We start from the raw sequence: 72,089 nt of genomic DNA on the forward strand, positions 1-72,089 counted from the left end.
CTCTGTAGCTGTGCCCCTTTGATCTCATCCATGTTGGTTATTTACCAAATACTCAGGCTAAGACCCTTGAACCTTAGCTGCATATTTTCACTGAAGAAAATGTGTCACCACTGTCTCTTCTCTTACAGACATATGTGACCTGTGCCCTGGGGATACATTATGTTGGTTACGTGATGATCTGCTTTTCAGCTGTAAATTCCCTCTGCTCTTTGCTCTTTGGGAAGATCTCTCAGTTCACGGGTAGAAAACTTCTATTTGGATTAGGTATGTAAAGGTCACTTGAAAGACTGATCACCTCATGTAATATATCAAATCCAGTGCTCCCCCCTTTGCATGCACTACAAAGGGAGAGCTTGTTGTCAGCTATCAATTAAAACTAAAGTCAATCTGGAGGCAAACTTCATTCACGAGAAGAGAGGCAGCACAGTTAACCACGGTATTGAAGTCATTGCCTTACACCACTTTACTGGTGGTGTAGTTCACCCTGCTTTTGAGGCCACTATTTACTCAGAAAGTGGCCTACAGCTTTGATGCTTCACAGTTCTAATGTAACCGGTGATAAATGATCTTACAACACAGATGTTGAGGCCTACGCTATATCTGAGAAGGATTTCTCTATTTGGGTGAAACCTCCTCACCTTTATGGGGTGAAGGCAACCGCAAACCTTGTGAGATACACCATTGATTTGAGTCTCAGGGGATGGTGAGCTTGGAATTTAAGCAACCAGTCTGGGAATTTCAGGAAGATTTTTAAAGGTTGGCATGGTGCCCTTTTTTACTGCTTGCTCGATAGGGAGAAAACTAAAAGAAAGAATCATATGCCAGTGTGTCAGGCTAGAATAACTTCAGGGCGTCTGTATGGGACAGTAATTTTAAAGTTGTCAGGAGAAGAGATCGGTATATTTGAAAACATCTCCCTCTCCAGAGAACACTATTCCAATGATTAACAGAGTAACAGATGCAGAAAAATACCAAGAAATATTTCATTTGTTGCCCCGCATCCACTAAGCCATTCACACTGAAGTTCTGATGCCTTACTTCCACTGCACAGTAACTACTGTTATTAGAAACTTCACTGACTGACTCAATGTGCATCTAGAGATTCTAGGCATTCTCCTCCACAGGAAATTTTAAACCTGGGCCAGGAACAAGAAATTCAGAGTCCTTTATGCTACAGTCAGTAGTTCAGATATTCTTCTGTACGTCTGTCATAAGTGTATCTCACTCTATGAAACTCGTTTCAGATTTAAAAAAATCCCAAATTATGATGATGATTATTATTATTATTTAAAAAACCTACAGTGTTAGTAATGCAAGACCTCTGAACCTCTCAGTTCTGTTAAATGGTCTTTGTACTCAGCCTGTGGAAGTGTTCCTGTGGAGGGAGAAATCAGTTTTACATTCTGTTTTTAAAAAGAAAGACAAAAAGCCACCAGACCCTCTAGATATCCTTAACTGTCTCCTCTGTCTCTGAAAGGAAACCTACATTTAAGGACTAGGCAAGGAGGGCAGAACGATGCTTCCTCCCCCTTCCCACATTCCTCACATGGTGACTGCAAGTGTTTCAAAAGCCCCTTCTCCTCCTCCGTGGCAGTTCTTGTCCTTTGGGCTAACAGCCGTATCGGTGCCGAGGATCTCTCAGCTCAGGGCACTGCTCAGAATTATTAATTGAAGCCTGCCAAAGGATGTCAACTCAGTCAGGGCAAATCTCAATGAACCAGAAAGATTTTCAGATTGCCTTATGCTCTAGCTGAGGGAAGAATTTGAAAGTGTTATCTACCATTGTCGTGTTCGTAATAGCATTTATATTTCTTTTCTTTCTTTCTAAATCAACAGCCACAGTTACAAACACCGCCTGTATAATAGCACTACTGCTGTGGAAACCTCATCCTAAGCAGATTGCTGTGTTTTTCGTATTCCCTGCTCTTTGGGGCCTATCTGATGCCATTTGGCAGACACAAACTAATGGTAAGTCCTGGTGACAATGAAATTAATTCTCTCGAGATATAAAAATCTGCATGTTTTTATTTATAAAACAACACGCGCATAAAAATGATAACGGGTTTAAGACAGCATCTAAAAGAAATATGTTAGCTCATTGGAAAGTAGAAGAAATAAGAACAAGTTGGGCATAAGAAAGTAAAATGCTCATTAAACAAATTTTTCCAAGATGAAGAGAGAAGAACACTGCAGAAGATGATAACAGATTCACAGAATAAATATTCTGGAAGAGTACAAGTATTTCAAAGAAAATTAGAGAACTCAGAAGGATGACACATTTAGTCTGTCTTTTGCAATAAAGGAGAACGCTCTGGATAAAAAATCAACTCAAAGCTCAACAACAAAAGAAGCAGCAAATTGGCTGTTAGGAGTTATTAGAATAAAACTGTAGGAGAAAACCACAGAGAGCAACATTATGCAGCCAAGTAAAACCATGCAGTTCTGATTTGCTCCATTTCAAAAATCATAATCAAATGTGATAAGGCATAAGAAGGCAATAAAAAGGAGCAGAGTCATGGGAGACTTCCACTTGAAGGAAGGCTAACAAACTAGAACAGTTTAGCCTGGACAAGTGATAAGTAAGAACGCAGTCAGTAAGATCATGAATAGTATGGAAAAGGTGATTAGAAATTCACCGTTTCTCTTAATAACAGAACTACTGGCACCAAATAAAGTTGTCAGGCAGCAGGCTTTATAGAAATCAAAAATCATATTTTTCACACAATAATCATAGTATAGAATTGCATAATCAAAGTATAGAATTGATTGCCAAAAATGTAAATGGTTTTAAGCTGGAATTACATCACTTCAGGGGAAAATGTTCTTGGGGTCTATTAAAGCCTGGGGCTCCAGAGGAAATCTCCAACTCATAAAGTCCCTGTGTCTTTGATTGCCAGACTCAGGAGGGCACTGGCGACGCAAAGACCACTGTATACTTGCCTCATTTCTTACAGTCTTCTCCTAGGAATCTGTTGCTGGAAGTATACAATTGGACTTCTTATCCAATGCATTATGGTTGTTTTTATCATCTTTTATGTCCTACTGCTTTGTGATACAGTGCAATTATTACGTACTGACAGTTCAGATAATGAGCTGATAGAAACCAACTTCCATACAGGATCTACCTCAATCAAAACTAGAGAAAGTTCTATAGAGACTAAAGACAGATTCTAAAGTGCTGGAGAGGGCAAGAAAGAGCTATAGTCTGTAACGACTTAAAGTAAAGTCTGCTAATCACTGTCAGTCACACTCTTTTTAAATCAATGCCATAGCCGTTGTCAGTAAGACAGTTACATGCTCTCCCATCTGCTCCCATATTTTGCCTCTCACTTCATGAATATTGTTTCCCTCTGTCTCAAATTCATATTTGGCAGATGCCATAGGAATATGCATGTGACAGAACCAGCTCAACTGGGCCCACATCAGGTTATGTGTCTTGGCCTCCCTCCCTCTGGTCCCTCTGGTCGCTTCAGTAGCTTACATGATTTCACTCACTAGATAAATTACCCTGTTCCTCCTAGAGAACCAAAGGGGAAACACCACAGCCCTTTGCCTGGCACGAACAGCGATCTCCTTTCCAGCACGTGTAGAGTCCCACTCTACACACAAGGAAGTTTCCAGCCAGACTTTTCTGCCCCTCGAGCAACTCCAGCTCATATCCCTTAGAGGAGAGCTAATACGCACATCAAGTGACACCCTCTCATCTTCTCTCATCCCAACCCACAGCCCTGTGTCTTTAGTACAATTTTAAATCAGTGCTCTCATTATTCAGGTTCACGGAAGGACAACATCAGTAAGGATTTGCTCTCTCTGAAGCAAAGCTGTTTATTCATTTCCTGCTTCCTCAGCCACAGTCTTCCTGACTGTTCATCAGGCTCCTTCCCAGCGCTCTTGAGAGCCATATCTTAGTCTCCCACTGGAATAAAGAACCTGCCCTATATTCTGCTTCTCTCTTTTCCAGAAAGCCTTGCCCTCAGACACTTGGCTTCTTTCAGAATCACAGAAGGATTGAGGTTGGACGGGACCTCTGGAGATCACCTAGTCCAACTCCCCTGCTCAAGCACGGCCACCCAAAGCCAGTTACATAGGACCATGTCCAGCAGCTTTTGAGCGTCTCCAGGGAAGGAAACTCCAAACCCTCCCTGGGCACCCTATGCCAGTGCTCAGTCACGCTCACAGTAAAAAAGGTGTTTCCTGATGTTCAGAAGGAACCTCCTGTGTTTCAGTTTGTGCCACTCGCCCCTTGTCCTGTCATTGGACACCACTGAAAAGACCCTGGCTCCATCCTCTTCAGGCATTTATGTATATTTGAGATGTCTTTTTGAGAGACATCTCCTCAGTAAGGTCCCTGCATGCCTGATGAAGAGGCGCCTGGTGCCCTTGTTAGGAAAAGGGAAAAGTACAGAGGACTTAAGTGTCAGAGAGGAGGCTGGGAAGTGGCTGCAGTTCCCAACCCCTGGATGAGGCATGGCCAGTGGACAAAGCTTTGTGCTTACTTGATGGCTAGTGAGCTCTGCAGTGCTGTGACAAGACTGACCTGTATTACAGCACGGTAACAGGTCATCTCCATTCCCAGATTCCTGCAGGATACCTATGAAAACCTCACGTTTGTGTTAGCTGGGAAAAAACCACATGTTCTTTATGCTTGCACAGTATCTGCTTGCACAGTATCTTTTTTCTTTTTTTTTTTTGTCTGTACCTTGTTCAGCTGTTCCACAGCTCCAAGTTATAAAATTATACAGAGTTTGCTTTGTCACATTGTCACACTAAAAGATTGAGTGATGACATAAAACCTTAACAGAGAGGTGCAGTGACATTACTCCATAATGCTGCATCCCAAAACAGGATCTTCAGTTTGACATGCTCATTTAGGACTAAATCTCTTCTCTCCTTCATCACTTTTATACAGATATACCTCACATGAGAAACTCCTAACTCCAAAGGCTATGAGATGAGATAAGGCCTCTAAAACAGCATTGGGGACCGAGGTCTATGGTCCTTCCTTTGGCAAGCTCCCATGACTGCTGTTTGGGCATCAGTAGATTAACCACTGAATAAATACAAGGGCAGTGCCGCATACTTCAGGCATTTTATGGTGATCGAAGATGGCTTACTTGGGCGTGCTGTGGATACTTAATACTGGAGTTCCCCCTAGAGGACATATAGGCTCACAGTAGGTGAGTCACTTCTTCATCTTAGAAAGGTTTCCCAATATGTTTGTGTACGTGTGTGGACACTCTCATTTATTTCCAGTGGAAGCTGCTTCATTTCAGAGTGGGTAGTGCCCTCTCTTATCTAACCTGAACACCGACGCTATTGTTATCCCCCTGGCAATAACTGCACTTGGGGCATAACAATTGTCTAGCACAGAGCTATCGGGTAGACTACAGTAAAATAAAGTTCTCTCCAGGCTGACGTGCATCTTTAAAAAGGATATGAATCAGTCTGGAAAGTTTTTTAACCTGGACTCAAATGATTTCCAGCAGTCCTATTATATACCCATGCCTAATAGTCCCCGGGGAAGGAGTGGGAACACAGGCAGTGGTAAACAGGGAGGATAATTTAACATGTACTTGTTCATTTATTAGGCAAAACTATGAAAGATTATCAAGTAATTCACACCACGATACACTCAGGCAGTTTAATGAACTAAGTACCTCTTGTGATGCACTTGTCCAGGTTTTCCATCATGTCTAAACTGAATCATTCAGTAAATGTCCTCTTATAGTCATCAGGAAGCAGTGAATTTTTACATACAGATGATGCCTCCCCCTTCTTAACAAAACTGAAGGGTTAGTCGAGCCTACCCTGACTTCTAGAGAACTCTGTACTCCTCTGCGCTTTTTGGCTGAATGTGCATATTTCAGACAGATGTGTTGTTAGATAGAAAAGTGGATGAGAAGAGTCAAGGTACATGATATTCCTCCCCTTCCCTCCCTGCACGCCACAGCTGAATCAGTGGAAATGCCTGCTGCTTTATCACCACTGGTGCTAGCTCAGCACCCAGCGGGAAGCAAGCTCTCTCCCCTTCCGTGTGCACGACCAGTCAGAGCTGGAGGCTGGGAAAACCTCCCTGACTCCCAGTTGTGGGTGTGCGGCTGACTGGACTCAGTGGGAGCTTTAGGATTATCAGTTTAACCAAGTTAAACTTGACAGTGCAAGAAGCTTCCCTTTTGTGGCTGATAATTTGAAAAATAAACTTCCTGCCATCTCACTTCAATAGAACCATTCTTTCTTCCTTTCTCCCATTTTCTTCCCGTTTTTCTCTGATATTCTCTATTTTGTCATTTTTTGCTCTGTTATTTCAGTTATAACGATCCACAGGAGTGCAAAAATGTTTTAAGACAAAGCTTGTACTTTCCTTTCTCTGACATTATGAAGGAGGGTCTGCCTTCCCCATTGTTGTCTATTCATTCCCTTTGCAGAAAATACTTGGTTTCAGACTTAATCTTCATAAGCTGCGTCTCTGCTTCCTTCTAGGACTCTATGGCGTTTTATTTGAGAAACACACGGAGGCTGCCTTTGCCAATTACCGTCTCTGGGAGTCATGTGGATTTGTCATTGCCTTTGGTTATAGCACCAAATTGCAAGTCTACATCAAACTGTATATTTTATTGTCTGTGCTTGTGTTGTCTATGGTGACGTATGGAGTGGTTGAATACCTGGAAGCTAAGAGCTCCCCTGGGACACCTCCTGCTACAAAGAAGGAAAATGTAGGACCTGTCACCCAGGAAACACACATGTAATCCGACAGGGTCAGAGTGATGGAGGCAAAGCAAGCTGACCAGCTCCTGCAGGCATGCCTCCAAGGGGGTTCCAACAGGTACTGTCTCCAGAAAGGGGGTGATGGAACAGATTTCGAGGCCAGCGTAATACAAATGTCTTAGGAGTAAAAATCTCTTTTGACATCTCAGTTTTATAAGTGAAGATTATCTGACTTCACCCTTTCATACAGACAACAAACTAAATGTTTTCTCTTTATTTAATTAATAAAGTCTTAATAAATGTAAACAAGACTCCTAAAGTCCTCACATTTTTGTATCTGTGGATCAGACCTAGTACCATAGCTTTATAATCAAACCTGAAAAGCCCACATGCAACCAGAAGATGACAGCAACTGGGGTTGCTCAGCTGACTGCAGACAACACACATCATTTCATGGGACCACTGTTTATAAAGATTTACATTGCTCTTATCCTGCATTCTTTAACAGTTGGTGTAAATAACATCAAGTTATGAACTGGCTATGATCTACAGTTCATATCTGAACACCACAAAAGCCACTAACTCTGAGTCCACCCACCTGTCTCAGATCAGCAGACAATCATGTTTCTCCCCACGTCATCCCTCTGTCCCAGCACTCTTCCCCTTTTTGGTTTTCCTGTTTCCATTTTTTTCCTGACCACTTACAGCAGCTTCCTCCCAAGACAGATGTCTTCTGCACGAAGTTCATCTTCAGTCATGATGAACTTTCGCCACTTTCCCATCCATGGACAGGGCTGTTTTCAAGATAAGCAGCCAGGGCATGCTACCTGGGGAACCAGCCACAAAAAGGATGCAGGTAACAGTGCAAGTCGTTGAGTGAGAAGGAGAAAAGGAGGATGGGCCTGTGCTGTAGTATCTCCTTGAGACCTATAGGCACCTAGCAGTGCCTCAGATGAGGATTTCCCTCATCTCATTTCAACTTTCATTTAGTTTTATACGTACTATATTGTTTTCAGATTTGGATTTTTGTGGTTTTACTGCGAGGAGAAGAGTGCTACAGTGCAATTACTGGGCAGTGTCCCTACATCTTGACGAGAAAGCACTGTGTGGGTATCATGATCATTACTGGTAATGACAGTATGATCAGATCCTCCGTGCGAGGCAGACAGCATGAAAGAAACTGAAGACAAATGCTGTTCATCTCCAAGATTAGTGCTGCCCCGGGAAATAACATGGCTAGTTAAGTTGCTGCATGCCATGGAGCTAACATTCAAAACGACTTCTTCTCAGTTATTAACTGTAACAGAAGCATGAGGCACCATATGGTGTGACAATATGATAGAAATCAATAATACAATTTATGCGGAAAAAAATCCCCAAATTGTTAGGGCTTTTAAACAGCAGTACCTTTCATGATACTTTACTATTTCTCTAACATCTCCTGTTCCCAAGCACCTGGACTCCCCTCCAGACTTCACCTGTCTTGCTTCATGGCTTTTCATATGATAAGCTGCTTTTCCAGGTCTCACGCAATTAAGCAGAGTTCATTATGTCCTGCAGAAAAGAAGGCAACAGGTGGGCTCCCTCACAGATCCACCTTTCTCTTCTGCCTTTGCCCTGTCAGCTCAAAGGCATGCTGTTAATCTCTCTGTTGGAAATACAAATGGCAAAACTACTGTGGCTGCAGAATCCTGATGGCCTCCCAGCTGCCCAGAGATTACAGATGGATTTGCTGGGCTGCTGCTGCCTCTCACCCTGCGCCGCTTTCATCTGGTACAGCACCTTGATTTCATCTCGACAACAGGCAGTGAAACACATCTCCAAATCCTCCTCTGATTCTCTTTTACACAGCAACGTTCAACGGCAAGTGGAGGATTTTTGAGATGAACATCAGCGAAAATCTGATCTGTGTGAATGTGACCGTTTATTGTTTATTTGTAACAGCCCAACACAGAAATCAGGATCTCACTACACAAGATGCTGTACCCTGCCTCAGAGCAAAATGTTGATCCCTCCCCTCAGAGCATATACAGCTTGATAAGCTCTTTCCTCCTGTACTGGGTCTGGCTGGGATGGAGTTGATTTTCTTCATAGAAGCCCATATGGTGCTGTGTTTTGCATTTTGTGACCAAAATAGTGTTGATAACACAACAGCGTTTTGGCTATTGCTGAGCAGTGCCTGCATGGTGTCCAGCTTTTCTCTTTTTCCCAGTCTGGCCCCACAGTGAGCAGGTTGCAGGTGTGCAGGGAGGTGACACAACCAGGACAGCTGAGACAGATTGACCAAAGGGACGTCCCATACCACACGACGCCGTACTCAGCAATAAAAGCTCAGGAGAGAGAAGGAGGAAGTGGGGATGTTCCTGGTTATGGCACTTCTCTTCCCAAGCAACTGCTACACGTGCTGAGGTCCTGCTTTCCAGGAAGTGGCTGGACACCTGCCCACTGATGGGAAGTAGTGAACTAATTCCTTATTTTTCTTTGCTTGCAGACACAGCTTTGCTTCACCTATTCAACTGTCTTTATCTCAACCCAGCAGTTTTCTCACTTTTGCTCTTCTGCTTCTCTCCCCTGTCCCGTTGGTGGGAAGAGTGAGGGAGCAACTAGGAGGGTGCTTTGCTGGTGGCCAGGGTCAACGCAGCATACCTCCTGAATTGTTGTGTACTCTGTGTGCCCAGGATTTGTCTGCAGTAAAATTCAGCAACGGCAAACCAGCAAACTGCTATTGACTCCACAGATTCCAGCTGAAACCATGAGGAGGTTACCAAGGTCCAAGGAAAAGGTGCTCTGACCTTGGAGAAAACCTCAGCACCACTGAAACAGAGTCAGCATGGGAGACAGGACCTTGTGGCCTGTGGTTTGGGGAGCTGTTTTCCACTCTTGATTTTGTCACAAAAATTTACTATAGATATTTCCCTGATTGTAAAATAAGAGAAAAACAACTCTTCCAGCCTGCAGGTATGTGAAGAACAACTTCATTACCTTGGTAATGGAAGCCACAGCTACATGGGGCGATTCAGTGAACAGGCTTACTTCTGGGACAGGGTGAGGATAAAGGTGCACGTGTGTCTTGGACATGATCTAAACAGAAAACGCCATTTAGGACACATTATGCATGGACAGTACACAGTTATAAAAATTATGCAGTTTTGTTTATTATAAAGGCAATAGGAATTTTCCTGCTTAGTACGTAAAAAAAAAAACTTCAGGCAGGAATTCAGCTAGGAACACCTCTTCACTGAAAAGCAAGAAACAAAATGATGGTTGAGGTCACTGAAGCCTCTGCCCTTCCATGGCCGAGGAAGGCTCCACAAGTCCTGCTTCAGTCCATCAGGTGCCAAGCAGCATAGGCCTGTTTGTGCTGAGTCCTCAAGCAGCAGTAGGTGAAGGCAGACTCACCCTTCTTCATCCCGTGTTTCACTACCACACAAGCTCTTATCTCACCCACAGCAACAACTGTGTTCATCCTGCAGTGAAACAATAGCTTTTATCAGTCTGACTCTGACTGTGTCGGGTTAAGGAGAGCAGGTGTAGCCGTCTCAATGGGCACTAGCTTTGGGGTTTGAAGTTGTGGCAAGATGAATCCCTCTCCAGTCATGAGCCTGAAACCTTCAAGAGCTCTAAACCTGGCAATGGGTGAAAACCAGGTAATGCTCATCTACTGATTGTCCTGTGTTCCTTGGTATCCTCAGTCCCAAATTGTGGTTCCCTAGAGGTGTAAAAGGAGACTCAGGCCTTCAGGCAAGAGAACCGTGGGACAATGTGGGCAATGAAGACACCGAGCGAGGGGCCACCTACGCTAGACAGGAGGAGAGGCCCTGAGAAAGGACGGCTGCGTCATTTCTCCCAGAGACTCCAGAGACTGCGGCGGGGTCACACACTCTTCCAAGGACAGAGGTGTTGGGGAGCCCGTGGATCAAAGCATTCATCTGGAACATAAGATAGTAATGTTCAACTAATAAATATTGATACTTTAAGTAATTGCTTTCTTCAGGCACGTATCATGGTGTCTTATGGCATGAGCCACAGGCCCAAGCAGCTGGAGGCACAGGAGGTGGGAGATGCCCGGTGGCTCCCCGAACACCTGCTCTGCCTGTGCGTGGTGGCCCTATGGAGCAGGCTCCCTCCCTGCGGCCTGCGGGGACGGGGGTCCAGCCAGAGCAGGTGGCGGGGCCATGCCCCGACCCTGAAGGGAGGAGGGAGCACCGTGACCGCGGGCAACGGGTGGGGAGCGCGGCAGGAGCCGGGGGACCGCAGGGGACGGGCTGTCTCCCTTCCGGGCGCCCCGGCCGCGGCGGGTAGAACGGCTGCGGGCCGTTAAACAGCTCCGGCTCCGGCCCGAGCCCGGCAGGAGCCAGGACAACGCGGTGAGCTCTGCCGGGACGCGCCGCCTGCGCTGCCGGCCTCGGCCTGAGGGAGGGAGGAAGGGAAGGGAAGGGGAGAGGGCATGGCCCGCCCTTCCCCATCGCCCAGCAACGGTCCGTCGCCGTCGCCGCCGGGCCGTCCCCCGGTCGCGCCGGCGGCCTCCGCCGCTCCCCGCGCCCGCCTGGGGCGGCAACTGCGGCCGGGCGTGGGCCAGAGCCGGCGGCGGGGGTGCAGCGCTGCGGGCGGGGAGCAGGGCAGGCCCGCGGCGGGGCCCAGGTAGGAGGTGCGGCCGGGGGGGGCTCATCCGAGCCCCCAGCCCAGCGTAACCAGCCACCACGGCGTTAAATACTCATTCTTGTGCCAATATGGAGGCGATGTGCACCAGTTCAGCCTCGCAGCCCGACGGCAGTCCAACGCCCCTTGGCTACAAGAGTGGCCGGAGGATGCTTGCGTAACCTGGGGCAGATGGTGCCCAGAACCTGGATGGTGCCCCAGGTGGAACCCATCACCTCAGGAAATAATTAAAATGGTTATTTCTGAAATTAAATTGCAAGGCAGGCAGCTTCCAGACCCATGTTATGATCTGTGACCCTGAGGGCTTAAAGACGACAGGAACGGCCACTGATCGGTCCACTGAGTTTAATTATACAGGGACATTCTGCATTAACCCAGCAAACACACACTTTTAATGCTCATATTTCCTCCCATAGGTGTAAAACCCAGCAACCGGAATGCGTGAACGGCTGGGAGCAGCCATGGCCAGCACCAAGCCCCAGCTGATGTGAGCAGTTCCCTGGGGACGCCGGCACAGGGTCTGCCACCACCACTGCCCCGAAGTCACAGGTGGCAGTGGCCTGCTCTTCTTGGGGAAGGTCTCTGCTTCTGGGCGCTGGTCGGCAGCAGCTGTAGGTAGGTATTGAACTCAAGCGTGGTCAGAGACAGCCATAGCAGTTTTTGCATTGTGGAAGACTGCCTGCAAACACATGGGCAGGTTTCCAAGTCGTTAAGGAATGGGCTGAGCACAGAGACCTCTGGGACTGCAGGCTAATGAGGAGATTGGGGTTCATTTGGGCGTGCATTTATACAGAGTCAAGTGAGTGAAATTTGTGTTCATTCATTTAGACCAGTGCATTATTCTAGAGTTACTGTTTCATAATTGCACCCGAAGACCTTCTGCTTATATGTGATACGCATTCCTTAAAAGCAGGTAGGTGTTCTTTGTTAGTTAAAATGTTTTATTTTCTTTACACTTAATTACCAGGGAATTTGAAGCTGACATTTGTTATATCTAGGTGAGCCAGTTTCCTGTAAACTACTCCCTGAATGCCAGAGGTATGAAAGACGTTCCATTAATACAAGCTGACATGAACAAACCACCAAAGAAGGCTTCATTGTTCAGACATTACTAACACCTTAATTTATGATTACCTATTGGAGACTGTGATGCACAGTTTACCACACACTGGAGTCATGTACAACAGTGCCTTTCACTGAAACGCTGCTAGCAGCCATGTTGAGCAGCGCAGAAAAAACAGAACTAACAGCAGTCTGTAAGTTGACTCATCCAATTGCTTAGCGTGGCCACTTTCAATTACATTTTTTTTTTTGTAATTTAATAGTCTTTGCCCAAGGATTTGAACTAGGTAGTATGAAACTTGTTTAGTTTTGTATTTTGGGGTTTTTTAATTTTTTTTTTTTTTTTTTATTTTAGCATGTGGCATAGTGCTGTTTAGGAAGGAGATAGAAAAGAGAGCTCCCAGGAAAGAAAGTAGAAGCAAAGATAACGCTTCCTGGGACGACCACATTAGGTTCGCGTGCAAGCTCAGCAGCAAGCCCAGAGCTTCCTGGGGTCTGAAAAGAAGCACTGACTGCAGGAGACACAGCGAGACTACTTTCCCCTTTGTGGTATTTTATGTGAGTCCTATTATATCGAGACCGCACTTCAGTATTTACCGTGTTTCTCTGCTGTTCCCTACAAACCCCTCACCCCAGAAAAGCTCTCACTAAGGAGAATTCAACTTCAGTCTGTATGGGGCGGGGGGGAGGGGGGGGCTGGATCGAGGCAATGTCTGTTCTCTACGGGAATTCAGAACAATAATCCCAGTGCAGTTTAGGTTTTGCTCCCTTCCAACACTAGCTTAAGCCTGAGATGGAAGGATACTGCAAGTCTGACTGTAAAGCATCAATAAATATATTAATACACATTACTATTAGAATATAGAATTACATATTACTTTGGAATATAGAGAGTCATTGTATACAGAAATGCAAAATTTGGCCACGGTCTCAGCCCATTAATGGGGCCTAAAGTCCCTTTCTAATAGGAGCCTCATTCCTCACATCCTGGACCAAAGCTTGCTTTAAATCCCTTCATTTCTAAGCAGTGATTCCCTCACTACAGGACATAAGGTGGTCCAGGGCTATTTTTAACCTACAGACTACGTATCTGTGGTAAATTAGCCATATATGTCTACCACCACTGCCCTGCTTCCCAGCCTCCCTGAAATACCTCCCGGACCCTTCTCTAAAACCCTCCTCCCATCAAGCCCCTGTTGAGACTCTCCTGGCTTTGCTTTCTGCATTGAGCTGCTCTGTGGCTGCCTTGTGGTCACCCCACAGAGACAAGACATAGGTACATCGTACAAGAGAGTCACCAAAGGTCAGAGTGGAGAGAGAAGCATGCTTTTTCATCCTGCAAGAATTTTTGAGTTCTTTTTCACATTCAAATAAAATAATGAGAATTTTAAACTGTTTGGTGACTTGCAAAACTTTTGAATTATGTTAGCTTACATTTTGATAGTGGTAAAGCATTTCATTTCACATTTGGGCTTTTAGTTTTAAAACTAAATTAGCATTTAAAAAAAAGTCTTTATGAACCATTGTCTTTTAAAAAAATGCAAATAAGGTATTTTGACAATTCCAAAACAAGAACATTCAAATGAAATTAAAAAAAATGGCAAAAGATTACTTTTGTTGTCTGGAAAAAATCTTTAAATTCCTATAATTGTAATTTTTCCACAGAAAAAGCATCCCTGGCCAACTCAGCTGCACATTGTGTTGAGTACTTCCAGGTGTGACGTGTTCCCTTGTTTTCTGTAGCTGTTTGGAAGGAGGAGGCTACTCATTCTAGGGTCTAAAACTCAGCCGGAAAAGAAAGAGCAATGATGTCACTCTGTTAATAGGATGTAAAGGAGTCTTGTCTAGTGTGTGTCCTGCCCTGTTTGTATGTCTTTTGCTTGCTACTTTCTGAGAGGAGGTGGAGGTTGATATGGTAATGCTGTGTCAGAATGGTCCTCAGCATAAACATCCTTCTCTCGTCCAGGATGCTCTCTGGTCCAAATACGGGGTCTAATCCTCGGAGAGCAGATCTGTAGGGTTTCAGGAAATTAAAACTGAGAGGAACACCAACGCTCTCAAATCTACAGGTCCATGGGACTCTTTGTACACTGTGCTACCAACCAGTAGAACAGGTGTTTTAGTTTAAATCTGGTATATATTGAACTAGCTGGAGAGGGAAGAGCACACTTCATGAACTGTTTATATGAGAATTGCTGTGCCCAAAATAACTTAAAATGTGTTTCTTTCTTACCCATAAAAATAGACAGGGACCATTATCTACTTCTACTATAGATAGTGGGAAATGGTATTTCATTCAGAATCTACATACATTTCTATGGAACATTATTTTCTCAAGAGGAAAGTGATTGGACAAGAATACACCCTGTTCTTCAGGAACTGGGGAGAACCTCACTGGAGGAGCAGCAGAACATTATCAGTGACTAAGAGGAGGAAAAGAGCATTGGAATCAATAAGTGTTTTCCTACTGTCTACCATCAGTTTTGCATCAGGATTTTAATCTTAACCAAGACAATTTGCTCAGAGCAGGGCGACATGCTAAGCTGGCAGAATATCTCAGTAATGCAGCAGTGCAAAGTAAGTCTTCGTAGGCAAAGTTACGGCTATTAGGCTGAAGACAGTTGCAAAAACCAAAAAGTCTAGGTATCCAAGCTTTGTTATACAAGTCTAGGTATACAAAAACCTTGGGACAACTACTGCTGTAGTAAGCCACCACAAAGAAAAAGTAAATAAAGTGTGGAGACATGTAACTTTGCAGTAATCGGTGCTTTGTGCTGTTTTAACAGCTATCTGGAATCAATGCTCTCTCATATATCTTTCAGCTTAGACACAGCCTTTGACTTCTCAATTGTGGACCATAGAAACACACAGGGGCGACATGCCTTGAGAATACGTTGAGAGTGACAGGCGTTAAGAATACCATGAAGGTGATGACTGCTAGTACAATCTATGACGTTAATTTCATTGTTTCCTTCCTGGCAATTCTGTTTTCTTTCAGCTGGTAAGATGGAAGTGATGGCAGATGACTATGATACAAGAGATATCTTGAGGCCTTTGGTATTCCGTCTCCATGAGAATGTCCCTGCAATAGTCCGTGAGGTTTTGCTGGAACGCGGCTGGACTGAATTTGACAAAAAGGAGCAAGATGATGCAGACTGGAACCTGTACTGGCGGAACTCACCTTTCCGCATGACAGACCACCACAGCATTAAACCATGGCAGAGACTCAACCACTACCCAGAAGCTGTCCAGATCACCAGAAAAGACTATTTGGCAAGGCATCTGAAACGTATGAAAGGAGCATATGGATCAGCTCTGTATGAATTTAGTCCAGTGGCATTCATCATGCCCAATGACTATATCAAATTTATAGCAGAATACAGCAAGGAGAGACAGTCAATAGGCAGAAGACCTAGCTACTGGATTTGCAAGCCTGTGGATCTCTCCCGTGGAAGGGGCATACTCATTTTCCAAGACATTAAAGACTTAGTATATGACTGTACAGTCATTGTGCAGAAGTACATTAGCAACCCATTGCTCATTTCAGGGTATAAACTGGACCTACGCCTTTATGTGTGTGTCACCAGTTTTTGTCCCCTCACTATTTACACCTATGAAGAAGGACTGGTGAGGTTTGCCACTGAAAAGTTTGACCTCAGTTCTCTGGACAACGTCTGTGCCCACCTAACAAACACCAGCATCAACAAATGCGGAGCTTCGTATAAAAAATATAAAGAAGGGATTGGCTGTGGCTGCAAGTGGACATTCAGCAAGTTTCGTTCTTACCTTAGAATATTTGGGGTCGATGACATGCTCCTTTGGCAGAAAATCAATAACATAGTGATTCTCACCCTGCTTGCTGTAACCCCCTTACCAGTGGCTTCCAACTGCTTTGAGCTCTTCGGCTTTGACATCCTGATTGATGACAAATTCAAGCCATGGCTTTTAGAAGTCAACTACAATCCGGCCTTGTGTTTAGACTGTTCCATTGATGACACTGTGAAAAGAAAACTTCTTCACGATATTGTAGAACTGCTGAACTACAAACAGATTGACGCTTTCAGGCGAAACCAAGTGGCAGGGACAAAGGCTGGCAGAAGGCGGGTGCCCTGGAGTACAGCTGGTGAGAGCGCTGCCAGGGAAGCTCCTGGCTTACTCACTTGCCGAAAAGTGGCTAAATGTACTTCTGCTTCTTCCATACAATCTGACCTGCAGGCTGCAAAAGGATCGATTCCTAAGGTGGCTACCCTGACCAAGAAAACTGCCAGAGCACATCCAAGAAAAACACTGACTTCCCAGCTGCGGGAAAAGATGAGCATGCCAAAAATACCCTCCCAAGCAAAATCTGAAGCCAAACATAAACAGCTTCCAGGAGCTGGGCATTCTCCACACAAGCCTGCCCAACTCAGCCACTGGTTACCTACACCTGACTTCTGCAACTACAAGTTAACCACGCGCCCCTATTTCCTCTCTGATAAAGACCAGAGGCCTATCCCCCGCGTAGGAGATTTTGTCCTTATTTTTCCTTTCAATGAAGCTGCACTTCAAGCTTCCAGGGATGGGACAGATGTAAAGAGCATCATAAAAGAAATTAAAAAATTAGTGAGCAAACAGTTACCATCAAAACAGCAGAACACAAAGAAAGGAGGAGGCTATTTAACTTCTGTGTAACTTCATGATGTTAGGTTATATAGACATATCATAAATGGCAGCTTTAGTTTGAAGGAGATAGATGTACACTGAAATTGTAGTAGAAAGAGAGATAAACAATACAGAATTTAAAAATTGTGATTTACCAATTACTATGAGGTAGTATTTTTTAAAATTAAAGTACTGACTACTTTTTTAAACTAATTCTTGCAACATTAAAGTAATCCCAGAATGAAAATGGAGAATTTTATTTCTCAAAACATATTCAGAAATGCCAGTCTTTGTTACTTTTCTCAGTGATCTTTGCTTCTTTTCTTTTCCTAACTAAGGGGGCTTTATCACTTGAAAAAATGGTCACTTTACATCGGGGAGCATTCAACACGCATTCAGTTTACAAAGGTGCAGGTAATATGAATGACACAAAACCATCATGTTTTTGAAGAATCCAGTGAGCTTCCCGACATTCATTTCCAGAAATTAATTTTGCATTGTAAGAAACAACACTATGAAACAACTTTTGTTTTATGGACAGTAGGATTCCGTAAGAGTTCTTACGGAAAGTAAATTTTAAAAAATCTCTATACTGCTTCAGTGTTTTATTTCAGATAAACTCTTAATAAAGAAATAATTAGGCTTCCCAAGGTAACAGAGGGCAGAATATAAACTGCAAATATCACAGTCAGAAGACTGGATCAAACCTCTCTCTTGCAGACTCTGCATCTCTCGCAGCCATCTGATGGGTACAGTGGTTCAGCTTTGTCTTGCTTGTAGTAAAACTTTGGTAATCAGCTGTGCATGGAAAAATACTAACCTTCAACCGAAGCATTTGAGATGGTGGTCAAAATGCTACCCCTCCCTTGTACATTTTTGCTGCCCCCAGCTGTTCAAATGGAAGTAACTGTTCAGAAGTCTCAGTGTATTCTAAATTTGAATCAAAACTGAGGCCAAATACTGGCTGTAGCATGCTTCTGCTAATGCCAGAAAACCTATGTAAAGATGAGAAGTGGGGTTTCCCAACTGCGTTCCATCTTCCTGAAGGATTCATAAAATTTTGTTCACTATAAACCCTCTAGAACAAAAACCATAGTAAAGCAGGTATGTGTATTGCTACAGTTTAAGTACATATGCAGTCACACTTAAATTGGATTATTTGTGTTACTACAACAATGAACTGCTTCTGGTTAACTAATGCAAGTGTGGAAAGTAGAGAAGACAGGGTGTGAGAAAGGAGGCCTCAGAAAGATAGTGGCACGTGTCATAACTGGTCTGCGAAGGCCTCCCAGTTATAATGTACCTGACAGCTTGTCATTTATGTAGGTGTTTTTCTGTCTCCTCCTTTTCAAACCAAATTTGTGCCCCTTATTTCAATAATTCCCCTTGCTATTAGACTGTAGAAGATTTCTTGAAAAACATGTCTTGGTAAAAATGGTGGCCACACACTGGTTGACAAAAGTACTGTGGAATCCTCAGTAGTCTCACCCTTTGATTTCACCCATGGAAGTCTTGCCATTGATTTGCCAGAAAGCAGAACCAGCCCCATGCTTACCTGCCATCAGATCTTCCCCTAAGCAGGAGCTAAGGCGGCACAGGCTTGCATTGGCAGAGTGAATGCATGCATCACAGCAAGGTGTTTGCGCACATGCATGGCTGCGTGCACAGAGTTTTAGAGACTGCCTTGCGCTTATCCCGCATGTCTTACACCCGTGCAGGATCACAGGCCTAATTATTCCAGAATCGGACTGCTTCCTGCAAGTACAGTAGAGAGTCCTTAACAAAGCAAGGAGCAAGCAGCATACAAAGTCGTTCCTTATTTAATTTACAATTAGAAGGGATTATGTGCACAGGTTATTGAACGGCAAATGGTGATGTAAGGCTAAAAGCTGCAAACAAAGCCTGTTTTCTATAGTACTATAGAAACAAAGAGACTGTCAGCATATTAACTGGAGAACAGGGACCTTTTGTTAAAAGGAATTCCTGGGAATAAAAACAGTGGTCCTTTACAAAACATTAATATCACATCTAGTTTCCCAGCCAAACTGAAAAGATTAATCGCATTCACTGTTTTTTGTGATGCTTAATTGAGAAAAAAACAAACGAATGTAGATTTGTTTTAGTCAGCATAAGGCAGCACTGAACTGAAATTCTTAGTAAAACACATGGGAAAGAGTGATTTCTTGGATTTCTTTTAATTAGAGTTTCCTTTTACAAAACACATAAAATATATTAAACATTTCAGTAGTGAAAAGCACGGGTTTATAAATTGTTCCTTTGTTATACAGGAATAAAGGAAAAACAATGCGATTTTATTATCACACCAGCTGACATCAAACTGCATGGATGTTCTGGGCATCATAATTAAATTCATAACGTGCAGCGTGTATGATCAATGTTAGCAACGCTTCTTGCTCTATTCAATCTATTTCTTCGAAGGATGCGCTGTAATTTGAATTGTGATTTGTCGACAGTCTGACCCAGTAGAAGAGAAGAAAGAGCAATTCCATAATCTTGCAATTATTTTGCACTTAGGTGTGAGAAAAGGCTAAAGCAGCATGCTATGAAAGTGTATTTTTTGCTATGGGAATTTGAAGGGCATGAGGAGATAATTGGTCTTCTCAGTCAATGGGCAGGTGATGAGCTGAGCTCTACAGGGGAAATGCTTCAGTGCTTTGGAAAAATTCAAGACAGATGATGGACAGGCAGTCTATGGGGAAGGTAGTTGAAAGCAGCATCTGATAAATGATTAATCCCCCTAGGTATCGAGTGCAATCCAAAGAGCCTTGAAGCTGGAGAGACTCACTCACCAGAAATATTTTTCTACTACTGGAAGAATAAAGGCAGTAGCGTGAGAGGTTAATTCAAAAAAAAGCAACACAGAGGAGGTCTGAGGGAAGACTGCTGGAGGAAAAAAGAAAGGGCTGTTTCATCCAGAATAATGACCAGGATGGAACAAACATTACATTTTGTCTTCAAATGCGTGAAAGAGAGTTCTTAGGTTATGATCATATAATTATTGAATAATTTACGTTGGAAGAGACATCCAGAGGTATGACTGTTGACTGAACTGCTGCTCAGGTTTTGGTCTAATGTACAGCTCATGATATGGTCTGGGACCTGAGTCTGGGACCCAAACTGAAAACATTAATCACTTCCACATTTTTTGTGATGGTTAACTGAGAAAAAAAAACAACCAAAAATGCATAGATTTGCTTTAGTGAGAATAAGACAGCACTGAACTGAAATTCAAAAAGCTTTTAGATTTGAGGTTCTTATGCCGTGCTCCTTAATTGTAGTCACTTTTGTAACTATCAGAAAACCAAGGGAAAGTGTGATCAGTATGATGAAAAAAACACTTTAATGAGAAGTACTGTGGTCGTTTATTTTGATGTTACATACACAAAGAAGGCATGACTGCATTTCCTTCAAGTCTCACTCAAGAGACATTTCATTCAGGTAAGGTTATTCCAAACTGAGCACCAGCCACCGAACCAAAGTAAATTTCAGCCCTCATGCATCCACTCATTTTTACAAGGCTTAAATCTTCCTAACCGTTTTGATGTGCCAGGAAAATGGGTTCAGCTACTTACATGCAGTGCAGCCCTTTGAGGGGAGGAATCACTTCTTGTCTAGGATGATATTACCCGCCTCATCTTTGATTTGAACTCGTCCAGTGGAGTACTTGGTTTCTTGTCTGCCATTGCAGTACACAGTTTTGACAGTGCCATCTGGGTACTCTCGTCTCTTGAACTGCGCAGTGTGAACCTCCTTTTGGCCATTACTGAATACCACTATTTTATCTCCATTCCTGAAAGAAATAGCCACGAATGAAGTTATGAGAAGGCACTATCTGTTATTAACCTATCTCACTGAGCTGTCTAATGTGACACAATGAAAGTGGAAAACTGTCAAGTGACAACTTTCTCAGGTTATAATTCACCTCAGAATTTACATGGGATGCCATTAAGCGATCTGATCTCACAATTAGATTTCAACACAAAGGTACTTCAGTACATAGTATAATATTTAATGGGTGGTGGGATCTGCATTTTACCTTCATGCAGGGATCTCAAAGCATTTTGCAAGCAGGAAATCTGTTTTACAACAGGATCCTCCTTAAGCCCGGGAGAGGCATGTGTAAGAAAATCCTATCGTTATTTTTCCTCATTTTACATGGAGGAATAGAAAGATAATACATGAAGTGCCCTGCCCAAGATCAGAAAGGGAGACAAAAAGCTAGGAATACAGCTCAGGAGTCCTCGTCCTGAGCCCTTTAGTACCCAAATTGTTAACACAGACAACTGGTGATCTCCCAGCAACCCTGGCCAATGTAAAGTTACATGGAACTAAATGAGGAATATTTCACAGTCACCTTGCCAGTGATAAATGGTCATCTATCATCCAAGGTGGAAGTGAAAATTTTTCAGTGCCTCATTGTAGCAAAAACCTTTGTTGTCTTACAAATCCTTTCTCCTTTCATCTGGAAATTTCCCGGCCACGCGGAATCCAAACACAGTTTTAAATGCCAGTATCATTGTGCCTGTGCCCAATGCCTGGTTCCTGTTATTAACACGAGACTTACTTTTCTACTTTTACTACTGTACCATCTGGGAAAAAAGTTTCCTTGAATCCATCACTATAGAGGCATTTCACTGTGTGATCTGGGAACACAATTTCTTGTGTGCCATCAGGATAATGTTTTTCTGTGGAAAAGAAGATGTAAAAAGTCTGTCTAGTATTCTTTCATGTTGCTTTACACAGAGCTAGATTAGATTGGTTTTTTTGGACATTTTAGTGAGAATGGAAATGATATCTAGCATACCGCTAAAGAAATTAAAGAATCAAATAATCAGATAATCAAAATTAGAAGAGATGCATTTACACCCCATTATTATCTTTGCTTTGTCGGAGGAAATTGAGCAGTAAAGTGATGGAACATACTGGGACTTAAATGCAAAGACAATGCAAATTGAGAAGACAAAAGCTAATCCGCTGGAGTCAGAATCAGACAACACTTTCATAACAGAAACCTTCCTGCACATGCAGTTCACATTTATGAGCTCTTGCATACCTATTTGATTATTAGGGAACTGCAGCACCTCCAGGCCATCTGGATAAGCAGTGTGGGTTGTTTGTGCATCTGCATAATAATAAATCTGGAAGGAGAGTAAAGTGTTTGCAGCATGTTCACAATATTTGCATAAGCAGATTCAACCATGACAATGTGCTTAAAAATAAGCCATCTTTAAAAAGTCATTTCAAGGTCATTTTCTGTATCTGCCATCCATAAAAGTAGCTATGTTTGCATTTCTGTGCCTTCCTCTCATTCGCCCCTGCTTCATGGCTGTGTCTAGGTGTTGCTGCTTTCATGTCTGTAGCGTACAAGACAACAGTGCACGCATGAAAGTCATCTTCCCATCTCTTTGCTTTGGCTCCCATCCATGCACTATTAATTGAAAATAGTCCCACTGCTGCCAAGGCCTCACTTACTTCCAGTCTAGCTCACATTATTATTAACTATTTATATTTACATAATGCCAAGAGGGAAGTAACCCCTGTGCTACCTACCCTACAAATGTATAAAAAACATTGAAGTCCTTGCTTCAGATGGCTGCCGCCTTTCAGTCTCCTTTAATCTGCTTGGCCAACTACCCATTTGTTCCTTTGACTGTTACCTTCATCTCTTTCTACTTTTGTCCTTGTAGATGAAGCAGTCTCACCACTCAGGGTTGTTAAACTAACACCCTCACCAGTTTATCCCAGAATTGATAGATCAAGATAAATGACAGGACCTTGGAAAATCACTTAATCATTTAATTTTCCTTAAAGAAAAAAATTGTTACACACCACTCTCTGATCTGGCATGATCTTTTTTACATCTCCATTGAAAAAGCTAATCGTAGTCGTCCTTTTATCAGCACTGATCTCTTTTTTAGTACCATTGCGGAAAGTGATGATCCGACGTCCATCAGTAAGCACTTCTTCTACCTTCAAACACACAGAGCATCTACTGTAAATGAAGTTAAAGGAAATGCATAGCATTGCATTGCCTTACAATTAAATTGGAGCTTGAAGTAAGTCATGCTATGCCTTTGTATTTCAAAAGCTATCTCTGCAGCATAGGTACATTATTTTTGCCTCATTTGTCTGTAAAAGAGACCTAAAGTAATTTTCAAAAAATGAACTCACTTCTAGCCCTTGGCCCAAGTTCCCAGCCCACCACCTTCTTTTTCTGTTAAGCGAGATAAGGCACACACACAGCCCTGTGGCAATAGGGAAGCCGTTCAGGTTTTTCCTTGGCCAATTTCAGTGAGTTACTGCCTGTACTAATTTCATATATGCTGGTACACATTGCACACAAGTCACTCAAGAGACCCCAGTTCTGGATTGTGCGAGCCAAAAATGATTGAACTTCATGTATTAGCACAGACTGCTGACATATGTTAACAACCATTTTATTCCAAGTAACATAAGCCTGTACGGACATTCAGTACTACAGAATTAAATGTGTCTGCATGCAGAGATCTGCGAAATTGCTGAAGACTTCTTAACAACAGGGGGCAATAATGTCATGTGTGCTCTTCTACAAACAATATATTGGTCAAAGAAGACTTCATACCTAGCATAGCCTCTGGTTAATTAATTTTCCTGGAATTACTATGGCAGCTGGTTCTGTTCAGCATATATCAAATCCCATAATATAGTTCATTTGGTGAAGTCCAAGGAAGAGGACAACCAGAAGGTGCACTATAGCTCTGCCATATGGCTCCAATTTTATCAGTCTCTCCACAAAAAGGGAATACCTCCCAAACAAAACAAAACACAAAAAGGAATAATCATGCTTGGGGGAAGAGAAATGCGGTATTTCCCCAAACAGGCATTGTAATGATTACTGAGGGCAAGATTTTAGTCTTTTAGAAATGATGTTATTGAAAAATTACTAGTTAGCAATGGAACAATGTTCTTACACCTACTTATGACAAAAGCCATTGCTACAAGAAGTTCTACATAGTTTAAATGAGAGTTAATATGTCTTTTTAAAGGCATGAATCCCCATTTTGAACTCTCTGTCTAGTTGCACAAGAAAGTCCAGCACACCACTCAATTTTATGAATTGGTCCAGTGACAAGTGGTGTCCAGCTGGCACAGCTCACTGCCACTAAATTCACTTCCAAGAATTGCCAAAACACCATGGCCACCCCACTAGCAATTTTCATTTCTAATGGTAAGCATATCACTCCTCCCAGCCCACAAATGACATAACTGAAACAAAAAAGGACTTGGTGAAAGTCATAGAGCAAATCCATGTGGGAGATAAGAAAATAATTTGGTTACTTGAGTTCCAGCCCATCAGCTATACATATATTTTTTACCATTTATGGTGTGAACACTTCAGCTCTCCTTTAAGGCTCAGGCCCTCAATTGGAGACATAATTGTCCCTGGCTACTTGAAGCAGTGATTCTCATCTACACTGCAGTCCTATTGGTGATCTCTTCAAATATTTTTCCATCCTATTTTATCTCACCTTTCCATCCCGATACTCTATTTTTTCCTGCACCTCCTCTTCACTTTTTCTTCTTTCTTGATGTAACACTGATCTTATAGATAATATTGATTTTGGAAGCTATATTATGAAAACATCACAGTGTTATATAAACCAAAATGTTGTAAACATATTTTCATTGATTTTAATCAACTGTGCAAAAAACATTTACTTTCACAGACGCAGAGGAAAGCTGCCCTTCTTTCTGGTATTGCCTTGAATTTGTAATGAATTTGGGTCTTGTAGTCATAACTAGAAAGGTTGGATTAATTTCAGCTTGCAAAGCAAAAGATAACAGAGAGAAAGTCCAAAAATGAGAGGACAAGAGTGCATTGAGGCAAAACTACACTATAGGAAATGGAGACAATAAACACAAGAACAGAACTATCTCTGAATATTGGGTTACTGATTTGCAAAGAAAGGTACCTGTATTAGCTAGATCCACTCTTCCAAAACAAATTACATGGTTCTTCGCTGTAGATCATGCTAACTGTGTAACTAAGGGCTATTCAGGGTGTTACACATCCAATTTACCATTACAATGAGTGTTCTTTGCACTATCTGGCAGCATAAAGGAGCCTTAACTAACATCTGGCACATAGCATCCAGAACAGTTACTAACTAATGTTAATTACAGTTTGAAGATGCGATGTATTTGGAATTGTGGGATCCAGAGGAACAGGGAGTACTGCTTCCCAGAGGGCAATGATATGCTCCACTAAAAAGCTGTAAACACAGTACTTGAAGTTGCCAGATCCATCCCTAAAGCTCTGTGTCTGTTGCATAGCATAGGAAATGGGAATGGAAGATTTTCTTTTTCTTGGTGTGTTTTATTTCAGTTCACAAATGGAAGGAAGACAGCTGCTAATCATATAAGAGCCAGAACCATAAGTTGCTCAAACCTTTGCTTCAGCATCCAGAAAAGCAGGAGAACTGTCTGTAGGTACTTTGTTGTCATATGTAGTTATGCCACTTCTGTCCGTAGTCACAAAAGCTACTTTATTCTGACATTTTAATAGTTTTTCTGGCTTTTTAAGATGAAGAGTCTCTTCTTCCTGAGCCACAATTAAAATGTTAACTAGCAACATAAATCTATTAATGTCCAACAGTTGTGCAGGAATATCTTGATAAAGAAATCTACTATATTATTTGCAAGCCATTGCAATATTGTTTTAAAGACTGTACTTATCATGAGTAGAGGCAAGAAAATAAAGCCAATAGAGTATTATTCTCAGCTAAATGGGAGTTAGCATGCTGTTTATGAAAAGCAAGATCATGGACTTATTGGACTGGATTATTTTATAGAGTTACATGGTGAGATACCTCTGTTTCTTCATTGTTACTGCAGAGTACAAAGCTGCAAGTGTTGCTGCTGTGGTTATGTGAGAGGGGCACATCTTCTGAGCTATCTGAGATGGGCAAAGACCTGCCTATAAGAAAAGGCAAAGTAAAAAGAGTCATTGAAACCATATGAAAATTGCTGAATCACATGTTTCCATACCTATCTCAGAAGGTTTTTTAAAGATGCAAGCTCTCAGATTCTTGTACCACATTGCTTCTTATACTGCTAATGTTTGCTAACAGCTTGCCCATCCTCCTGAAGGTGCTTTGTCCTGGACCAGAGAAGTGCAGACCACGCATGTTCTCCACCTTCTGGGCTTCCAGGATGACAAACTCAATGAATAAATTGCCGGCAACAGCACAATCTGTTCTCCTTCTCTTGTAAAATACAAATTTTATAATTCTTCTAAGAATCATAGGAGAGTTTTAATGCGAACATATTGCCTGTCAGCCAAGAGCTGGGAACCAGTGTCTCCAAGTCATTTGCAGACCACTCTAAGCAGGCAGAAAGTTCCCACAAATCTTACTTTTTACGTAGGAAGATGAGTTAGGCTCCTTAAAAGCACTCAGATGCGAGACAGCTCCAGGTGATTTTCTATCATCAGTTCTTCTCCCAGTAGGAGAGGGTTGATGTACAACCTGAAGCAAAATGGAGAGGCCCTGACATACAGTCATGCTTCACTGTAAAATGGGAGCTATCAGTGACATAGCCAGAGTTTAGCTGCCAGTGCGCACGACCAGCTTGCTGATACGGTGCAGATGCCTAATCTTGGTTCAGACTCTTGTGAAAACCATGAAAGAGCTGGAAGAAGCCTGAGACAGGCACACACACCCCCACACCCACCCACACTTTTTGGGAGCTGCATTTTAGCTGTGGCTCTTGCACTTGGTCCTTATTGGGTTGCATCACAGCCATACCTGTGCCTGACCATGCACCTCATTGATCCAAACCCCAGCCCTAACCCGTGGACTGACTTCCTGGTGTAACCCCAGAGCTGTCTCATCACTACAGGCTTTGACAACTGGGATACTGGGCTGACCCTGACTCCCAGCCCCAGCCTGCCCTTCTCCCTGGCTGGGGCAGTGGGCTGGGCCCTGGCCTGCTGGACCTCCTGGGGAGTCCTTGGCCCCCAGGGAGCCACTGGCCTGTGCAATGCCCTGACGCTTGGTGCATGTGATCACCTCTGAACTTTTTCTGAGGGCAGGGGGACAGGTTTCAAAGCATTCAGCATGCTCTGCCCTGCATGTGCCCGAATAGCTCAATGTACGAACAGTCTCTAAGATAATTTCTGGCAAAAACCCTGCAGTACCAGGGAAAGAAGACGGAGCAGCAGCTATGTGGGGATGATGATCCCGATCCAGCTTCTGAACAATACTTTACAAAGAAAATAAAGGCAGTCTCAATAGACTTTGCTACTGGCTTACTTTCTGTGGTTCAAAAGGTGTCAGTCTTCCCTGGTGAGGTGTTCTCTTGCCAGTCGGTGTTGTACTTCTGCCAAGGGAGCAGTTGGATGGTTTCTTTTCATGATGCTCCTTTGTCACCAATCTCAAAGGATCAGCCCTTTGCACAGAGCTTTTTATTGCCTAAAAGGTTTGAATACATTTGAGTTAAGTTGGCATAAACATCTTCAAATAGCATTAAAAATCCTACAACAGGTGCATCATTAAGTGTTTAAAACTTTTAGAAAAATATTCATTTTTGCATGTGGGTACACACACACACACATTTTATACATAGTTCTTTATTTGGGGTCTTATTTTGCTTCCCACATTTCTGTCTACTTGGACACTGATGCAAGTCAAGGGCAATTGTAGGTGCATAGTGCAAGGCCAACTGCTGCTCTCAGGCTCTCATCCCTTAGTCCAACCACCCTGCCAACAACAGAAAAGATATCCTTCCCTGGGATACCACAGCTGAGCTGATCCCAGTAAAATATATTGCGTGACAGTTCATTTTTCCTTGCCAGATGTCCACCCTTTTTACATTTTTGCCCTCATACCTCTCCGTCAACTAAGGCTGACACAAGCTTTGTAGGACCCTAAGACAGATATGAGCCACAGAAGGGAAATGAGATGTGAACAGTTTCAACAAACTATAGCAAATATTTAGACTGGAAAGATCATAGTTGCTCAAAAAGCACTTCCCCAGTTTTTCTTGGGAGACATCAGATCAGAGCACAGAGGAAACATACAATATTCCTGTATGACCACCATGAGATATATGGCATTTACACAATGACTGACAGGGGTTGGCAGCTGCAAAGAAAACATTACTTTGGTATGACAGGAAAACTGAGGTTGCACAGAACTTTGAAGGTACTGAATCTAACGTAGAAATGCCTGGAGTATGAGACAAAGGCATAGTATCACTGCCTGCATTGCTGAACTCATCCCAGAAATGGCAAGGGATGATGTCTATGTCTGTCAGAAATGATAGCAGAAGAATCTCTAATGCATTGATCCATTGAATGACTAGGAGTGAGCACATGATGGTCAGAAACAAAGAAACATTCAAAAAAACCATGGAAATGGTACCAGGTACTCTGATTTTGAAATGTCTCGCACACTGCAGAGTGGCTGCTTGGGAAGGTGAGTGTAAGCAGTCCATGGAAAGAATATATTTGCCATCATCTTAATTTGTCCAAGTCCATGAGCTATTGCTCAACAGACACAGGACTAGCAAATCACAAGCACGGGAAGACTGCACAATTCCTTCTCTGACAACAGTCACTATGGCCATTTTTTGACAGCTGTAAAATTTTCTCCATTTGATCAATGAAATTTAGGGGATCTGTTGTTGTTGTGGGTAGTAATCTCTTATTTACTTTAATAAATGACATTACAATTTAATGGATGTACTTACAAGGAAGGAGCCAAGACAGAAACCCTACTGCAATACCAGAAAGTTGTAGAATTTTAAAAGGATAAATTTTTTCCTCCAAGCACAAAACGGTTCTGAACAGGACATAGGCAACTGATTAGCTCTTTCACACAGGGATACTAAAAGGTACAGAATTTAATAGAATTCACTGTTAAAAGAATATGATTTCTATTTTAAATTTTGAGATGTTTTCTGCAGGCAGATTCTCTGAATAAGCCCAAGTTCTCCAAATATAATCATCATTTCAAATACAAGTGAGTAGGCAAACTCAAAATATGCCTGGGACTTCAGCTCGAGACAAGTGGTATAGTACTAAGGACCTTTAAAATTATTTTTGATGAAGAGGTATTATCTCAGAAATTGCAGACCGATAGAAGAAAAGAGCTCCTAAGCCATCATTTTATTGCTAAAGATCTCAAGACTGCAACTACCAAGTGGTTTAAGAGAACTTGAAAAGCCATTGGTGCAGTTTCACAGCAGCTCAAGCCAATCTCAGCCCAGATTCTTGGAGTCCCACTCCTCTTCATCTGTCACCAGCCACATGCTTCCAGCCCCTCCCTTACGTGGCACCAGCAACTGCAGAGGGGGACTGATCAGGCTCAGCAAGTAGAATCAGGCAAAAATGAAATGCTTTTATTCTGCCTGGTTAGTTGTGAGCTAGCTCATCGTCATCAGAAAGTGCCAACAGGGCCACCCACAGCAGCTCAAATATTCATCAGCTTCAGCCAGACGCTAACATGTGACAGCATTTTTTTGTGATGTATTATAGAAAGAATGTTGCAATTAAAACTTTTAAAGAACTACCCACATAAGACTTGCAAACAGAAAATACTTCATGGCTAGAATTTTAACACAGAGCTACCTAGAAAGCCTATTTTAGAAAAGGAGGCCTCATGAGACATCTAAAAGCCACCATTGAAAAGGATGTTCAGAAGTCAAGATTTACTGATGCAATGCAATGGGTGATGCCTTAGACAAGGGACGGAGACCTGTATGGGCCTTACAATTATGATGAGAAGAGGCACATGCTCATTCTTTTTAACTTTAAGAACTAACGAACTCATGAAGTAGGATGTATGGGACTGCAAAGTGAAGGAGCAAGATGAAGGCAGAGAGAAAGAAGAGATGTCTCCATGAACATGGTGACATTTTTTCCTGATGTATCTAAAGAACAACCTATTCAGTTGAGGGGGCCTCCATGCAAAACAGTATTAGTAAAGGTACTCCAACTTGCTACATGTGCCATTGTAAAAGCCAATGATTTCATTTTTTATGCCTCACATAAATTACACATTTTTAAATTATACACTAACATACCTATTTTTAAGGCAATACTGTCAGAGGAATCAAGACAGGCTTAATGAATTATGTGTGGTCTCTGTTTTCATATAGATGGATATCATTCTAAGAGACGTTTCATAAATCATAGTAATCACCGTAACCCAGGCAACCACTGCAATTTAGCTCTACAGTTTTTAAAAGACCCAAGTACTCAGTATTTGGTTTAATCACACATGATGAGGTTCTTGATAAAGATTCTCTCAATTCCACCACTTTTATAAACAAAGTAATCAAATTATCTCAATAAATCTTTTTACTTTTCTTCATTGGAAACATGTGGATTGCCAGTAAATGCAGACCCTTGATACAAAGAGGTTGCCAGGTCAGAGGAAGAAAGGGCCTCCCAACATGCAGAAGGTAGATCAACTGTTTCCCATCTCCACTGAAAACAGAATAAAAATTAATCAGCTGATTAGCTGGTGACAACAAAAGAGATGTTGTTTAGGTATGAAGTAAAACTTTGTAACTAAAAGAGCACGTAGCTCTTAGCGTAACTAAAAGGCAACAGAAGATGACAGCTCATTTTGGATCTTTCTTATGGGAGTTAGCGAAACACAGATTAAATAATCATCAGTAACACTGATCCCCCTCTTCGCAAAAGCTATCAGGCAGGCAGTGGAGAGCAGGAAGAGTGTTTTTACTCAGCGGCCCACCTAGCCCAGAGAAACTTTAAAAATATGATGTTCTCCTTGATCCTCATGCTCAACAATAATCCTTTAAATTTTCTAATGAGCTTTTTCCTCCCAGATGTTAATACCGACAGTTCTTCATCATTCTGATACAAATCAAATTCTCCTGGAAACCTCTCATTTGTCAATTCCCATAAATAAATATCTCTTATAACCTTCAAATACCACAGTTTGTCTCAGGTAGAATTTGCATTCCCATTAACAGCTGAAAAAGCTGAGAAAAAGCAACAAATACTCATGGATAAAGCAGTGAAAATTCAAATTCGGCTACAAAAGCCTGTCTACATATTCCTAGAACTCATGCTTCCCTGCTTCAGAGTTAGAAATGGTCAGGAAGAACATGCATAGACAAGGAAATAGCATGCTCAAAGGTCCTCAAAATCACGTCCAAGATTAGACAGCACAGTGCATCTAATAAGGTTGGAAATAAACACATTTGACCTTGGTTGAAACTTTTCCAACAGTAAGAAATGTTACCAGTATACCTTTCGGTAGAACTCTCCCCTCCTGCAAATTAATGTATCCTTTCTCATAGAAATCACTAACATCTATCCATAGTTGCATGTCTGGCAGGAAACTGGCAACTCGTTCCTGCCAAATGTACAATGTGATGAATTCAGAAATCAGCTTGTTTGGAGAGAATTTGTATTAATAAATATCAATAAGTAATAATTATTAACCATTTTGGCCAACCTGTACATCTTCCAAGCCATATTCTGAAAGAATCACTAATGATATGCAGTTAAAATGGACATTTATCTTGACTCATTAAAGCACAGCTTGAAGTGGCCACTTCCTCACCAACTAGGTCATGCTACAGTACAAACAGAAACCATCATTAATAAAAGTATTATAGGCAACCAGAATATGTCTTTTTCAGAGATGTAGAACATCTCTTGTATATGTTTTTTCCATAAAATCATGTATTCCAAAAATCTTTGTCTTTAACCTGTACTGATCATTATTCAGACTAGCCCCCCAGTTGTTTTTGTACATATCCTCAAATTCTATTAGCTTTGTCAGATGTTAAGTGTTGTTCTGCCTTCTTGATTACAGCTGATGAAACTCACCAGTCCTAGCTAGCTTTAACTTAAATATCTTATACAGGTATACACACGTCCCTGTGGCATGCGTCTCTACTTCTGTTACTCAAGGTTATCCCGTTCACTTTGGTGCGTTCCCGTGCACAGTTTCTCAATTCTGGACAGTTACCGCATTAGAGTTTCTTTTATCTATATGTAAAATTTAGGATTGTCCAGATTCGCAGAATCTTGAAGGAAAGCATCCACCTGCTAGCAAGAGAGCTCAAATACAAAGGAAAGTCAAGTGAGTCACCATGTTCAGATCTATTGCTATGACACAGATTTGGGGCTTCTGTTTAATGTTTCATTTACCTGAGCTTTCAATTCCAGACTCAAATAATCAGGAGCCGCTCTATTCACTGCAAGACCTTCTGCCATCAGAGCAGATAAAGAACATGTGTCTCTGTCAAACATTTCAGAGTTCACTCAGGACGTCTGGGCACTACGCCCTCCAGTCTAGCTCATGCTTGTACTGGATTCCAGTTGGATTGGATCCAATGCTGACTGGATGGTGAAAACTCAGATAACAGCGAGCCCAAAACTCTGCTGTCCTCAACTTCCCCCTTCTCAGAACTGTTGCTGAAGCCACAATCTTTTTTGCACATGGCTGTGTGCCACAGGAGGAAAATGAACCCAATGGGTCTTAGGGAGTCTTTATGTAGAATAAATGTTTCTGGTTTTCCGTTATTTCACAAGAGTGCTTGAGATGTTCAGATGAAGCAAGCTCTTTCATACCTTGAAAATTTCCAGGGTAAGCTACCAAAGATAGCTTTTTGACTTTACTGGCTACTTTAACTGCAGATAGTATATCCCACATTAGTTGTCTGCCTTGTAATTCTATCAGCCACAGCACAGACGAATGGAGAGATCCCAGCTGTAGAAGGGACTGGGGGATCTGACATCAGTATAGAACAAATAAAACAATTTCCTGCAGCTAAACCCTCCACCTTCTAACTTATAAACAACATATATTGCTTAGAAATATAGCCAGTCTTGAAGGCAGGCACATAATGTCTGCATCCTTTTGAAGCTACTATTTCACATATGGCTGATTCTGCTTTTTTAAGCATATTCAGTTTAGAATAGTTCTTATCATTATCTCTTTTCATATCAGGCACCATGCAGGCTTCACTAAAGCCACTGTCTAGTGACTTTGAAGCCATGCACTGTCATGATCACTAGAGTGGAACAGTTCCCTCTTTGTCATCTGACATGTTTTACATTTGATTTCAGTCCCTAAGCAGGCAGAGAGCAGTGTGTTGGCGAAACTGAGCTAAATTTTGCTTTAGCCAATGGAGTTGGGATATTAGTTTCCAGAAGGCAGGGGGAATTTCAGAGAGACTGTTCCCTTGAGCAAAGCACAGATTTCAGTTAAATGTGAGCAAAAGGAAGAAAGTAGACTTGTAATAATCAAGATGCTCATAATAAGAAGCAAGAAATACAAAGCCAAGAGAAAGAAAAGCACAAGATATTTAGATAGCTATATATTCTGAACAGTGAAATGTGTAAGAAACATGGTAAGCTGGCTGTGGAGGAGCAGTCATAGAGATACCAGTCAAAAACAAGCATCTCTCAGCTTGTAAAAAGCTAGGTGATTTTCCCTTGGTCTTTATCAGGCAGAAGGCCACTAGTGTTTATTGGTAAGTATGGCCTCAAATGTCAAAATACTGGATTTATGGTTTGCTGAAGCAAGGTATGGCGGTTGCCCGTAAAACCAGTCTGTGAAGTAGTAGGTACAATGAATTCAGAGCATATCTGCAAACAGGCAATTCAGTTAGGTCTGGAAACGGAAAAAAAATTTTGTTTCCTGCTACTGCAAAACCAGAAGAAAAGCTACAAGCAAAGTTACACTGAATCACAGGACAAGCCCACTGCAAGAAAACATGACCATGCTTACAGAGAGACTTTCATTTGCACAAATTTTGATTCCAAAGAACATTCTCTTAAATAAATATTTGGAACTGTGGAAAAGTGACTACCGGCAATAGGAATGCATACTTTGTTATTCACATCTCTAAAGAAGTGTTTTTGCAAAGATGTCTTTGGCCCCACATGAGGGATGCTGTGGCTCTTGTGATTATTTCTCTGTGATCTTTCTTCTTGTTTGGATGAAGATGCTGTCTCTCGCAGAATAGCTTCTGCAACCTGATGGAAAACTTGTTATAAATATATAATTTTAAGTTCAAGTCACAGCTAGTAGAATCAAACAACCCTCAAAGCCATCTGGTTTTCTGGTGTAATAAAAATGATGATATTTAAACACAACGAATGAAATTACAGATCTTGTTCTGCTGAACTCCCCAGTATCGGACATAACAATCTTTGATTATGGCATCCTAGGAGCTTTATATACAGCATTCTAATACTACTTTCATAGTTCTACATCACCAAATGTCCCAAAGCAGTAGAAATAATACAGAAATCTGGCCTCAACAGAAGTCAATTAGCTTTTTCTTTGCTTTTATTGTAATTTTCTTTTTCTGTACATGTGACACTAATTTTTTTTTCTCTTGACCTTCACAATCTATAAAAGGATGGGTCATACGAACAGGGAGGTTTGGGAAAATTCAAAGTAAAGTGAAATGTAACTTGAAATGACATTTTCAACAGAACTTAATAGTGTTAGGTGAAAAACCAAATAAAAAGAGAGACCAAAACTTCTTCACTCCATAAAGAAAGGACGGGTTAATTGGTCATTCTAACACCTTTTAAAGATACATTACTAGATACTAGATTTGCAAATTAGTGAAATACCTAGGAATAAATGGATCAATTTTATTTTCTCCTAGGTTCAGCCACTCTGTGGAAGAGTAGGATCCATCTCACCAGACTGCACCATCTAGAAGATAATTACCTGTTTTAGTTGCCTCGATGCACATAGGATGATATTGATCATTTTGTGCCCCTTTAAGGGCACATATTTTTCTCCCTTGGATACACAAGGAGTTGAAATGACCCACTCAAACCAGACTTCTGTCTTTTAAATTATAGTCTGAAACATTTAATTTCACCAAGACTTTCTGTCTCCTGTGTAAGAAGTGGATAACAGCATTCTTCTTCCTTCCTTTTACTCCCTTAAATGAAGTTACTTGGTTATATAGAAAGGTAGCAACTAACCTTACAAGTATATTAAACAAATGGGACACTGAATGAGAAAGGGTAATAGAATCTGTCAACCTATGATTAAACCCCTTTGATTTCAGGAGATCACCAGAGACATTTACACTAGCCAGCTGTATTTTCCACCCTGATTGTCTTTCCTGCTCCGCCCCAGTATAATTCCCATTAAGGAGTCCAACTTGTGCCTTTGTAAGGCAGGCCACTGACAGTGTTTTCTTCCCATAAAGTTTACAGCACAAAATAAGAACTGAAATGAGATTTAATAAAAAGTGTCACTATACCTACTGCCAGAAACCAGTCTGCATCTGGCTGAAGAACTGTTTTATTAAAAAAGTAAATGACATTATATACATAACTACTAGAATTAATTTCAGGAGACTTTAGTTGTCTACTTTAGGCACTGAATGTAAATTAGTTATGTAGACTCCTTCCCTAGTTAGTAGGGGAAGACATCTGCCCTGATGTAAGTGTCTAAGATAGGTTGGCTGAACCACCTTTAAGAGGTACCCACCTCGTGGATAACTAAGGCTGAGTGGAAGAGGGCCATACAAAGAGTATATTTTAACATGGCATACTACAGAGCTGATTTCTGCCCCCCTTCAGGCTAAGCACGGCCGGAATGGGGGAAAAGTATTCACACCTGCCAGCTCCAAAGAAAAACTATGCCTCAATTTTTCAGACACTATTAAACAGATAATATCTGCCAGTACCGGGGTCTCTGATTTTCTGTCCATGAAATTCACAGCTTCTGGGTTTTTTTCTGCTTTCCATCTCTGATGTTCTGAAACTCTGAGCTCATCTCGAAGCTCCATGTTCTGCCTGGTCAGCTTCTCAACCTGGTCTCTCAGCTTGCCATAGGCAGCGTGCCAGCAGGACTCATTTCTCTTGAACTCCTCCTGCAGTCCTGCAATCTGCTGTTTTAATATCTACCAGTAGAAAAAAAAATGTGCCATGTCATTGCCAGCTCTGGACTAGGCATGCCCACCTTACACACCCAGAAGGGAGCATAGAGTCTTTTGTTCTGCTTAAAGGTCTACAGTAAAAAGGTCTTCAATATAAAGGTCTGTAATATAAAAAGAACACATTTGAAATTATTTCTCAAAAAAAACCCAACCAACCAAACAAAAAACCCCACTACTCTGCAAACTCCTGTATTTAAAACAAACCAATAGTTACAAAGTGAGCAAAGTCCTTGCTGTGTGAAGGAAAATCAGGAAATGTAAACTAATCATGCAAACAAACACCATTAAATGTGTATATTTTCAAAAAAAGGCAAGGATACAAGGTATATTTTAATGGCAAAAATGCCAGTTCATCAGATCTTCACGTAGTGACAAAGACACACGATTAGTTAAATGGTCCTTACAAATAGCAGGGGACCGCAAACACAGGATTTTCAGCTAAGTTCAGGAAAGTGAAGGTAGTGAAATTTGGTGCATTTTGGAGAGGACTTCTCCATATATGTGCATCTCCATTATTATTCCCTATTCCCTTCTCCTTCCCTCACCAGTGCTGATGCCAACTCTGAGTCCTCTTGTTTCAAAGCACTCATGCTGGACACTGCAGGTGCATGTGGAGTTAAGCTAGAAATGTGAATTTTGCTCTGTAGTCAATCAGTTGTCACGTGCAACCCTTTCCTACTTTCCCCTCATTTGTGTGTCTGTCCACTTGTGTCCTCATCACCATCCTTTCTTTGCTATGAGCTGCCTGGTCAGAATTTGGCACATCCATTGGCCATTTTCAAGAAGAAGCAAACTTCCGAACTTGGGAATCACACAGATAAGTGTCTCAGAAAGTGTGTTGTAATCGTGTTGTGGAAAACTAACTTTCTGAACCTGTACTCATTATGCTAGCAGGTCAGAACAGAAGATCAAAACAATTCTTTCAAACTTCATCTCTAGTGCTAGACCTAGTCAGGAAACACAATTATTCCCTGGCAGAAATTCTCACAATTTTTTTAAAAAATCACAGGTGGAAATAAAGCTCGTGTTTCAAAATATTGTGCAGAGAGGATATTAAAAATATTTTTATTCAAAATAGTAAAATAACCTCACTGAAACAGGTAATCATTTCCTGTTATAAATGTTACCTCTAGAGAAACAGAACATGAGCAGACAAAACATTCACTATGTGTATGGTACAAAAATATGTATTTCAAAAATGTACTAATGAAAAATATAGAAAGTATACAAAGTTTGAGCAAAGTACTGTCTTGCCAGTCTCATTTGCTCTGAAACTTTTTCAGTCAAGAAGATAATTGAAATTGTCAGTTTGCTGTCAAATATATCAGTTTGGTTTAGACATCCTTTTGCAGCAGAACATTGTTCCAGACGTTTCTGAGCATTAGCATTGCCTACTTTTTTATCCTATAAAAATATAGCTTTTAGCTGCCCCCATCTTCTTTATCACTGTCTCACATGGCTCACCATTTTTTCCTTCTCTTTATCAGTGACTCTTCTAGAAAATTACTTAAAGTCATATTGTGCCTAGCTATTTTTAATAGGGTTAATAGCCGCAGATATTCAGAGGTTGCTTTATCACTAAGGAGGCTGAAATAGAGGATTCAAACAGACAGAATCCCCTAAAGGAACTTAGAACAAACCACAATAAATGAGTCAGGGATGTTATTAGGCAGGTTAGATTTTTAGATACATAGCTAGAAATCATCAAAACACCTCAAAGTCAAAGGTCAGGGTAGTTTAAAGTAAACAATCAACAAACTCCCGGCTCAGGGATGAGAATAGAGAAAGATGGCCAATAACTCTTTGCCACTGGCACAATGACTCTCTATATCAAAAAGGTGTGAGGCCCACTATGGCAGGAGTTGGAAATTTTTCAAGAGCCAGCTCAGATCTGGGAAAACCGGTACAAGGAAGTACAAGGAACATGGGAACCTCCCTCCCTTCCTTACAAAATAGAAAGCATAACCTTATTTTTTCCTTATATAAAGAAAGTGGGATGTACATTTAAAATATAAAACAAGGCAATGTCCTATTAACTTGAAAAATCTTCACTGTACACACAACTGTCATCAAGAAGTAGAATGGATAATTGGCCATCTGTGCCAAATGGAAGGATTTATGTGCTACCATAAGATGCCTGCATGGAAGGATACTAATTGTTGAGAACTGCATATTTATTCTACAGAAGACAGCTTACTTGTATTTCTTCTGATTTCACGTTTTCTCCAGTGACTCTAGCTGTTCCTTTGAACTTGCTATGGGCAATTTTTTCTTTCTGCAGTGGGTGAATTTTGTCTCTATTGCATTCCAAAGGGTGAGTCAGCTCCTGGCTCCTGACAGTCTTGAGCTGGTCCATTTGTTTTCTGTTCAGAAGGCAAACAAAGAGTTGGCACAAAGACTATTAAAAAGGACTGTCTTCAGATGTGCCTTCTTTGGGCATGATTTTTGGAGGGCTTGGGCATGTCCCATATATGCTGATACTGCTGGGAGTGGCAACAAGTTATCAGCACTTGTCAAAATTCAGGTCCTTCATCACTGGGAACACTCAAGCATGCATTCAGCTGCAAAATTTATTCTGTTGAGTAGATGGGAAAATTCTCATTGAAATTTTCTGACAACATAATGACCATGAACTTAGAGGCTTTCAAACACATTTTCTGTTCATAGAGATAGCTAAATTAGGGCAGATCTGCAGAAGGCACAGCCTGTTCCCTGGCATTGCACCTATGAAGCACTTCATCGTGCAAGGCAGCCCAGTCATTCCTACAAATGAGAACAGCCATGGACCTGAATGAAAGGGGATAAAGTACTTTACTTTCCATAGGTAAATATACTCCAAGAGTTAAATGTGGGAGCTCAGCACCCAGAAGAGATTTTGCCTTTGAACTCAATGTCTCAAGGCGTGAGTGGTCTGGAAGTGCACTTAAAAACTCAGCAAGAGGGGAAGAGTATAAATCTTTGCATATCCCCAAATGAAGTATATTTGTATGACTGTAATCCAGCTGATTAGTTTGTTTTAGTATGATTTAAATTATTTTTTAGCTTCCTGCTTCAGCTGACTTCATGACCTACAGCCACCATCTGCTCATCACTATTACTCGAAAAGCAACAAGATCTACAGGAGACAGCCGTGACCTCATGCTTTCCTCTTAGTAATGGAGTTTAGAACTTCAGCAGCAAAATATGAAAGTTCTCAAAGATACTAAGAGATAAACACAAACTCCCCCTATCCTGCTGCTCTTTACAACTCAATTAATTACCTAATTTTTTTTTATTCTATTTTATTTTTTTTTCTATCATAATAAGCCTATCTAATATTCCAGTTAAAGGCATGCTAAAACCAGTCTCATCAATAGTTAATAGAAATATTAATTCTCTTCACAATAATACAGTTAAATTAGCTAATACAGCCCCTGCTTGATTATATCCAGCCTACCACTGCTCCATATCCAGACCAGTTTACCTGAAACACAATATACTAGAACAAAAGCAAGATGCAAAATCTATATAAAACTTCTTCCACTGAAGACTGAACGGTACTGCCTTAAGTTTCTTGCACCCTGTAAAATAAAATCCAGAGAGCTATTCCTTCCAGCAGCTCAGCTGATATCAACCTCTTCAGAATTGCACAAGAGTTACATCTATACAAATGAACTAATCAGAGCTGGAGCATGAACCCAAGCATGCAATTGCCCAGAGAGCCACATGGCTAGCACGACCTCTGGTCTTGGCATCAGCCATCCAGCACTGTACTAGGCAATGCTGGGCAAGGTTTGGAGGTTAGCAAAGACCAGGGAACATATCCATCAGACAACTCGTGTGCAGCCACCTAGGTCTGCAGGGTAAAACAGGTTAGTCATATGGAGGTGTTATGCTGTGCTTTGCCTCAAGGCTAGAAAACAGACCCTGGCCCGAGGAAACATAATAACCAAGGACGCCAGAAGCACACATAATAGTTCTTTGGAGCCTCAGATAATCAGCTTATACCCTAGCTAGAAGTTGCAAATAGGAGCTAGGTGCAAATCGCAGTTATAAAATATAGAAAAAAAAGGCTAAGTACTTTGTGCTAACTGAAATTCTTGCATGAGTCCCAGGTGTACCTCTGCATGAGGCACATTGCAGCAGGCTGCCTGTGAGGCAAAAACATACATGAAACAAAGGTCTTTTTCCGAGAAAAAGCCTTTTAGCGAAATACAGATGGGAAAAAACCCCAAACCTGCTGGCTACTGCTGTTGGTCCAGAAAGAGTGTAGATTCAATGCTACAAAGAAATGATGTATTAAAAATGGCAAACAAGTTGTCCTTGTTGAAGGAACAAGGAAATGACCATCCCTAAATCTTCTGACTGATGTCAACAGTAACTACCTCAGTGCTGCGAGGGTGGAGCCAGAGGCACTCTGCAGGCTCTGTTAGGCCCTAGATACATACATCCCAACTGTTTTCACCCTCTTGCCTATGTGATTCGTGCCTGCAAAGGTCTAAAAACAAACTGCTTGGAAACGAAAGAATGGAGAGACTGGGCAGGTCCAGGCATGTCATGCAGCTCTCAAAAGGATTTTCATTGCTTCCCACGAGCACAAGTTGTCAATATGGCACGAGTGAAACGCTATCAATGTAGCGGCCATCTTGTGTTCCTAGTAGGCTTACTGGTTTAAAAATACGGAGCAGATTCTGAGATTGCATACATCAGTACAGGGTCAATGCAGTCAAGGAGGAGAAGCTGTCTTTTGCAATTAGTTTTAGCTCATAAATTACAAAAAATGAGTGAGAAGTTGCACACATCGTACTAGGCAGGTATTTTTGGATAAACATCTGTGTGAAAATCCTAGAGGCTGTTTGGCTAATGACATGAATAAATCCACAGAAAACTCTTTTGAAAACCTGCACTATTATGAAAAAATCAAAGCCATGTCACCTGTGAGGCAGCATTGTCAGCAGGCAGAGAATGCAGTGCTGGCAGAGAGTGCACTGCAGTAATTCTCCACCAATACATCCCCACACAGCCAAAATTTACATCAGTAAAAGTAAAAGCAGTACCTAATTTCATTAGTAGGTTTATGAACTGCCAAATCACACAAATATTCACATCTGGAACTCCTATCACAGTCAGCTGTGATAGCTACAAACAAGAAGGATCTTTAATCAAATCATTTATTTTTAAGACATTGAAAGTATCTTGCTAAAAGACAGCTGTAGGAGGAAATCATACAAAATGATAAATGTAATTTAGAAATATTCTTTGACACTAATCCCATGGTCTTTGAAATCAAAAGGAATGAACATGCAGATGTGAAAAATAATTTCTTAGTTTGTATTATATATTAAAAATCCAAAGCAATAATTATGCTTATTGGGCACTAGTTAAGAACTCGGCTTGAAATGTAAAAAGGAGTCTCTCCTGTGTTTACAGTAGATGGTACCTAGTAACTTCTAACAGATTTCATCACATTAAAAAATATATATTTGATTTGATTGTAAGAATGCTAAATTTTCTTTAGAGGCATTTACATAACCTGTAATTAATTATAGTTGTGATGGCACTTCCATTCTAACCCTATAGTTTCAAAACTAATTTCGTGCAGGGATTTTGTGGTAAGGAATTATTTCACTTCTATGAAGATGTAAAACAAAATAAAACCAAAATTATTTTCAGCATTTAATAATTACAAAAGCAACTCTCTTGAATTTTCAAGTTCTTCATCTCTATGGTACCAAGCACATCCTCAATGTAGTCTGAAGACAGGTATTTCTGAAATAACAATGCTGTTGTCATTAACATATGCTATACACTTTTTGTTAACTTTGGAAATATGGGCTACCCTGATGTGAATGTTGTATGATACATTTATCCTTTACTCCATCAGAAGCCTGATTCTATAAAATAAATTAACCTGAGTTCTTACTGATTTCAGTGCAATCTGAAGATCTTCAGCAACTTATAAAAAGCATTTAGCATTACTCAGCTTTAAGACCCAAACTGCACCACTATTTTCAGACTTGACCCCCTTCAGTTAGGCACTTTACTTTTTATCTAGACAGCTAAATAAGTGTTTCATTTCTGAAACAATATAGACACAGTTGAAAAGAGGCTAGTTAATAAGGATGAATCTTTATTAGCCAGGTGATCCTAAAGGAAATATGGGCCTTACTGCACACTCAAATCAATTTCTGGTGTATACAGACTTACCTGCAAAAATGCATTGCTTTCTGTTGTTCTTCTTTCACCCTAGTCAGTGAAGGGGTTCCTCTGTGATACACACCAGTTTCTAATTCTCCGGTAAGGATGTTCTGATTTTGTTCTATAAAGATGTCTATGTTAGTACACAGAACTTTGTGAATATTTATGTACTCTCTCTACGTATTTAAAAGCCCAGACTGCATAAGTGCAGTAAGCTTTATTGCTTAATCTATCAAACAAAATTAACATATCTTTGACTAATTATGCAAGTATTCCATTCCCAGAATAATCCTTAGTAGTGCAATCCAAGTCCTACAAATCACAATAAATGAAAAGGATTTGGGGATATATCAGTATCAGTAGCTGAATTCCTTTTCAGGAATGTGAATGCCAGGTGTTAGTTCAACCTTATTTTTAATGTAACTTTAAAAGACACCTCAGGAACCCTTTTCTAACAGCAGCCTGATGCGGAGTAGAGTGTGCTTAGCAAGTTGTCACAGAGCCATTGAGAGCCATTGGAAGTTAGTATTTCTGTCCCGGTGATTACTGCAAGTAGGAAAAGTGATTTTGACTGATCCTACGCATCCTTACCTAATGCGTCTGTAAACAGTTTTTTCTGTGGTTTCTCCACTGGAGGGGTTTCTTTAATCTTGAAAGCAGGAATCTCACCAGTCACTGTTGAGGATGGCATATTTAGGCTTTTAACATCCCTGGCCCTATTCTCATTCTTTGATATACGCTCATGCTCTCTCCTTTTCAGTCTCGTGAGATGAAACAGGGACTGCTGAAGAGAAGAACGAGCCTTGCTCCCTTTCAGACTGACAGCCCCAGTACTGGAATCACTGCTGCTTGTGCTGCAGGAGGGACCTTGTTGTCTTGAGATTGCTTGAATATTTTGCTTCCCTGTGGGTGATCTGCTGTACCTTTTAACAGATATTTTTTCAGTTCCACTGGGCTCATCACTAGCATAATCATCATCAGAGAGATCCAAATGTCCATCAGTGTGATCTACTCTCCGAGGCCCATGCTGGGAGGGATACTGAGCATGGTGAGATTTGGGGTCATCGTCACTGTTGGAGGATAAGCAGCTTGACTCACAGGACAAAGATGCAACACACCACGTCGAGGCAGCTGTCCCCTTCCTTTGCCACTTCTGCTGCAAGGCTGAGGATGAGCTTCCCTTCTCCACAGCCTCAGGTGAGCTACGTGTAATTTTTACTATCTTATCATTGACCATCTTAAACCCGGTATGGATTTGTCTCTTGCTTTCTGAGCTCTGGCTCCCCAAAACAAGTTCCTGTGGGTATACCTGAACCCACTTCTGGCCCTGTGTGAATGCAGGGCCTGCACTCCACTCAGCCTCCTTGATGCAATCTGTTTCTAAATTCTGAAGTGGACAATGCTTTTTTAGGACTTCCAAGGGGGTTTTTGCTCCCTCTGTGAGATGACCCTTCAGAGGGTGATCCACCCTACCTAGGTCCTTTTGCAGGGTGCCCTCCACAGGTCCATCGGTTCTGCCTGCTTGCCCTAGAGGATCCATATGATGAGTTTCCCTTTCCTCATCTACTTGTAGGTTCATTTCTGTTACTGTTTCAGGATATGGTTGCAGGATTTCAGGCCACTTTCTCTGTGACGAGTCAACAGGATTTTCTTTTGTGTCTTCATCTCTTCCAATCACTTCTTTTTCTTCTGCACTTTGCTCAACTACTTTTGCTTCACAGCCAGTATGAGCCGTTATCTCCAGCTCAGCTAAAGCACAGTCTGCTTTTTGTTCATGTGTACCCATCTGCATGGAGCTACTGACCTGTAGATTTAACTGAGAGCATTCCCCTGGCTGCAGAATGCCTGCATCCACTTGGCCAGACTGGGAGAAACGACCCCAGCAATCCAAACCATCTCTTCTGGAATGCTTGTTCTCTTCTTTTAAGGGCTTCTCTTTATTTTTTTTGAGCCTTGCCATACCTTCTTTTCGTTTCAGAAAAGCCTTCCGAGGTGTTACTTTTGCCTTGCTCTGAAAAAAACACCAAAAATCCTGACAATCACAGTCTGAGAATCATTCTCCAGAAAGGAAGATGTTTATAATTGAAAAAGCTGAAACACTAGAAGTCTTAAAGACACTGACTATGGATAACTGAGTGCATAAGTAACAGCCCTGAGACTACAGGGAAGGTACGAGAACTTTTAGAAGCAGTTGCTATGTGACGCCTCCATTAATTCATTAGTAGACTCAGATAGTTAAGATGGTGCTAAGCGTTTATATAATAGAAGATGAGACAAGTTCTATCTATTTTTTTAAATAAAGTTTGAGTGGTTTTTAGAATGTGACGCAGAAACATATAAATGCATCAGTTTGAGATATTATTTTGCCAGGGAGACACAGAGAAAATTCCCGAGTGATGAAATGTGCATCTTCCAAGGCAAGCCTAACAAAATGCTGAGTCTGACACCTAGAGGTGTCAGACATAAATTTATCTCAAACTGCACATACGGCAAAAAAGCAGAAGAGTATCACTCTACTTGGCCTTTGTATAAAAACTGTATTTGGAAATGCCTCCATTCTCACATTAGTGGCAAGTAAGAGACTGCACAGACCGTTTATTATGAAATAAACTAACAGAATCAACCCTGAGGTCTAATTTAGCTAAGTATGTTGAGACACAGGCACAAACTATGACCCAGAAAGTATGTGGAAAGAGAAGAATCTGTTGGGAAACGTTGGGGAATATGACTATGACCGAGTAATACAGGTTTTTTACTTTTGGGAAAAATCTTCCAATGTCACATGAAAGAAGAGTGGAAAAATGTGCTGCCATGCAATAAGCCAAAACAGAGCCCATGCAACACTCAAGTCCATGAGAACTTATCAAAAACAAAGTAAATGCACCAATGGCACAGTACCTGCTGCTCCTTCTGCTGTTTTGTTATGAGATGATTGTCTACTGTAAGTTGTTCTTCAACAAATTCTTCAGAAGGCTTCTGTCTAACGCCAATTGCTGGTGTGACTGGCCTAGACAAGGAACAGGGAGGTACTTATTTTAAGATTCTCCAACTAATTTTCCTTCGATGATTGTCACCGAGCTGATGCTGAGTTTAGAACGAAAATATTCTCTCCAAGTTTTTTTAAATGTGAAGCATGTAAGTAAAAAGCCCACTATTATGTGACACCTAATTCTCACTTTAAAACATCCTGTCTGGACTAAACATTAATTATGCTTTTAGCAAGTAATATTTTTTGGCTGTTATCAGTCTCTCCTTAAAAATATAAAATAGTCAAAAGGAAAATATTTCAAGCATTTTCTTCAGACTAGAGCTGGTTACAGTCACAAAGAGCTCACTATCTCTCTGACAGGGTGGTTTGAATTAGCTAGTGAAGAGCGACAGAGGAGAAAAATAATTTCCATAATGTTGCGGAGGGACAAATTGAACACTGACTCTAAACAAAGTATAATACATCATACACGAACATATTGCATTGGAAATGTGTTCAAAGCCTTAATTTAGGCACTTCTTAATAATTTCTACTGAATATTAAAAAATCTTGGGTTTAATAGGGTTACTGGTTACATAACACATCATCACTGTTCTTTCTATACCCAGCCTCCACCCAACACCACTGTACCAAGGATAATCTTTTTATTTGTAAGTCTGGCTCTGTCTGTTAGCACTCAGCATGGCCTAGTAGGGTTAGATTTGTAGAGCAAAACTGTTATTGCTGAGGACTCAATGTTAGACAATATGCATTTCAGGGAAGTTTACTTCAAACCAACTGAAGCCTTGTCCCATAGTGAAAATGTCACAAAGAGCTGGAGTACATTCTGTGCTGTAGTTTCATCCAGCTCATGCTAAGACCACAATGTGAATTAAAGCACAACAAGTGGGGGTGACTGGGAGATGGACTTCAAAAGCTCACTTCTGATCCCCAAAGGTATATGTGGACAGGCCCACTTGCCCAGAGGTGCTTATGGTCCTGTCACCTCTTCTCAGCCTTTTGGTCTGGAGGTCCCCATCTTCCTTCTCTGCCCAACTCCCACGTGGTTAATGCACTAAAACACACTCATGACAATTACTCTAAGTCTGTACTTAGAAGTTTGCTGCTTCTCTTTTATATTTGATGGAAGGATTGGTGTGCCAAAAAGATGCTGCTTCTATCTGCATCAGCTGAGGAAAGGTAACAACTCTATGAGCATTTCTTTCATCACTAATGCCAACCAAACCATTCTTGCCTAGCCATGAGCACCCACTCAGTGTGCTGGTACAACTCCTTTTGCAATGCAGTGATGAACCAGATCAGAGAACTGATCCAAGTTAAAAGTTACATTTCTCCTCTCTCCAGATAATTTTAACAAGGATTACTTCACTACCTGTTCATTATATAGGCACATAAAAATTGGTCTTGGCACAGCTGAAGAGGCAGAGCAAGGACAAGAATGAATGAGCTACTCAGGATGATGCTGCTATCACAAACTGATGGCCACTGCAGAAGAAATGATGGCATAGCAGAAGTTATCTCTCCCTGATAATTTTTGCCTTACTCCTGTCCTTCAAAGATCATAGTTGCAAGACCAGCTCATTTAAATTGACTATACTAGCATCCTATCATATAGAAGTAGATCAGCTGCCAGTCCCCAGACCTGTCCTGTCTCTGCCCGTGCATACCTGCCACTCTCAAGCAAAGGAAAGAGCCTTTGTGTTGCAAATATAACACATACAGTATGTGTACAATCAAAGAAAACATGCTTTTGTATCTTGACTGACCGATTAAGATAATTTCTCACCTGTCTTCTATGTTTCCAGTCTTCACCTTCCCCTCTATGCCAAAGGGAGATGGAGGAATCACCTCCTTTACGTGTTCTCTTTGTTCTTCTTTGACAGCAGAAAAAGTTTCAGGGAAACTCTTTTCTTTTAATTGCCTGTTATCTAAGCAGCAGGAAAAAGGTCAATGAAAGCAAAACCTTTAGAGAATGAATGAATGAATGAATGAATGAATGAATGAATGAACGAATGAAAAATAAACATAATAAAATAAATTAGAAATGTTTACATTTTCAACAACATATGCAAGATTTTGATTTTTGAAAATACTTTTTGAGAATACAATTGAATTGAGTTAGTGGAGGGAAATCTGTCAAAAAAAAGAGGCTCCTGATCCTCACGTCTAGCTGCTGGAAATAAGGAAAGGGCAAATGGTATCATTTGTACTCCTTGCCTCTAGAGATTTCTAATGCTCGGTTATTGTGTTCACTGCAGAACATTGCAGTGGAGACACTTTGCTAGACAGTACTGAACTACTCACTACTACAGAACAACGTGCAAGCAGCTGTGTAATTCACCTTTGTTTTCTTTTCTGTTCTCTTCTTGAGCATCTTGTCTGGAAAGTTTTTTTGTGGGGCTCCCAGTACACTGAAGCAACGGCTCGGTGCTTATCCCTTTAAATAAGAATGTGAAGAGTTATACAAGCTGTTGGTACACTCATGTTTATGTTACCAGCAGTAAAAACCCACACGCCTCCCAGCAGTTAGGAAGGTCTCTGTTCATTCCAGTCCTCAAGCACACATTCAACTGAAGCAAATTTCAAAGGCAACTGCACTGAGCAGCTGCCAGTCAGGAGTTAACCTGATGCAATAAGACCTCTGCAACTTCAAGCTTTAGTTTTACACAAACAAAGCACGTCTAAGTCAGCGCTGCTGTCAAAAAAAGCAGTCATACCCTGCCTTGTCCTAATATGTTCTTGCTCTCAGGTTCTTGCTTTCCTCATCTACTACTCCCTGATCTATGCTGGCTGAAGTATGTCTGAAGCTCTCTGATAAACTTTACTGGGCAACTGACCCGGGTTCAGGTTAACCCAGCAAGAAAATAATAGTGCCAGGCACGAGAAGGAGACAAGGCTCTTTCAGTGAGAGTACTGGTCCTGAGCTACCTTGAGGAATAGGAAATTAAAGTTTCAATTGTACTATGGGACTGTCTCACAGCATCACAGTCAGGTCTTGCTATAAAAGTTCAAAGAAATAAAGGATGCAGGTCTGATTTACATCCTCTTCCTCTTTAAGCAGTTTCATTCCCGCTTTTTTTGTTCATCTTCACCCCATTTTGAAATCAACTTTTGATTTCTTGCACATCGCTCTTTCTTGTTTCTCACCCTTTGGTGTCTTCCCACAGAAGAAAACTCTGGCTAAATGTAGCAAAGAGAAGATGCCAAATGGCAGTTTACATTGTTTTTCCTCCAAATGATGTGACTCCATATCAATGTGAGAAACACCAAGATTGCTGATGAAGACCAGGCCTTCTTAGCTAAAGAAACACATTCTCTCACCTTTGGAAGCTATATCCACTTCCTACTTTTTATTCTTCTCCCCCTAAATATAACATACCCCCTACTTCATATAGCTTAGCTTTTCCAATTGAATGACTTTCTGCTCCATTTATACCTACAAGGCCAAATTTCTCTGTCACTATGAGAGGAAGAATGACTGTGATTCAAAAAGTAAAAAAAAAAAATCAAGGTTAAAATACTTTAAAAGCTTTTATAACAAGCCATCAAAAAAACAAAGCACCTTCCCCTGACCTGCAATAAAATCAGTAATAATCACTAGCAAGGGCAAAAATTCACAGGATTGGCACAATAGCTTTAGTTTCAGATTTCCAGCACTTTTTACCCACCTGAATCTGAAAGTTGCACGTGCTCTCCTGAGATTTCTGAACTGCTCTCGTTTGGCATGAACGGCGGGGATCTGCTTTGCCAAGCAGAGCGCATTGCCAAGGGAGAGGTCGGTAAGCACTCTAGGCTCTCAACTTGGGAAGAATTTTCTGATGGGAACTGGACAGAATTGAAAGTAGCCGGAAAGCACGGAAGGGGTGGCATCGTGGCTACTGGGTGGGAAGGTATCCCAGGAGAAACAGAAAAGCCTAAAAATCATTACCAGGGAAGAAAAATTAGAGACACTTAAGACAAATATTTTGCACCAAACTAGAAATCTCTTGCTAAACTGGTCTTGCACAAAAAGAATGTTGCTTTCATGTTACCTGGTGGTTTGTATGTTCAGAGTGAAATAATCAAATTCCGCGTTTGTTATTTTACTAAAATTGTAAAATGTGCTTGCTGCAACCTTCAGTCATAACTAAACTTATCATATGCTACAGGGATGCTGAATTAAAAATAATTTACGAAGTACTCCTGAGCATGTAAAACACACATTTCCTCTAGGACTCCTTAAGTCCCTTTGCTGGTAGAAGTTAAGCATTGCAAAGTATCTCTGAGGCACTTCTCAATGCAAAAGAGGGGAAGGTTTTCCTTTTAGCTCTGGATGGCGGGTTACACATTTTATTAGAAGACTTCCAAGTGGAAAGGTTCTGCATAGGGACCAGAGGCCAGGCTCACTACTTCCAGGAAAGAAGCCCATTTATAAGGTTACAAAATTAGGCTCACTTCTTATTTTCTTCCTCCACAACATGATTCCTTTCTGTGCTGTAACCTGACTTCAACAAGAAGAACAGAACGCCTGCAACTGAAATTGCCTCACCCCATCAGTTAAGGCCTTCTTTTTTGGAAGAAGGCTGATCTGTGGACTCAAATCCTGCCCAGCACAGACAAAAAAAAGCCCAACTCGATACTTCTGGACAGATGCCCTAACCATGCAGCTGGCAGGTGGGCAGAGCCCCTTCTGTCTGTGTTACCATGAGACATTAAAATAACAACCTGTAGTTCAATGAGGTTTTGATTTTACTGTTGGTCACTGCATTATTTCTTTAAATGCATGTCAATATTAAAGCAATTACCTTTATCGTAATAAGATAATTCATAGCCTTAGTAGTTCTTCATATTTTACCTCTTTAAAGCTTAATGGGACCAGATGATGCAATATCTTTTGCTATGCTCAACCTACACTGCCTCCACTAACAAATGAGAACTTTCCGTGCAGATTTTGGTCAGCTTTTCATTCAAGCAAACGTTTTGTCTGTCGCTTTATATGTTAGCTAAATGTATCCGGATACGTAAATATACACAAACAGTATCCTATAAATATATTTCTTACTGTATGAGCTTGGTCTTGAGTTCATGATACAAACTGTACTTCCCTTCTTCAGAAACGCATCAACTGACTTACGGCACTGGGGCAGGGGAAAGAGAAGTTTGCATGATGAAGCATAGCAGGACTTTCCTTTTCACACTGTTCAGCCCTTCCTGAGAACCTGAAGAAAGTGATGCAGCCTAACTGTTCTCCTCACAGCAAACCGGTGGAAGTAACAAGCAGCATTTTGCTAATTGCAGCATTTGGGCAGGGATTGATGAATAACATAATTACTCTGTGGATGACCTGCTTTGAGTAGAAAATTTGGAAGCCGCGGAGTGTGTACTTATTCAAGCTGGCCATTGCAGACAGCTTGCTGAGCATTCGCCTGCCATTTCAACCAGACTTTTCTCTGAGGCAAAAAGCACAGGATCATGAAGATTTCATTTACTCAGCCATAGTCTTCATTCTGTCTCTTTCTCAAGTTGTCTCCCTAGTATGCAGCAGTGGCTCTTGACAGCTCTTTCACAGTGGCATAGCTCCATCAGGAAAATTGGTACAATGACACCCAGGCCTGCTGGTACTACTGCTGGTGTGGCTTGGCTTCTGGCTACAGGGTTGATGGTTGAGATCCTGCTTACCCCCACTCCCCCACAAAAAAACCTGACTGACACACTGCATCAAGTTTGAAAATGAGACCTTCAAACAGACGTGACACTGTGTTCCTTCTGAAGTTTCTTGTTCCCTTCAGTCTCATATTCCTTTCCACTGCTGACATCATCGGGAAGCTCAGAACGGTCCCCACAACACAAGCAGACAACCAAAGCTGCAGAAAGCCAGACCTTTGATGGTCACTGTGGAGTTGGTGTTTGGCCCTTGCTTCCTACCTGGTGCATATACCCCAGTGTACACCTGCTGCTTGTGTACATGCCCAGCAGCTCTGACAGCCATACAGCTTTTCAAGTTGTTGTTAACATGTTTGATATCAGTTGTTGCAGCCACCCCAACAGCGTGATGGATCTGGTTGTGTGTTGTTTGTCCAGCCCAACTTCTTGTCATTCCTACAGGAGGTTCTCTGACCCCATGAGGCTGAAGGAAACGAAACAAAAGCCCAGAACTCTGATAGTCTTAAAAGACACTGAGACTTGAAGCCAGCAGAGACCATTTGTTATATTTATACAGATCTAATTATGCATATATATACACAGGTTTAAAATACTTCTATTCGTATTATTTTCTTCCAGTTTTGTTACACTTGGAAGAGAGGGTAGTTAAAAGCATTTTGCTGGCCAGTGTCCTTTAATTCCACTTTCCTAAACCCTTTTATTTTGTTGAATAATAATTGCTGTTACATACATTAGTGAGGCAGATTAAACTTGCTAAAATTTCAGTTTCTTTTAAGGCAACAATAGTGTAAGGGCATGTTTCCCTAAAGCCAACTAACAAGTGCCAACTCCCAGACTTTCACAGCCAGGGGAGGTGGGTGGGGGACCAGAAATAATAATAAATCCACAAAGAATTTATGGTCTTTTGCTTTTCTTGCCCCCCACTTGAGACCTTGCAGCTCCTCAACTGGGCAAAGAAGCTTGAAATTAGACCGAGAAAACTGATACCAGATCAATGCACAGATGCAGGCAGGGGATGCCTTAGGTTCCTACCACATGGGTTAGGTGAAGCTGCCTCCCTAGCAGCTCACCTGAGGAGTGGCAGAAATTCAAGGATCACCTGTCCTTCCTATGCCCTTATGGATACTCCCTGCCTGACGTTATGCACAAGCAGCCCTGAAAAAGCCTGGCCAACACTGTCACAAGTCTACATGATTTCCCTAAATTCTTCTTTCACCATGAGGCCACACGCTGAGGAGAATGTGCTACTACTGTGGACAGGGTGGAAAGTGGGGGGTGTCCTCTGTTTCTACTTGCTGAGTGGATGGCATTTTCTGGGGCAATGCCACTAGTAAAATGAAGCCGTTCAAAGAGTTGTATCATGCTGTGAGGAACAGGCTGTACTATTAAAGGTAAGAGTGTATTAACAGAAGCATGGTGTGTTGACTTTCTTCCTTTCCTTTTTTCTAGGTAAAAGCTGTAACTTTCATATAGAGGTACAGAAAAAAAGGATATTTCAGCTTTTCTGTAATGCTCACCATTATACTATAGTTTTCTGCAGTACCATTCAAATCCATAGTTCAATAGAAGTCTGTACAGGAGGTCTGTTATTAAACATAAAGGATTCATCCTCATAGTTCTCCTGGAATTTTAGTGTACAAAAATCGAAAGAAACATTTTCTGGGGTTTAAAGCTTGTGCATAATGTGTATAAAGCAATGAGTGTTCTAGCCCAACTGCCAGAGGAAGAGCTCCCAGCCACTGAAAACAACCATCAGACCTTCTATTTCTTTAAGGAAATGCTGCGTTTCACTGCTGGACCGCAAGCATCAGCAGGGAGGGTGCTGCAGCATAAGGAGGGATTCGCCAAGTACCTGGGTTGTAAAGTGCGATGATTTTCTGCTGTTCAGCCACCAGCCTTTGCAGCTGCTCCATATGCTGCCTCATCTCCTGGTCCTGCTGTCCTGGAGTCTGAAAATATCATGAAGACACAGTATCAAACTACATTTCTCAATGTTTCTGGTATCAACAGTAATAACAAAGGAAGCCCTGAGGTGAGGTGGGCTTAGGGCAAGAGGCAAATGATGCAGCCTTGTTGGCACAGGTACTTCTGATTTTTATATCACCAAAAAAGGCTAAAATTACGATAGACTTCCAATGGAGAAAGGGTTGAGAACTGCCAGCATGAATACACCCTAAATAATAAATTCAACTGTGCAACTACCAGAAATATGCAATATGCAGTTATAAATTCAGTGGTTATTTAAAGCAAACTAACCTGTTCCATGTTTTTGTAGGTGGGAGCACAATGTTTCATCCCAGGCTTTGAGGAAGGGAGCAGAGGAGTGAAGATTTCCAAGGTGTCACTTGCATCATAAATTCCAGCCTGGGTTACACTGGAAGGCAGCTTTCGAGGAAAGCAATCAGAGCTAGCCAGATAATATAGTTGCCTTGCATGCTGAAAAGCTTGGTCATGGCCCAAGTTATCTGTTGAGTCGGTACTGTTGCCCATCATACCACTGGCTTCTGAGCTGTATAAAAGTGGACACTGCTTGCTGGAGGACTCATTCATGTTGTCAACTGAACCTGGGGATAAAGAAGGCATGACCTTCTCAATTATTACTTTGGAAGATGGTACCATGCTTGCCAGATCACTGGCAGTCCATTGTGACATATGGTCTTCCTCAAAAGCATCTGCTTCCATGCCCTGCTTTCCAAAATCCATGTTAGGAATGTTCAATAAAAAACACCATGAAGAAAGGTGTCATACTGACATAGTGAATCCTGTGGTTTGTCTTCTTTCTTTTTTTTTTTTTCATCCAAGAGATTATTTTTTAGCCCAGGCTGAACGTAGAGTATCTTCTGACTTCAGAAACTGTAAAACATACATATATAAGTTTATATATTTTTACATCTATATAGAAGTATATATAAATATACATATACTTATATATATATATATATATATAAAAAATACTGTTAGGATACATGCAATACAAAACCACAATATTTCTGCCAGCTAAAATGGCTTAGATGTACTGTCTGCTCTCTCACTATTCAATCTTAAAATCTCAGACAAACAGAAACAGATATAAGACTCTATTACAATAAAACCCAAAACCTATTCACCACTCAAAGCATTTGCCAAAGTGTCCTGACCTTGTCTTTCAGCTAAATCTTCATCCTTGAAATTCAGAGAAAATGCTTAATGCCCAAAGATGACTGCAGAAAGCAGGGAATGGAGATAACAGGAGGAAACAGCAGAAAACAAATGGCATGTGAAAAAAAACAAATTGTGTGATGTTTAAGTAGCTGAGAAGAATGTTTATTTGAAAAAGACAGAATAACACTGCTACAGCTTGCATCCATTCTCCCTGAGATCAGTATGTCTGAGACAACTGCACAACACAAACATTCTGCTTCTCCTCTTTAGGCACCGGGCGCCATTCCTTCCAAGGCAGGTGCCAGGCATTTGCTACTTACCTTAAAAAATTGGGGTAGGGGGGTATATTTCAGCAGCTGAAGCTAGTGAGCTCCCCTATCTTGTCTGCTATGGGAAGATAAAAACGTAATTTATTTGCACTCTTTGAGAATTGTGGAGTCTCCAAGAACTCCATTTTCTTGCAAGAAAATGATTTAATGCCTTCTTCCTACTTTAATATAAGTGGTTTGCATAAGAAGTAAACACACCCTACTGGGTTTGGTACCTGCTTTGACAGATCCATCATGTGTAGCTAGGAAACATCATGTTGTTTGCAGGCTTAAACTCCCTTTACAGTTCCACTGGAAACATTTTAGAAATCTACAAATCTAAAACAACAGAAGTACAGGCTGTCTGGGCAGATGCTTGTGCACTAAAATAAGAACCCTGCAGAATGGATCTTTGATAGGAGTGAAACAAAAAGAAGCAGATGTTGTGAAGACAAAGGACCAGACAAGGAGAGATCGGAAAGGATGGGCTAAGAAATCACATTTAAAGAAAATAGTAGAACCTGTGACCCTATATTGCAATTCCCTCCAAAACCTGAGAGGAAACATCAAATTCCTGAGTCTCCTCATTCCTCTGCTGTCAACAACAGTATTGGTTGTATCCTTGTATTGCACAGGATATGATAATTTGCTTCTCCTACAGATCCCCACTTCAGGTTGAAGTCAAGTGGAGGTAAATGTTCCAAACTGCCGGTGTTTTTTCTCCGTATAACACTATATGCAAGTTGGTTAGGGTTTTTTTTGTTTGGCTTTTTTTTAAAAAAAACAACTAGGAAACAACATATACCCACAAAAATCACTTAGCTACTCATAGGGTACAAAAATCAAATGCTGAGTGAGCAGTTAGCAGCCGCCAGCATGAAGGTTACTCTCAGTAGTAAGGGGCAATAAAAAGGCTGCTGGTGGCTTGTCCCACCGACATCCCATTTTGCACTGGGTGCGTAAAGACTGCACGTCCTGGTCATGCTTTCTCCAAAATACAAATGAAGGAAATACAATCTAAAGACTAATAATGGTGGGATCTGGAAACAGGTGACACTTGCCAAGAGTCTCTCCAAACACTCTCCTTTAGGCACCACACTTACTGCACAGCAGGTAAAGAATTATGAAGAACTGGATTTTGTGAAGAAACCTCCCTGAAGTCATCAGCAAGGAAAAGACATTGAAACCTTAACACTGATAAGGAGGTCCCTGAGTGACTAACTTGGCAGTGTCAGCTTTTATCCCATTAAAAATAAAAAGAAAATCCAATACCTGTTCATCATAGTTGATCTTCTTCATCAGCTTAATATATTGCGATCTCAGAAAGGAGGAGACGTATATTCTTAATGTATGAGGTTTCATAGATAAGAAATCATTTGTTTATAAAAGTTAACACTGCCTAGGCTGGTAGCTGACTTTAGTTTGGATAAGCAAACCGAACACTAAAACTTGCTCTATCATGAACCTTTTCAGTGTTTGCTTTCTCATTGTTGTGGATTGCCAGGGGATTTGTGAGTAAACAGAAGCTCTCAGCCACCATCCTGGTCCCTGCCATTCTTCCCGGACTGCACCACTCAGTCAAAGCCACACAAAGCCTCCCCCTTTCTAGGCAGCAAAGTAGTTCCTCAGTAAATATGGCCAAAGTAGTCAAAATTACGCCCTGTGAGGTGGAAATACCTTTGCCCAGAGCACCTTGGCAGCCAGCAGGAGCAAACAAGGAAGTGCAGCACAGGCTGATGATTGTTTATTAAGTGTTTGCGGGGATTCTCTGTTTTAGCAGATTTTGTAATTTAAAAACTAGTATAAAGAAAGATGAACATGTTTTGTCTCGGGTAGTCTTCCAATAAATATAAGACGAAATAAATAAGTAAAATACGTCACATTTTCACAGAGCCTTCTATCCATGTAATTTTAAAGCACGCGATGTGTTAACTGCTTGCATAAAGTCAGTATGCATATGCATACACGACCTGATCTTTAAAACTGCTAAATCCTCACAAATTCCCCAGAAAGCAAGTAGAAATCTATCTGAAAGCCCTGGCAGTTTTAATAAGGTCCCCCAAAATAGCATCAGGAAGTTAACTGTACTTGCTCAGGCCTGCGGGCCTCAGCTGAAGCCTCAGAGCCAAATACTCAACAAGCATTGAAGTGCTGGACTTAGCTGTGCTCACTGCATTTTCCAAAAATCCAATGAATTTTTTTTATCATTCTATATCTGCACTGCTCTGATACCTAACAATTCCAGGCACAGATCTCGACGCTTCTCTGTCGGGAATTGTACAACCCCATAACAAAATGACACCTTATTTCACAATCTGCTCATGCAAATAAGCATGCAGTTGCTTCGCAGGTTATATTATATTCTGCACATGCCTCAATATGTGCTCCTGGGACATCCTTCCTGCCACTGAAGTCAAGAGGAGCGGCTCTGAAGCTCTTCTTGTGTGGTAGAGCAACTCTGCTCCTCACCCCCATCTGCGAGCAGCTTGGCTGAGCCCTGGCCTGCTGCCTCTGCCATGGCAATATTTTTCTGCAAAGTCTGCGTACCTGAACATCGGCATTTCCAGCATTTTCCCTTCTTTATCCAAGTGGATGCTAGGTCTCCTCCTGCCAAGGTGCTGCCAGCTGCCTCACTAGTAGACCGGAGTATTTAAAAGCAGCCAAGACTCATTTCTTCTCTTTTTTAAAAAAATATTTCTTTAAAAAAAAAATATCTCTTTTTCACTCAGGTGCTGGCAGCGCAGGCAGACACTTGTCCCAGACAGCCTGCTGCTGCAGCATGGAAGCATGTAGCAGTGGTGCTACCTCAGTACTCAGCTTTTTGGTACTTGCTCCTATTATTTTGGATAAGCAGTTTCATACCGAGCCCACGACTTTCCCCAGGACCCAGCTGCAACAGAGTAACGTGAGGGCTTGCTCTTCCTAAATCAGTATGTTAGTGTGATTTGTTTACCAGTTTTGTGTGTACACTACTAGCAACTTAGTAACAGTATCCACAATTCAGTCTAACAATCTGGTTGACATGAGTTACTCTCGTTTAAGCACCATTTATTATCTACCATTTAGGATACCCTGGGGTGCTTGAATTGCATATAATTTATCTTGTTCTCTGTAAAGAAGGCCCAGGAGAGATTTCTGTTGCCTTGCATGTTGTTCATTCAAGTTTCACTATAGCAGAATTATTGTCACAGTTGAAAACTTTTGAATCAATTGGTTTGGTTTTTTTTTTTCTTTCTTATTTGTACACCATGCCATGTAAAAAAAGACCTCCGTTAAATGTAGGGTGGTTTAACTACCTGTTAAAGCTAAATACGATCAACATTCTGAAAATGCAACTCAAAGGCATCTTAATAATTCTTGTCTCCCTCTTTTTTTCTTTAGATACCCTGGGATATTAAACAAATGGGAATTATACAGCAGAAGCTCTTCAAGGCTGCACATGAAACAGCAGACTAGAAAGGGACACCAGTGCCACGTGGTTGGCAGCTTTTCCAGTCAAGAAAAAGTGGCAACCCCTGCTTCCCTGCTCACGGCTCCTCCCAGAGAATTTAGGGCAAGAGGGAATAGGAAATAAATCAGATAAGGAAAGAAAGAAGCACTGAAACAGCTGCCTTGTTTGTCTTGCTCAGGAGTGCTCCACACTGCTGGAGCAGAGTAAAAGTCACTGAGGAAAGAATATCCGATTTGCCGTCAGCTAAACAGTACCTCCCTAGGACAAAACAGGTAGGCATGGGCAACTCGCTATAATTCAACCAAAAACTAGAATAGTAATTAAAAGCATCTTGAGAAAGGATTTCAAACTTCCTCTCCTGTTGTTCACGTCTATAAATTAATCTCTGGACAGAAGAGGAATTCACTAAATAGCTCCCAGCAAGTGAGCCTGAAATTCTGAAATGGGCATGTGATGCTTTGTCCCTTGTATTATTTGTTGCTGTGTCTTAGAAGAAGAGAAGTTTGCAGGTAGACTAAAAAAGAAGGGCCACAGTTTAATTTGCTGCAGACACTGGTATCTGCCATGGACCAAAAAAGGATATCTATTATACTCCCCCACGAGAGAGAAAGCTCGAGTAATTGGTAATCTGTACTGGTATAACCAGGTACATATTCTCTATTACACAAAGATAACTCAAGCCCACAACAATGAAAAAAGGCACAGCTTTGGGGAAAAAAAGTAAACTGCGTGACTGCTCTGTAATATGTCTCTGTTCATTCTGGCTTCAAAGAAGCTTTGATTACATCTACAAGGTAATAACATCTATTTAAGGTCTGACATTCCTGTGCATCCTTTCGATGTAAAATGGACAAAAACCTGGGTAGTACAGATACTGCATCACACTTTCGGTCAGTTTATACGGGTTTTAGCCACTAGAGGGAAACCTTTACTCTATTCTGAGTGAGCAAACAAACTAAAACAAGCACACAGATGATATCTAAAAATGTTACAATCAAAATAACTTTACACCTAAAAGAAACACATGCTCTCAGAAGTAATTTTAAGGGACTCTCAGTACAGTGTCAGTGCCTTACAACATGTCATGATATTAAGTATGAAATTTCAAAAATTCATTTAAGCAGTGGCATTTTTTTATACATTACTGACAACAAAACTCAGACTGATCAAAAGCCCAAACAGTTTCTAAAAATAACCAAGCTTCCAAAATCGGGTAAAGAAGATAGTAACAACAATTTGCAGACAGTTTTTAAATCGGAGCACTGCTATATTTCTGTGGTCATACCACAGAATTGGCTTAGGCAGTTTATGCCCTGACATCCACTTTTCCAGCTGGAATTACCAGCTCACCTTGAGCCAAATCCAGAAGAGGGGAACTTTGCCAATGGAGCTACACTGGCTTTAACAGACTATAACAGCAATAATGTGGATACAGCTTACACCAAAAAAACCTGACTTTCTGACAGTTACCACTAACCTTTATTTCCTTCGCAAGAGATTTCCATGGTCAGTATAATTTTGACAGCTGGGCATTTGGCTCTTCATCAATTTAGGATATTTTTAAACCTCACTGTATGTTCCTTTTGTGCACAATTCTTCCAGATAAGCTTCCCTACCCAAACACGATGCATCTGATAGTGACGCTCACTACCTGGGAATCTGGGAGCATAAACCTCTCTGCAACCAGGACCCTATACATGTGATCGTGCCTCAGCTGATGTCAGATCCTGTAACAGCTGATATTTCCCTTTAGCATTTTCCCCAGGTGATTTTTCTGATGCCTGGTTCTATGGGATACTGAGGTCCATGGGAAGAGTCATAATCGAACATATAGTAAAAGCATTACCCAGTATGTTTGTAGCTGTCAGAACCCATGTCCTGCACTGTCATGTGGTAGCTTTTGTTATCCTTTCAGTCCGCTGGGATTTTTTGGCTCCAATCCTGAGGCAAGGACAATATGAACTAGTCCATGTCTAAAAAGATTCCTGTACGCTCCAGTTATCTGCTAGAGATACTCAAGACTGATAATGGGCACTCTGGAGTATCTGAGTTTGCCCACATCTTAGGCATGTTAGCTGCATTTGTAGGAGGAAGCAGATTTTGAGAAATACTAATTTCTGATAACTGCATTCCCAGAAGTTCTCTTGTAGGGTAGACATCAGCAGAGAAGCTGGAGTCAAGAAGGTTTCCTAAAAACTTGTTTTTACAGCCCTTACCAATAAATACTAATTTTTCTCAAGTGATCAAAGGCAGTGACAGGAAGCTCACAGACTGTTTATAACCACAGTGTCCAGACAAAACTCTTCAAAGAGCCACTGGGTTTGCAGTTTGCTGTGAGGGCCTTTATAAAGCTCTAAGAATGTCTGTAACTTGGATTTTGCGCGTCAGTCCACATTTGAGCCTTTATTTGCCTTTTATTACCTCTTTTTCCCTTTTTCCTTAAAACCTTCCTTAAAAGCTGAAGTTACTACAGCTTTTGTTATGAATGCATAAATTTACATAAAACTCCTGTGAAAACTCCTGTGAAAACTCCTGTGAACATTTCTGCAGTGAAACATTATTTGGGAGTAATTTTTATGTAAAAAAATATTTTTGCTTAAAGGCCAAATGAATAAAAAAACCAGCCCACCTTAATTCACTGCATTCACAACAAAATAATCATTATCTTACCAGAGATCACACAATATATAATAGAGCAGCAAAATACAGAAGTTTTTTAATTGGCTGCCAATAGTCTCATTCTACCTGTGCTGTATCAAAACTTGGTCTTCACTTAAACCCATTGAGCATTTTCACTCTTAGTGAATATTATAAATTGCTCTGGCTGCTGGACTCTGAAATGCATAAAATGGAATTGTCCTTCAGCTTTCTCCCACAATGCAATCAACTGGGAAGCCAGAGAGAGAAGTTTCAGACAAGAGAAATGCAATTTGTGTGGCATTATACATGCCTATTTTCCCTCCTTTTGGAACTATACTGTATCGTTAAATCATATAACATCATGAATTGAAACTATACGGATATAGAACAGAAATTAACTTTTACAGACTGAGCAGCAATTTAATTTAGTGAACAAAACTCCTTTGGTTTCAGTAATCTTCTAAGTAAGATAGTGACAAAGCCTGAATCAGTACCTGTGACAATCTGTTGATACAAATTTTCAGAACTGCAACAGTATAAAACTAGTACAATGCAGAGAAGACTCATCTAAATGTTTAGTTACAGACAGTAAAACCAGCGGACATTCAGAAGCTAACACAACACCAGCCATTAGAAGTAAACACTACCTTAAAAAGGATCTGACTCACAAAGAACAATCTAACGGAAGGACAGCTGGTGTTCTCCATAGTACATAGATTTCCAAAGAGAAGATAGCTAAGCAACCTGCTTATTTCAGTTAGTAGAGTCATAGAACAGATTGTTAAGTTTGCTTATTGGCACCTCTGGAGATTGTCTAGTTCAGCCCCCTCCTCCAAGAAGGATAAATGTGTGCTGTAATGTATCGCACATTTTCTATTGAAATGTCTAAGTCAAAATATCTAATTTACAGCTTTCATCTGTAAATATAGCAAATAGATACCTTTATAATAAATAATACTGTGCTATTTTTCAAAGATCTGTTTGCACGTGCAACTGGGAATTCCTTATTTTATTTCTATGTTATTCCCTCCTTAATGCGTTAGCTCTAATAAAACAGCATTTTAAATGACACCTTACAGAGTCTGAGCGCCTTTCTTACTGAGACTGTAACAAACCAACACCTCTTGATGCAAAAAACTAATATATTGTTACTACCAAGTTTTGAAAATCCAACAAAAATGGTTCAACTAGTTTTCTACAGAAATTAAAGACGAGGTGCAGAACTGAGAAGAAACTTGAGGATTTCCAGTTGTTAACATTCTTCTTGTTCCACATTTTGCACCATTTCCGGGGATTATCTGGGGACATAGCTTGATATTTGCTGAGGTTTAAAAAGTTACCTCCATTTGAGAGGTAACTGGTGCCGCTCAGCTGAGTCACGATAACTTTCAATAAGCTGAAAGCCCAGCACAAAAATGTTAATAAAACACTGCTAAAAGATGTGAGCAGAACTCAGAGTCAGGTACAAAGTCTTACCTGAGAATGTGAGACTTGTTAAATGACAGTCAGGGCAAGAAGATTCTTACACAGTTGTTTTGCCAGGAAGTATTTGTCCATAAATGCCTTTGGAGAATGCAGCAATGGTTAAAGATCACGATGCCTTTGTAATGGAAAAAAAAAGAGAAGTGATAAAGGAAATCCCAATATTTTGAACTCAGCATATTTTGAAGTGTTTTGTAAGCAAAATCAGCAAAAATACTTGTTGTTGGAATTTCACAATAAGGACACAGCCTACTCCTTCATAATTATTGAGACCTCAATGAGGCATAGCTGCACCTGATCCTGCAAAAGAGCAGCTGTTGGCTCTCCAAACATCACCGTCCCAGTTGCCAGTGAATGTTTTGTGGCTTACCATTATTGAACCTATTAAGATCAGATAAAAACACTTACAGATTGAAAGGAGGAAAGCTACTGCATTTTCAGAGAAAATGGGGTTCTTCACTTTCTTCCTCCTTCACTGACAAGCAGTAGCAACAACCCTCAAGGCAGGGGTGTACTGGTGGTGGAAAGAATAGGCAACAATCTCGCGCAACTTCAGTTCAGCCACAAACCTTAGGTTTGGGGAAAGCAATAAGATAAAGCTCATAATGCACATATTTTATTCATTACGTACTCATAATATACAGTCATAATATTATTTTATAAGGCTAAACTAAGTGATTAAAAGCATGTCTTTGGGCCTCAAATCTATAGAGATTTAAGAGATAGGAAGTCAGTTTAGGATAATTTGACCATTAATATTTTAAATGTGGCTTCACAGGTTGAAATAAGCAAGCATTTTTAGATAGTATATTTCACATAAAAATCAAGTAAGTGGAAGTAGCTATCATCAAGGTTCATTTGTCCAATATTTCGCAATCTTAGTTACAATTTTATGCAAGTTAACATGTTTCTGAAGTGTTGTATCATTGCTGGAAAACAATGATTTGTATCCTTATGGAAATAAATACATGGAACAGAAAGAGTTAAAAGGAATTCAGTCCTCTAGTAAGAGCAATACAGCCATCTTAAAACCATGATTTCTATGGCTTTCTTAAAAACATATTACAAAGTCAAATTACAAAATGACAGATATTTATAGAAAACTTGAGAGGAAGAAAACTGTTGAGAGCAGCAGCAGCTAGAAATATTTTGTAATGAAGCCAGCTGCATGCAGCCTAAGACAAGAACAAGAGAGGTTAATGAAGACAAAGCAGAAAATGTTTCCTGCATTGATAAGTCTGATAAAAAAATCCCAGTTTTACAAAAATCCAGACTACATATACTTTAATTAACAAACACTGTGTTCAGGCCAAATTAACTACAATGTAAAAGGTACACCAGGTTCTTCTGTCTCTGTTTTAGCTGTTTGCATCCCTGCTGATACTGTATTTTGCTACTAGTGGTTCCTTCTGAAGTGTAAAACCAACATATATATCCACTGGTCTGAAAATACCATAAACAGGAAAAAGTATCTGAAAACATTACTATTTTTACCACTGTTGTTATGAGCTGAATCTGTTCTGAATCTGAATCAGAAAAATAAATACAAAGGTGTTTACATTTTTCTATTAAAATTTATGAGACAGATGATTACAATACATTATAATTCACTTAGGATACATTAATAAGACTATTTTAACTTTCATAAATGGGTGTTTCTTAGAAATCAAACCATCTACCATAAATACACATCATTCATACGTTCTAAAAAACAGTACACTTTCTGTATCTTAATATTCCTTTTTCTCTTCCATTCTGTATTTTTGTAATGGAATACAGAACCTAGAAATGGTTTCTATAAAACCATACTTGATACTAGCAAAAAATAATAAGAAATTAGATGGACTAGAAGCAAAACTTGATCTGATACCTACCAGAAATTCATAGTTTAAAAACTGAATACTAGCAAACGATGAGCAAGGAAAAACAAGGATAGCAAGTAGAGTTCCAGTTGTCACTATTTTAATGGCTCCATATCTCTGTAAAAGTTTTTCAGAAACAGGACCAGAAATTACAACAAAACAATAGTTGGATGATCCAATCCAGGCTAAGAAACAAAACAATATCAGCAATTTTCTGGTAATTAGATAGCTTTTTTCCTTTAAAATTCCTAACCGCCAGATAGGACTAAGCACAATTTCTTCACAAATAGGCCTACCATGTTTTGTACTGAAATATCAGAGCTGTCCATGGCTGACGTAAATCAAGATCACAGGTATTTTCTATTTTGAAGAAAATCTCTTACTTCAATGTTCAGCCATTGTTTCTTATGGAAGGAGCTGAGTGTTCTCTACTTCCTCTAATCCTCAGTGAATCACCAGTTTATAAGTAAATTACAGTTACTACAGATTAAATATATATATATACATTAATTTCTATTAACTAAAATGGATGTCTAGGTACGACAAAGCTATACTAAAATGGAATAAGAGCTTTAAAAAGTTTTGGTAGAAGACTATTAATTCAACTGGTTTAACTCACCTTTGTATATATAGATCAAATTGATAATGCAGTAATTCAATATGTATTTCTAATAAAAAGGCAATGAAAATACACGGAAGATGATAATTTCATTAAAAATATGAATGATGCATCAGGATATACAGTTGGGTTGCATAATACCATCAATTCAAATAAAACCCAGACACTTTTTAACTCAGGTTGGATAATGGAGTTCATTAAATCAAAAATGGAGAATTTGTTTTAAGGAACTTGTCATAAAAGGAACTTAACTATGCTCAAAGCTGCCCAGGGAACAACTCCTTGCTTAGTGGTCACAACATTACCACCAGGTCTCATGTCATTCACCCACAGCAGAGGAGATGTCATTTAATTTCCTCTTTACCCTGAAGGACCTGCAACTACACCACCCAGAAGAGGAGTAAGAACTATTGGTGTAGTACAATTTAAGGGTGAAGCATCCTTCTGGGGTCTTTTGTTTGGTTGGTTTTGGAACTTCCTTTGCACAGACTGCTTCAAACAGGGTATGAGCTCCTAACCCACAGGTGGTGGTAGGAGGTGGTATCTCCTACCACAGGAGGTGGTTGGAGGGAATACCCTGATTGCTTGGCAGCAGCCTAAAAAAACAGATTATGGGCCTCTTTCAGTGGTTTTGTGAAATCATTTCCTTGGCTTTTTTTATAGTATCTGAAAACTAACCGGAAATGTCAAAACATTTTAGATGTTTCATGAGACAAACTGTTTTGACATTTTGAAAACATTATCATTTTCACTTAATCTAAAGCTATTTTTTTCCAATTCAATCCAATTTCAGAAAGCTTCAAATACCATCTTTTTGCTACTTTTGTAGCAATCCCCGGCACCCCAAATTTTCACAGTTCTAGTCAACAAGATTGCTATACAAAGATCTAAAGCAAAGTTTGGTCTAAATAATAAAATCAGAGTAATAGCTGATATGTAAATAATAATTATCAGTAACCTTCCATCACAAAAATGTTCCTTTCGAGACTGTTTTTTCCTGTTTCTCTTCGGTTTCCATGCATTGTCTCCAATGGTTATCTATCTTTGCATATAATTTTCATTTTCTTTCCTCTGTCTTTCCTTGCTAGTAGCAAGGCCCAAGTAACTTTGATCTTCCCTGTCTACTGTGACTCTCTTGCAGGTTCACCAGCTTATAGTGGACATGAATACCTAAACAGAAAAAATAACACAGGAAATTTAAATACCATGGGAAGAAAGCCGCCACTTTTCATGGGGAGATGATAAATAAGTTAGGTCTGTTTTCAAGAAGGTATGTGTCAAAAAATGGATTTAGCTTTAGGCTGTCTGCACTGAGCTATTATGCCTTTATTTAATGCTGTGTGCTGAGGACCTACCACCTTCTGAACTGCTTGAACAGGAAGTGCCAAGCAGGGCTGCCATGGAGCCACCAAAAGCAGAATGGAACCTACCAGCAAGCCGAGATCTTGTACGTGCAGCCAATACCACAAACAGCCCCCAGCCCCCCACTGGAGGAAGGTATGAATTGTCTTCTCAAAGCTTATCGTCTCCATCTTCTGTGTGTACAACATGACACAACACGCTACGTATCCTTCTCTCTTTAAGTAAGGCAGGAAACAAGGACCTATGTAAAACAAAGTCTTTTTTCTTCAAATATAACGGACAGAATATATGCAACGAAAAAGAAAATTTCACCATGTGTTTGCTATGCAGTGTACTGCACAGCTACCACAACATGAAAATAATAATAAAAAGCAGCATCCATAGCAAGCTCCGAAAAGTTACTCCATAAGCAGTGAAAGTAACACCCAGGTTCCTATAAATCTGTGCTCTTTTCACGCCTTAAACTCACACCACCAACCCCAGCTCACCTGTCAGTTCTGCTGACATGGCCACTGGATAAAAGACAGACTATCTGAATATCTGAAAGACAGAATATCGGCAACATCTGCTGCCCAACATGACATTACAGCCGCCTGCTGCTGAGCATTGAGCAGTGGGGTTCTCCTCCTCCACTGCTTTCTCTCTGAACTGGTCTTGTTGTTTTACCTTATGGTAGATTTCACGAAAAATAGTAAGAAGGTATTGCATGTAAATTAAATTTTTAATTCCCCATACTTCTGTTCTTTAGCCACCTTCAAATTTGAGTAAGAAAGCCAGCGCCCCGTGGGTTGGAGCTGCAGTTCTACCTGCTCGGCAGCCCCTTGAGAGCCCCTCCTACCCCTCACCCCCGTTTCTCCCAGAGACAGGGCCATCATTCATGGCAACAGAGGTTTCAGCTGTACCTCGAGTGGGGTTTTTGGCAAAGCCTCGACATCAGCACAATTCTTACCCCAAGCACCGTTTTAGTCCCACACAGGCACCATGTTCCCCTTCCCTTAGCAACGCTTCTCACCCACAAGAATCAGGGAACAGCTGGGTACATTTTCTACTTTTCAACAGCATTTCCAGTGAGCATTTTTTCCCCCCCAACAAGACAGCAGCCGGGAGGCAGATGTCCCACCACCACCGGTTCCAACTCGCCAGGGTCCCTCAGGGTTACCAGGGGCTGGCAACCTGTGAGGCAGCCCAGCGAGTCCCCCTCCCTGGGGAAGGCCCTGGCCTGTGGGACTCAGCTTTGCTCTCCTCCTCCTCCCTCACCCCCGAGGCAGGATGCCCCTTCAGCCAGGAACCGCTTCACCACGCCTTGCCTTGCCCTGGGGCCCTCCCTCTCTGCCCCGGGTCTGTCAGTGAGCCTCCTCTGGCGGGACGGTGACAGAGACAGGGTCAGCGACTGCCCCTTGGCCGCCATCTCGATCCCCAACCCCACCCCGATGGCCACCAGGGCAGCGTCTGGGTTGTTCAGTGGCTGGAGGCCAATGCAGGCTGGGAGCTCTGCCCAAAAGCCTCCATGGCGCTCGGTGGGCTTCAGTCACGGACTTCCCGCCCTAGGGCACGCTCCCTCACACAGCCTCTGAGGGAGAGGCGCCATGTCATTCGGACACGAAAAATTTTGCACTGAATAAGAGAATGTTTCAAGGCAATACATGTAGCAAGAAATGCTTAGATTCGAGGGGATTTTTTTTCCTTTTCAGTTACATTTTTTATTTGTTGAGTTCTTTTCCAGAAAATCATCAGTGCTATATACAGCAAATGCATGCATCTGCATTTAGATAAGTTTGTATCCTATTCTTGCCTAAGTTGCTATTCAGTCATGATAAATACAGGCAATCTTTATCACAATCGGCATTGATATTTAAGAACCTCACACTGTATTGTAAACAAGGACGGACTGCGCCAGCCAAGTCAGTACTAGTTTCGTGTTGTGCTGTATCAGTGCCCTTCCTCAAGGGATCTTCGGCTCCAGCCAGCACTGTCCTTCTTGGCCTTTTGCATTGCCACTGAACAACGTGGTTACTGATCCGAGCTCTGTTGTCTCTTTAGCCGTGAACTTAGAAAAAACAAACCGACCAAGGTAAACAGCAAGCTGAAAATTGCATTAATTTACACATCCCACAGTGTAACATCCCACACAACAGCAAATGTGGACACCATCATGGCTTATGCTCCCTTTGCAGCAGAACTGCAGAGGACTGGTAGGTCCTTCAGCAGACTGCAAACAGTGCTGCTCCTCTCCTCTCCTCCGTCCTGCCCCTCCGCTCTCCGGCTCCTGCTCCTGTCTGCCTCCCCACCCCACCATGACTGCCACAGCGTGGTGACGCTCGCTCAGAGAGCAGAAGATCCACTGAGGATTCGCTGAAAAGTCATGGCTGGGTAAAACTAGTTGCCTTTATTATAAATATTCCTACACTCATAGTGAATCAAATGCTGACTCAGTAAAAATTCTGGCTGAATTAAGTCAGATTTTGGTTTTACTTTTAGATACAGTCCTTCATAATTTCTGAAGCTAATAAAGTAAACTTCATATATGCATATTTGTGCTAGTAAATCCATTCATGAGGAAACTTTGCTAACGGTAGCTAAATACCAAGAAATGCATACCGTTTTGTCACCGAACAAGTTCCAACAAAAAATGTTGGAATAATTGCAGTTCTGTACAGTTTGTCACCATTTAAAAAGTGGAGTGTGAATTTCAGCTAGAAAGAAAAAACTTTTCACAAAGAGATGTTCACTAGTTTATCAGCTTTGATGGATTCCAGCACCTGAATCCTATGCTAAATGAAGAGAATAATCTCTCGAGCAAAGCTCCATTCTCTGTTCAGAAGATAATCTCAAGACATGTCAGAAAACCTTTCTGTGGATATTTCAGTGTTCTCTTTAATTGATAATTTTCTTTTTTTTCTAATACCCTCTTTAGTAGACACATCACTGTTGGCTTTCACCAGCTTCAGCCTTGGTGTAAGCAACTCTTGGTAAGCAGGTGGAGTGTAGAACTAGGCAAAGATTTATGAGACCTAAGCCCAGCAATGTCAGCAGCCTTGAATCTGTTTTTTTTTTCATTTCTCTGTTTGCTTTCTTTGGCGTGCTTTGCTCAAAATGCTATCTCTTTAGGTTAGCATTGTCACAGCGTGACCTGTCTGCGACAAAAGCACAGTGGAGACCCACACTTAAGTAGGATTTCTGGGTAGAAGTAATTAACAGAAACAACATAAATGTAAGTAGAATGAAGCTGGACATCATCTGATTCATTTACTTAATACTTTGGGGATATTTCAGTAATGCAGGACAGATAAGATGCAATTTTTCCTTAGAAAACAAGGAGGGCTCCGCTGTAAACTTCTGTCTCCTGGTAATTCTAAGAGAGTGCACTTTAGAACAGCTTGGATGTTAAGAAAGATGAGTAAGATTTTAGTTTGCCACAGGACAGTGTTATTCTTTTATCCTATTTCTTTTCCTGAAAGAAGTTGGAGATTGTGGTATCTCTCTTAGAGATGCAGAGAAGCCCAAAGGACTTGCTGTCACAAGCACAGTGACATGGGTTTGGGTTGCTTGGTGAGAAGAGTCCTTCAGTAATAATGTTGTTCGAATTGTATTATATAGTAAAAGAAGATCCATTGTCAGTCAGAATTTCACTAGTCTGTCTCGAATGATAAACATCAGAGTTTATCCTTGAACTACGTTTCTTGTATTTCTTGTATCTCATGCACCATAGGTCCTTCATTATCTTCACAAAATAACTTCTGAACTTCACTCCAATAAATGCATAGAGCACAGGGTTCACGCAACAGTGTAAAAATGCTATGGCTTCAGTGGTGTATTTTACATAGGCCATTATCTTGTCACTCTCACAAGATTTGCCTGTCTTGCCCATATTTATGGCTGTCACAAGAAGAACGATATTATAAGGTACCTGGCAAACTAGGAAAACAGTTACAATTAATACAATGACACGGATTGCTTTGTTTCTTTTGGAATTCTGAGCTTGTTCTAAGGATTTCACAATGAATGTATAGCAAAAAATCATGAATATGAAAGGTATAAAAAATCCAAATCCAACTTGTAGGTACAGCAGCAGTGATTTCAGCATTGTGCTTTCAGACCTTCTGTCAAATCTGTGATCACAAATCTCTTTGGTTTCATTGATGGAGAAGCTGTAACTTTCACTGTATAGAAAAGAGGAACTAGAGATTAAAATTGATGATACCCACACAGCCAAACAAATGAGTTTACTATATGCAAGTGTTCTTGCCCTGAGTTTAAATGACTTTGTTGCCTGTACAATAGCAATGTACCGGTCCACGCTGATAAAAGCCAAAAGCAGCATTCCACAGCTGAAGTTGATTGCATAGATACCTCTGGTAATTTTGCAAATGAAATCACCGAAAATCCATTTGTCAGCAGCGTAATACACTGCCCACAGTGGAAGAGTGAGAACAAACAGTATGTCTGCTATGGCCATGTTGAAGAGGTACACATCCGTCATGGACTTGGCTCTTTCATATAAAGCAAAGGTCATCACTACGAAGATGTTACCAACTAGGCCGATGATACAAATCAACGAATACGCAACTGGCAGAAATGCTTTTGTGAAGTTCCTGACTTCCAACTTAGAACAAGGTTCGGTGATTAGGTAAGCATAGTCTGGATAATATGAATAATCTGTGATAGGAAGTTCTGTCTGTAAAAAAGAAAATCACCCATTAACACAGAGGGATTAATCTCTACTTTCTATGTAGAAGAAAGATGATAGATAACAAAGTCATACAATAGAAATATCTCAAAAATTAGTACACAAGTATTATATGGATTGCTGATTTGAAAAGAAAGTGATGTTTTCCTTATGATAACTGTAATACTTCTGTCCAATCTTTCCCGTGCCTCAGCTTCAAGCCTGTATCAAACTCATCTCAAGATAGTCCCCATCACTCTTGTTTCCTCCAACACTACAATTTTTACACTGTTTTCACCAACCACACACCCCAATTAAAAATGCATTTAACACTGCAGAGGAGACTTGTAAGAACTAGGGAATTTCATAAAATCTTAATTTAAATATGAACATGGAGATAATCTCTTTGGATGGCCCAAAGGTTTCCATCTTCTTTAAATGCATTATGCAGAAAGGATTAGTCTGCCATCACAGAAGACTCTAAAGAGTAAAAGTCTGAATTTGAAGTAGGGGTCTAGACTTCCTTTACCATCAAGGGAGGGGAACAGGCCTTTCTAGCATGTTATACATTTCACACTAACGTAGCTTGGCTGGATCAAGCCCCAAAATGATTAATTCTCTCCATTCAGCTAGACAGACAATCCAGGATGAGTAGTCTGAGACACAGTTACCTACACCACAGATGCCAAACCTATAGTTACACTAGGAGAGTGCAAACCCAACAAACAGTGTGCTTTGACAGTGAACTCTGCTGTCAGAAACATCTCTTCAGCTAATCACTCCTGAGATAGGGGCAGTTGGACCAGCAGCCCCAAAGAGCTGGGACTTCCAGATTCATTGCTTTATTGACGTACTAAGATAGTTTATCAATTAAGTACTTACAAAATTCATTTTGGCGGTACACTTCTCAGAAAGAAAAATATGTTGAGAACTTCAAAATACTTTCCCAAGGATTTCTGAAACAAAAATAAAGTAGATTGGATTGGGAAACCAGCACAAGAAATATGAGCAAGTAGAAAATCACAGTTGGAAATAAAACATTTATTTAAAGAAGAATCTCATCACTTCAACTACATCAGCAATACACAGGAGCATCTCAACAAGCCACACATCTCTGCAGCACAATGTGCAGTTGTGGGAAGTGGAAGGTTTGTATCAGTATCATAAGGGCACAATCTTACATATGGAATGTTTATTCATAGAGCTAATAAACACTATATGAGAATATGTGACTTACTTCACATTGACTTTGCACCACAAGAAATTACAGTAAATTAAATTTTACTTTCAGAAATTCTGAATGACAATGGTAATCAGTGTGTTGAGGGAAACAAGTAACTAACAGTACCTTAGTATACCCCATAACAGTAATACAGCACTTTAACTTTTTTTTCCCCCCCCCTGGCATTTTATCAGTGTGTCTCAGCACTTTTAACACCACATTTTTTTAAACACCCATTTTTAAAAAACACCCTCTTTTATTACACTGCTGAGGTAAAATAAGAGTGCCAGGATAATTGCTTCTTACAAGGTAAAGGATATTACACAAAATATGAACAGACTGAGCACTAGTGTTTTTTTGTCTTATAGACTGTGCTCTATGAAAATAATTTACTTTCTTTATCACTGGGATACCAAAGTATTTTACAAAAGGTAATTAATTAATTTGCACAACATCCTGTGGTGAGGAGGTATTATTATCTTTATTTTACAGGGAAG

At 40.9% G+C, this 72,089-nt stretch overlaps 4 protein-coding genes across 4 annotated transcripts in view; 2 read left to right on the forward strand and 2 right to left on the reverse strand.

The window, feature by feature from the left end:
- UNC93A (unc-93 homolog A) overlaps positions 1 to 6,950 on the forward strand; it is an 18,130-nt gene extending 11,180 nt beyond the window's left edge. The window contains exons 6-8 of the mRNA XM_074578259.1: positions 129 to 264; positions 1,837 to 1,968; positions 6,481 to 6,950. Coding sequence (XP_074434360.1) covers positions 129 to 264; positions 1,837 to 1,968; positions 6,481 to 6,746 — 534 coding nt within the window. The 3' untranslated portion in view covers positions 6,747 to 6,950. The remainder of the gene's footprint in view (positions 1 to 128; positions 265 to 1,836; positions 1,969 to 6,480) is intronic.
- An 8,482-nt stretch (positions 6,951 to 15,432) lies between these two features.
- Positions 15,433 to 17,097, forward strand: TTLL2 (tubulin tyrosine ligase like 2). The gene has a single exon (XM_074578260.1). The coding sequence runs from the start codon at positions 15,433 to 15,435 to the stop codon at positions 17,095 to 17,097; it is 1,665 nt and encodes a 554-aa protein (XP_074434361.1).
- Positions 17,098 to 19,258: 2,161 nt separating this feature from the next.
- Positions 19,259 to 55,783, reverse strand: LOC141740056 (uncharacterized). Its single transcript, XM_074578261.1, has 19 exons — positions 55,561 to 55,783; positions 53,096 to 53,692; positions 52,692 to 52,788; positions 48,865 to 49,110; positions 47,538 to 47,633; positions 46,983 to 47,124; positions 45,106 to 45,214; positions 42,799 to 44,218; positions 42,217 to 42,328; positions 38,228 to 38,393; positions 35,779 to 35,994; positions 27,381 to 27,539; positions 26,483 to 26,594; positions 25,938 to 26,044; positions 24,597 to 24,695; positions 22,918 to 23,058; positions 22,142 to 22,226; positions 21,653 to 21,773; positions 19,259 to 20,878 (listed from the first exon to the last, which is right to left on the reverse strand). Exons 2-19 carry the CDS (start codon positions 53,540 to 53,542, stop codon positions 20,689 to 20,691), a joined length of 4,065 nt encoding a protein of 1,354 aa, XP_074434362.1. The 5' UTR covers positions 53,543 to 53,692; positions 55,561 to 55,783; the 3' UTR covers positions 19,259 to 20,688.
- Positions 55,784 to 69,293: 13,510 nt separating this feature from the next.
- On the reverse strand, positions 69,294 to 71,261 carry CCR6 (C-C motif chemokine receptor 6). The gene is made up of 2 exons (XM_074579361.1): positions 71,253 to 71,261; positions 69,294 to 70,379 (listed from the first exon to the last, which is right to left on the reverse strand). Exons 1-2 carry the CDS (start codon positions 71,259 to 71,261, stop codon positions 69,294 to 69,296), a joined length of 1,095 nt encoding a protein of 364 aa, XP_074435462.1.
- Between the last annotated feature and the right edge of the window lie 828 nt (positions 71,262 to 72,089).

The sequence above is a fragment of the Larus michahellis genome, chromosome 3 (genome assembly GCF_964199755.1).
Source record: "Larus michahellis chromosome 3, bLarMic1.1, whole genome shotgun sequence".
NCBI classification, from domain to species: domain Eukaryota; kingdom Metazoa; phylum Chordata; class Aves; order Charadriiformes; family Laridae; genus Larus; species Larus michahellis.

What these genes read in the sequence shown, in the direction of transcription:
- TTLL2 (XM_074578260.1), top strand. Translation starts at nt 15,433, where the DNA reads ATGGAAGTGATGGCAGATGACTATGATACAAGAGATATCTTGAGGCCT.
- LOC141740056 (XM_074578261.1), bottom strand. Translation starts at nt 53,542, where the DNA reads ATGGATTTTGGAAAGCAGGGCATGGAAGCAGATGCTTTTGAGGAAGAC. An exon ending in ACAGAAAATCAGAGACCCCG is followed by an intron (nt 27,540 to 35,778) that starts GTACTGGCAGAT and finishes CAAACCTTTTAG; the next exon opens with GCAATAAAAAGCTCTGTGCA. An exon ending in TAGAGTATCGGGATGGAAAG is followed by an intron (nt 23,059 to 24,596) that starts GTGAGATAAAAT and finishes GTGTGTTTGAAG; the next exon opens with GTAGAAGAAGTGCTTACTGA.